Source organism: Mustela putorius, unplaced genomic scaffold (assembly GCF_011764305.1).
Source record: "Mustela putorius furo isolate JIRA1106 unplaced genomic scaffold, ASM1176430v1.1 tig00000997_pilon_pilon_pilon, whole genome shotgun sequence".
Lineage (NCBI taxonomy): Eukaryota > Metazoa > Chordata > Mammalia > Carnivora > Mustelidae > Mustela > Mustela putorius.
This window is the reverse complement of record NW_025421527.1, coordinates 2,710,812-2,771,759: the sequence shown is the minus strand read 5'-3', so window position 1 is coordinate 2,771,759 and position 60,948 is coordinate 2,710,812. Positions and strand designations below refer to the sequence as shown.

Sequence of the window (60,948 nt, the reverse complement as noted above, 5' to 3'; positions counted from 1 at the left end):
AACACACACAAAACAGACAATCATATCAAAAAATGGGCAGAAGATATGAACAGACACTTCTCCAATGAAGACCTACAAATGGCTAACAGACACATGAAAAAATGTTCATCATCACTAGCCATCAGGGAGATTCAAATTCAAACCACATTGAGATACTACCTTATACCAGTTAGAATGACCAAAATTAGCAAGACAGGAAACAACATGTGTTGGAGGGGATGTGGAGAAAGGGGAACCTACTTACACTGTTGGTGGGAATGCAAGCTGATACAGCCACTTTGGAAAACAGTGTGGAGATTCCTCAAGAAATTAAAAATAGAGCTTCCCTATGACCCTGCAATTGCACACCTGGGTATTTACCCCAAAGATATAGATGTAGTGAAAAGAAGGGCCATCTGTACTCCAATATTTATAGCAACAATGACCACGGTCGCCAAACTGTGGAAAGAACCAAGATGCCCTTCAACGGATGAATGGATAAGGAAGATGTGGTCCATATACACGATGGAGTATGATGCCTCCATCAGCAAGGATGAATACCCAACTTTTGTATCAACATGGACGGGACTGGAAGAGATTCTGCTGAGTGAAATAAGTCAAGCAGAGAGAGTCAGTTATCATATGGTTTCACTTATTTGTGGAGCATAACAAATAGCATGGAGGACAAGGGGAGATGGAGAGGAGAAGGGAGTTGGGGAAAATTGGAAGGGGAAATGAACCATGAGAGACTGAGGAATCTGAAAAACAACCTGAGGTTTTTGAAGGGGCAGGGAGGGGCGGTGGGAGGTTGGGGGAGCCAGGTGGTGGGTATTAAGGAGGGCATAGATTGCACGGAGCACTGGGTGTGGTGCAAAAACAATGAATTCTGTTATGCTGAAAAGAAATTTTTTTTTAAAAGTAAAAAAAAAAAAAAACCCATATTATTGTGTTTGAGTCTTAAAATAGCATCTCATTTTGTCTTCCACAAAAATAACGCTAACTGTCACTTTAATCAAATGCATATACTGAGTATCATCCCTTGGCGAATTTGACATTTCTGACCTCAAGAAGTTTTCTGTCTTTTGCTTTCCTGGCAGAAGGAGAGAACTATGCAGCTTTCACAAGAATACATGTGAACACCGCACTGGGTTCGTTGTCTACTGACTCAGTCTCTTGAGGTTTTTCTCTTTGCTTTCTACCCAGAGTCTCTTCAATACCCTACTTCCTTCTACTGAAGGACTCACACAAACTTTTTCATCCCCTGGTTCCCAATTTAGTGTCTCCTTCCCAGGAAATCCTCTTGTAGGTCCTGTCTTAGGCTAGGAGAAGTCTTCTTTGTGTTCACTGGCATTGGATCTTTTTTTCCCCTTTTCTACCACTTGTGACAACTGTAATTATCAGTTGTCATTTCACCGGCACTATAAGCTTCAAGAGTAGACGTGCCCTTTCTGTCTTTTAAGGTAGGTTTATCCAAGTGACTAACTCAGGACCTCCTCAGAGTGTGCTCTCAATAAATACAGTTGCCCAACAAAATAGCACCACGTACCAAACTAAGAATTTCACAGGGTCCAATGGAGCATAGACGAGAGTCATCTAATTGAGGCAAGAAGTAATATATAAGCTGAGATCAAAGATGTCCATCCACATACCCAGAGACATATACAAAAGTACAGGGGAAAAGCCAAGCGTCTAAGGGTCTAGGGAAATGTAAGCAGAAGGAAAACCATACACAAACACCTGGAAATGAAAAAGAGTAAGCTGCATTTTATACTTGCATGATTTTATTAGTTCTGATTATATTACCCTGAAACCTGGATTTGCCAGACTCTTGCTCTGTCCCATAAATGTGAAAGCTGGTCTAAAAGGTCATGGAAATACCAATGACCCCTCGTGTAGAAGAAGAGAATTATATTCCATACAAGAAAAAGGGGCAAGCTTACAGGGGCCAGAATGGCAAAACTGTATCAGCTACGATCTTTTATCTTTCCTTCTTTTTCTTTTTTTTAACTTTCTTTCGTTGCAATTAATACATAATTATCTTAGCAAAAAATGACAAAATCCAGACCACAAGTCACTGAAGCAAAATGTAACTTACCTGAAATCCCAACATCTGGGTAACCTCATGTGCGCCCTTTCCAATTCTCACGGCATAGGATACACATAACTTTTTATGAAAATGGCATCCTACATTAATCAATCATCTGTAGCCCATTTTATTTTTTAAGACCTTATGATCATCTTATGAGTGCACTGGAGAGGGAGCAAAAGATTTAAGGAGTAAAATGTAAAATGCATAGATGTCTTGAAGTGCATTTGGAACGATGGTAATCTCACGGAGTATGACTTTTCAAACCCTGTGTTACAGTTATGTCTGTCATGCACGAACTGACATTCTCCACTGTCCTATTCCCTCACCCCGAGGAGCTGTACAATTTCCTCCAGGCTGCATTCCACTGTTACTCCTGTTACTTTCATATAGAAATCAGTACTGCTGATTCACTTCCCTGGGAAAGTGTTTTCCTGGGTTCTGGTAGATGGGTCACATCAGTGAGCACTCAGACACAAGTAAGGTCCAATCACACAGGTGACTGCCCTTAGTGGTCTCCAGCTCCCACCACTCTTTTTTTTTTTTTTTCTTTTCCTGAAGATTCATTTATTAGAGAGAGAGAGAGAGAGAGAATGAGCAGGAGGGGCAGAGGGAGAGAGAGAGAATCTCAGTCAGACCCATGTTGAGCGCAGAGCCCGGCGCGGGACTCGATCTCAGGACCCTGAGATCCCAGCCTGAGCTGAAACCAAGAGTCGGATGCTGAACAGACCACACCCCCCGGGCACCCCAAGCTCACAGCACTCCCAAGTGTCTCTGGTCTGAGGAGGTGGCCCCCCGTCTCCGTGGACTTACTTCCCGTGCTTGCTGCTCACGATTCCTTCTCAAGATGAGGCGACTTTCTCTTCCTAAAGCATCCTGAAGCAGCCCACGTGAGCCGAGGCCACTGTGGAGAGAGGATGAGGAAGGCGAGCCGGTCTGCTCCCAGGCTGTCTGTTGGCACGCTGGCTCCTACAGCCGTGGCCTTGAGAAGTCCTGTTCACTCACGCTCAAGGCCACGGCTGTAAGAACAGCCCTGAGACGGAGGCACTCGGGGCCGCAGGGGGGGCTGCCGGCGCGTCTTTCTCAGGCCCTGCAACACGGCGCTCGTTGTTTGGAAATGGACACTGCGAGGTGGCCTCTCAGCCCCGTGCACACTCCTGACAAGGAAAAGCAGTTGCTGTTTGTGTCTTGCCGTGGTCTTCAGTCTCCAATTTCAAGGCTACGCAAGGTGGGCTTTGTTTTTCTTTTTCTTTCCTTTATTTAATTATTTATTTTACTGATTTTATTTTCCTTGGCCACTTAAGTGGTTAAAAGTCTATTTAAATGTATTATTCTTTTCTCTAGAGAGCCAACAAGATTTCCAAGATCAATATTATAAACTTCAGGGACAATTGTGAACGGGTTGTTCAAGTTAATACGGCAAGCCGTCCAATGCTTGCTCAGTTGTCTTCTCCAACACATGGAATTAGAAGTCTTGACTTGCCAGAGGGAGCTTTGGCTGGTAATTGAATATAAAAAACCAGGACTATCTCTGACACTCTCCCGATGATGGTGAAGTCTTCCCACTTGGCAGGGTATGGATTGGAGGCCTCTTAATACACATTCTCTCAAGATATCTCCCTGAAAGTTCTACAGAAAAAGATTCATTAGGCAACCCTGGCATTTAATCAGCGATGATTATCTATTTTTTGCCACAATGATCAATGACAAAAGAAGAACAGTCGATATTTGTGTCTGTGAGATACAATCTTCTCAAGCCCAACTGAATTGTATCAATAGTCAATTTATTTTCATTTAAATAATGCATTTCCAACCAAGTTTGGATTCTGGTTGTGACGTGCTGTCAGAATAAGAAATAGACTGGCTGCTATTGCCTGGGTTGGAAGTACATTCAACAGTTAAGCAAGTGATTAAACATTCAGGACTGTTGCCGCTGCTTAATTATAGTTGGAAGGAATATTTCAATTCATAAAACTATTTGCACGCTGCTGTCATCTCAGCTAACTCTTACATAATCAGCAGCTTCTTGACCCTGCCATGTTGGTCTCCTGGGATAGTCCCTCCACTTTACCTTTATTATTCTGTGTGCAGTCTCTCAGGAGATCCTTCATACAGAGCAATGCTCTAACTGCTGAGGATAGGTCCCCTAGGGTTCCTCTCTATCCTTACCGGAAGACCAGCCTGATGCACCCATCTCAGCAGGGTTGAAGTCTGCCATAAGGAACCGTGCAAACCCACAGAGGTCTGGGTCTCCCTGGCAGGTCTTCCTAGGTTTTTGCTAACTTACGGCTGCTTTGGTGGAATTATCCAGACGGCTTCCAAATTCAGGCTGCAACTTCTCCATCCCCCTCGTGCAGATCCATGCTGTAGGTTTTTTCTCCTTTAGATGACTTCACGTCATTTGCCAAATGCGGCTGGTCTCCGAGCCCCTCCCTTCCAGCCAGGGCCCCCTCCTCCCTGAAGACCACAGAGCAGGTCACAGCAACACCGCCTCCGGGTTCCTTCCGTTTATTTGACGTCTTGAGATTCTCCAGGGTGTCTCCCATGCCCTTCATAGAAAAAAAAAAGAAAGAAAAAAAAAACAAGGAAAAGCATTTTTAAGGACTTCAACCCTTTTAGAGGTTGGTGTTTTTTCAAATTCTGGAAGTCTCCATTATCATACTTACCGAAGCCGATTACACACTTTACACACTTGTTCTCTCTATAACTGAGAAAGGCAAGACTAAAACTGGAATCCATCCATCCGCTGAAGGCAAGGATCCCAGGCAGGGGTGGGGAGAAGCGCAGTGCCCGATTCATTTACAAATGCTCCAGGAAGGATGCCCGTGCTTGTGAGGATTCTGTCCCTTCATCAGGCTCCTGGTCTGTGTGTCCGCGGCATTGAAATCAAAGGACCTGCCTCCATCCAGGAGGTGCACTCACGTGCTGGTAACGACAGGCCTCTACCGCCCTCTCCCGCTGCCACCGGGGCTCGAGGCTCGAAGGAGAAAGAAAGGGGGAGAAGTGTCTGGGGGACTCAGGGCTCCCCTTTGAAACTGGAGCCCGGCTAAGGGTGTTGGCATCCGCTGATCCACGCTTAAGTCTGCCCACCGGGTAAGAAAAGTTCAGCGCTGCAACTCCTGGCAGCTACAGACATTTTTTTTTTTTTTTTTAACAATAACAACAATAACAAAAAAAATTAAGAAAAAAAAAAAAACTTGGCTGTAATTTTTCTTTGTGACTCAGATGTTTACAGGAAGAAAACTGTTCAGTTTCTCTGGCTGATGAAACCGAAAGTCATAGATGTTGATGGCAGGAGGAGTTTCGAATGATTTCATAGGGACACACTCCGGGCCTGAAGGACAGCAAAGCTGGACACAGCCGGCCCTCGTCCAGTGGCTCTCGCTGTTGCCTTTGCCTTGTCATCTTTCAAAACATTTCATTCTCCTCTGCCCTTCAGGCGACCCTAACATCCTGTAGGTCTGAGTGTGAGATCTTTACTGATTTCTCTCTTGCTGCTACAAGCGGTGATTCTTTATATTTCCTGGAGGCCTCAAGAGCTACATACCAGGGCAGTGGATTAGCCTTGGTTGTGCCCTGGGACATTCTCCAAATGGATGGAACCCAGTGCTTAGCTCGTCACCCTAAGTTCACAAGGGGCAGAATTCAGTCTGGTTCTTGGAGTCGGGGAGAGGGACCGACTGTGTTCAGGAAAGTGGAAACCGCAGTGGTTTCATCCTAATCCTTCATGTACCAGCAAATAGAAGAGTTACCCTGTACTGTACCACCACTGAGGCCTGAAGACAGCATTTGGCTGTTGAGGATTTTAGAATCCATCCTGGGGGCAGCGTGCTGATGTCGAGAAGCGGGCTTTGGCTCTCTTGCCTGGAGGAGGCTCTGGGAACTTGCCGGCTGGGGTGGGCGCTGGGGTAGGGCACAGCGGGGTGGGAAGAGAAAAGTATTAGGCAGTGATATGAAGAAAGAAAACATATCTGGACACAAACTATATTCTGTGGTATTATCCCAGTTTCACAAAACAAGAGAACACACGCGCACGCACACACAGCAGAATGCTTCGCAAGTTCACGGGCACGCTCACTCAAGCGCATAGCGCCGTAGTGTTGTCCTAAGTGCCACGGGGCCGGCTACCACGGGTGGCGGACAGCATTTCAGGTCATGGCAGACAGGCTCCCCGGGCTCCTCAGAGGCAGAGGCAAGTCTGCTGAAGGTTTGCAGGAAGGAAGTGGCGGGAGTTCATCTGTTATCTACGTTGTGAAACGCTTTAGTCTTTCTGCATAGCCTGGTACACAACGGCTCCAGGTGTGCTCGAGAGGAAGAGAACATTGAAATGTAGGTCTTAGAATTTCCCAAGTAGTACATGCAGTTTTTCATTTAACCTCTTTAAGTCTGGGGTCAGCTTAAAAAAATATTTTCTGAGATTTTTTTTCTTTATTTTGTCTGTTTAATAAGTGAAAAATGCTAAAATCTTGAAACGTAACAAGGACTTTGTCCAATTTTCCATTCAGTTTTCCCAATTTCTAATATAAATATTGCACGTATATATATGTGTGTATTTATATATGCATATAGAGAGAGAAAAATAAGCTATAGCTATTTTTAGTAATATGAAGGAATATAAAATGATAACAAATAATAGATTTTTATTACTATTAGGAAATACATAATTACAACTATTGTACATTTCAGGGTCTTCAAATTTTTAGGCTGAGGACCCCTGTAATCAAAAGACAGATTAACGGGAGCAGAACAACTTTAGGTGCAGAGTGTGAGGACCCCACCAAGAAACGAGCCACAGAGGCAGCCGGAGGCCGGTAGACCGTTCTGAGCCAAGCAGGGGGCAGAGGTCTGAGGTCCTGAAGGTAGGTGATTCACAGGCAGATGAGCAGAGATGTCTGGTACCCAAGCTTCGCCCTGTCAGGCAGAGGAGTGTCCTGGTTATCTCTGGTCATCTCTCCCCCCGGCGCAGGCCCGCTCTCTAAATTCTTTTAGGCAGGTCGAAGGGAGGAGAAGGACCTCTCCTGAGCAGCTCCAGCTCCACACACGGCCAAGTGGCCCCTGAGGGGTGGGCATCCCGCTGACCTTCAGCAATGAAATCCCACTTCTGCCGAGGCTCTCTGTCTTCCAGTCAATTTCTAATTAACGACTGAGATGAACTTGTCCGATTAGATCACAGTTCGTGTGACAAAACTCCCCCAACTCTTCTTCAACACTGAAAAGACCTTTTGTCAACAACATATAGGTAGATGAAGAGAAAGTACTTTGTGTCTTCTGGTTTTGCCCTTTATGTGTTTTATTTATTTGCTTATTTATTTTTTGAGAGAGAAAGGGAGAGAATGTGAGTGGGGTGAGAGGCAGAGGGAGAGAGAGAGAGAGAGAGAGAGAACCTCAAGCAGACTCCATGCCCAGTGCGGAGCCTGACGCAGGCTGGATTGCACGACCCTGCGATCATGACCTGAGCCCAAATCAAGTCAGACGGACGTTCAACCAACGGAGCCTCCCAGGTGCCCCCTATTAAGTTTTCATTTTGATTCTACTTAGTTAATGATGCAGTCTCTGTGGAAATCATTATTTCAATCTGTACCTTTATTCTATGCTTCCTACTTCCCTTTTTTGTCAACATTTTAACATGCGTTCCCCGAAGGGGATGATGTTCCCATCGTCCCCTCAGGACAGGTGACTTGGGGAGCTCGTGAGCGTCCTCTCCTCACTCCTCAGCCGCGGGTCATCTCCTCTCCATTTTGTTTCTCTTCAGTCCTGGTGTGGTTTGTTTGAGACAGTGACAGACCTAATTAAGATGGTTGTTCATTCTTACCTACCTTTTATCCCGAATCATTTCCTGGCGTTATTTATGTGTTTTCTTATTAAATGTGATTTCCAAAATAGTGTTTTGGTGGATGTCTCCCCCCCCCCAAAATCTCCTGGTTGTTAGCTGTGCTGGTTAATACCAGACAATCACTTTTTAGGTCCTCACATTAAAATAAAATTTTGGCTAGATATAAAACTCTAGTTTTTCAAAATTAGTTTTCCTTTGATGTAGGTTGGGGACACCTCCCTGAAGCCATTAGGGTTCCATAGGGTTTGGAATTCATATTTTGAGTAACTTAAGAAGGGGTATTTAATTCATACACTATACGTAGTATATGATGTAGATGGCTCAGCGGGGTCTAGGTTATGACCCCGAATGGAACGTACTGATACTTGTACAACAAAACATGTAAAGCCACTAAAGCAATCCCATTCCATAAATACTCGATCCTGCTCTTGGGAGCAAGGAGAAGTCCAGCAAGAGAATGATGGTGGCACACGGACACAGAGAACGGGCTCCGACATCCAGTTTATTGCCTTGGTAGGGTTGCCAGAGCAAAGAAACCCAGAGTCTAGTTCCGTGCCTGCCTCCTAGGGACTCTCAATAAGTATATTTACTCAATGAAGAAATAAATATTGAGTACTAACAGATGAGTCAGCACAGCTAATAAAGGACAAGTAAGTGTCATCTTGTATTGAAAACCATTAGTAGGGGAAAAATCTACTTCCTCCAAACAATAACAGACACTATCATAGAAACGTGACAGAACAACGGAGTCCGTCCCAGGAGCAGAGCCAGCCTCTGGGGATGGTGGCAATCCGTGCATTCCCAGCTAGGTCACCTTCCCCCATACTTTCAGATACTTACACAAACCCCACACATGACCTGCTTCAACAAAGCGCCCTCTCTCTGTCCCTGCTCCTTATACCTCCCTGAAATTAATTACAGGTGCGATCACATCCTGAAAGAGCTTCTCATCAGTCTTAAACTGAATATAATTCCTTTACCCCATCTCTTGTTCCTTTATCAAACATGCAGTTGGACACACCACCAGATCCTACAACTTTTGCTCTTTACAAGGTATATGTTTATTAAGTGACTCCTGATCTCAAGACGATTCTTGCCTTTGGTTGGTCCAAGTTCAGAGGGAAGCTGTGGGGAGATGGCCAGACACGCGACCCGTAGAGGTGGCCACAGATGACGGCTCATTCTTTGTGTTCCAGTGCGCATTCCCACCTCTCACTTCTGCCCACCCACACGCTTCCCACTTATGCTCCCACACCATGACTTTTGACGTGTGCTCCCTTACTACTTTTCTTTTGTTTGGAATCCCTTTCTCTTGTCTGCTCTTTGTCTCAGTCTTTTCCAATGCTGACCCAATCCATTTTGGGTTAAGTCCTTCCTGATGCCCCACCCAGAATAACTCAGAGCCTTTTTTTTTTTTTTAATTTACTTATTTATTTTAGAGAAAGGGTGTGTGCAAGCAGGGGGAGGGGCAGAGGGAGAGAAAATCCCCAAGCTGACTCCACTGCGTGTGAAGGCTGACTCAGGCGGAGATCATGACCTGAGTCCAAATCAAGAGTCAGACACGTAATCGACTGAGCCACCCCAAAGACCCAGCTCAGATCTTCTTACTGCCTCCTTTCTGGTAGGGGATTTGTCACAACTAAAATAAATCTACGGTTTTCTTCCCTATTAGAAATAAATTCAGATTATAGATACTTTGTTCAGAGGCAACAAAAGCCATGTGAAGAGTGAGTTCACTCCTGTGTGCATTAAATCCTGTCCCAGACCATGTTCCGCTGGGCGATGCTATCGACTCTGCAGTTACCTCCATGCAGGGCACAGAAGCCTGTGTCTGGAGGGAACGGGCAGGGGACTTGAGAGACAGGCATGAGGGGCGCTAAGTCACTGTCCTATAATCTAGTTTCCAACCCACACCCACGTTGCTCTCTGACTCAAGCTGCCAGCCTCCACCACCCCATACATCCCAGCTAAAGACAGACTGCTGGTATACTGGCTTTCTCAGTTTAAAAAATGTGTATTTTATTTTGTTGTTAGTTCCAAGAACCTGTATTCTTATTCTTCCTGGGTTCTGCCAAAGATTTTGTCTATGATGTAGGTTCTTGATGCTTTTGTATTCAGAACTGAAAGCAGACTACCTGTACCTTTTATTTGTTCTGCCATGTTTCCCTTCAAACCAGGAGCACAGAAGTGCACGAACAAACACGGAACAAGGGATGGTGGTCTACAAGGCATCACACTGGAGGGAAAAATAATCAGCTGCCCTTCTGAAATATTATGCAACCAAACTTTGTCTTTGAGATCTCTACATTCTATTGTTGTGGAAATATTTTACTTAACTGATTAAAATGTGGGAATATTTTACTTAACTGATTTTTAAAGGGTAATAATCAAGCCATTCCTGTTGATGGGATTGCATTACTACGGATGACTGATGTGAATACAGAGACTTTTCTTTATAAGGTGCTTCTGAGATTTTTGTCAATGGGGTCATCATAAACCATAAAACACTGTGCATCAGAGAAGACACACAAACTCCTATCTATCTGCCTTAAAATGACAATGACAATAATGTTATTTGCATTTATTGAGCACCTAAGGTGGGGAAGGGGAGAACTCCAGGACCAGTGTTCTTTCTTTACACACCTCGTTTTTCTCTTTGTTACATGTCCCCGTGAGCACGGTATTGTTGCTGCCGTTTCACACCAGTAGAAAATTTCCTGTTGTTTCTTAGGAGCTCAATGTGTATTTACTGAACGGATGCATGGATAGGTGGATGGGTGACGTGCTGGCTTCTCACCAAGGCCACCATCATGCAGTTGTAAAATCTGGCTTGGGTGCCCTAGGCTGATGGCCAAGTTCTACTTCATCATGAAACACCAAAGTCCCATCATGATTTTTAAAATGCCAAGATGGTCATGGTCAATTATTTGAGACACTCTCGCACAGAAGGGGTGAAAAGTTATTCAATGTTGTTGCTGATAGAAATGAGTAGTCCTGGGTGTCTGGGTGGCTCAGTTGGTTAAGCGACTGCCTTCAGCTCAGGTCATGATCTTGGAGTCCCAGAATCCTGCATCGGGCTCCCTGCTTAGTGGGGAGTCTGCTTGTCCCTCTGACCCTCTCCCCCCTCATGCTCTCTCTCAAGTAAATAAATAAAATATTCTTTAAAAATGAGTCGTTCTGGGCTAAAAATAACAGACAATGTTTGAATTTAAACTTTGAATTTTCTAGAAAGAGGAATGATTTAGTTATTAGAGCTGTTCAGAGTAGAATGAGCTGTCTCAGGGGACAGTGTGCTCTCTGACACTCCCTCTCAGAGCAGAAAGTGGTCGGCGGCCTGTCAGGAGAATACAGAGAGATCTCTGCCCTCCGAAGAAGAGAAACTCGGCCTCCCCAGGAAAGTTAGGTCCATGAAACAGGGTTCTCAGGAGGTATGCAGGTCAAGTCTCCCTTCCGTGTTGAGAGCATGGGAGAGACACAGACTCCAGAGAGAGGAGGGCATCACCACCACGTGACCCCCAGCACGGCAGCCACTGTAGCTCCCACTCAGCGGTACCCAGGGAGCATTCGTGTACCCAGGATCTCGCTCTCCCGGACAATCAGTCAGGGGCACATTTCCCTGTGTGATCTCCTTATCATTCCAGCCTCTGGCTTTCCTCTTACAGAGCTCTCTCAGCCCTGATCACACCTCCTCTGAGCTCCACGCCCTCCTGTTTTTCAGCTCCCTCCCCGTAGCAGTCTGTCCCCTCTGTTGACTATGGACTCCGACTCCACTCACGGTTCGCCCAGGTCTCCTCCACCTTCCACGAGTTGAGGTCGTGGGCAGAACAGAGCGCAGCACTCTGAGTGTGGACAGGCAGTGGCTAGGCAGGGAGAACATTCCACAAAGGAAAAGTGAAACCCACAGGAAACAGAACAAAACCTGGTTTCCTAGCGGAATAGTTCAGGGCAGCTTGGATAAACGTTCCCATCCAAAGCTGATGTAAGAATGACCAGGAGGAATGTTAGTGTCGTGTAGAAATGTAATTGACTTCCTATACATGGCGTTGGTAACTTCGTGCAGTTCTGCGTAATTACTGCCACCCTGAAACCATCTCTAAGAGCTACAGCTTCTAACTTCAGGTAGAAAATACAGTGCAAGACACAACTGGTTCCTTCTCGAAAGTGCCGTAGACACTGCCAGGCGTCTACAGGTGCACAGCACCGTGGGCTTATACCATCACTTACATGGTTTCATTTGGCCTTCATAGAAATCATCAGAGAGAAGCCACATTATTCAGGCCATACACAGGCACACAGTCACACACACTGATACACACAGACACACACACAGATACGCATGCTCCCACCCACCCACACACAGACACACAGACACAGTACTATATAAAAGTGTTCACGGTTTTTGCTGTAATTTAGAACTGAACTCAGAATCTTAAATTTGATACATTTGTCATTGCTGAGGCAGGAGAGAGACCATGCTAGGGAGTATTCCATCCACAAACTTTCTACCATCTTGCACGTCAATAATACCTTTTGTTTCTTTCCCTTCTGATGCTCATGAGGTGATATCGTAAAGACTTCAGGAACACAGAAACATTGACTCGGGTCCACAGAGCCTCTTCTCTTGGGCCAAAGAGTCTTAAGCCCTCGCCTGAAACTAAAAGGGAATCCAACTCTGAGGTCAAGCCCTGCCATCAGTTGTAAATTATTATGCTTTTTTCAAAATTCCAATTCATTTGTCCTTATTGTTAAGTAAATGTGCATAAATTGTGGTTTTAGTAATTTGTGGTAAGAATCTCGCAAAATTAGGTATTTATGGTGGGTTGGAAGCTCAATATTAGCAACAGTAAAGAATCTCATCTCCATTTTAGAATGGAATCGTATCGGGGAGATCTTGAGAGCAAAGTGAAGCCTTCAAATAAAGCAGAGTAAAGGAACTTTCGTTCCAGAAGGATCATCAGAGAAACCTTCCCAGAAGATGGTCTATCTGAGATGAAGTGATCAAATAAAGAATGGGAGTAGCAGAGATAAAGGCAGAGAGGTGGGAACATACACCTTGTCCCATTAAATTGAGGGTCAGAGGATAGGAGCTCAGGTGAGTCAGAAGCTGATACGTTCATGCACTTTCCCTGCGTCGCGCTCTAAAGATGAGATTAAAGGTGTCCGTTTCAGGCACGTAGGACAGATCACTCCTTTCTTCTGCTCCGCAGAGCCTCATTTTTATTCCAGTCAAAGTAGAGAAATCACCCACAGGCATACAGATGCCCTTTCTGCCACCAGAATTTGTTTGCGTGTTAGAGCATTGTTTGGGGGCAGAAGAAAGAACACAGAATGTTAAAACTGAGACACGGATTGCAAATGCCAGGGAAGAAGAGCTTAGTGGAAGAAGAATTCAAGTGGGAGAGGAAAGAATGTCACCTGATAATTCAAATGAATTCCTACTTGGTGCTTGTGCCCCAACGTCCCCTCTTCCGAATGTGTCCATAACATCTAATTTTCCTGTAGCCATATTAGATATCAAGATAGTCATATTTTGTAGAGGAATAAGAACACGATGAAACAGAGAATGATATAGAAAAGATATATGGAGTGAGGGAAAGAAAATGGTACAATCTCAAGTGTGATGTAGTAGACAAGCATCCCCTCTTTTGCTTTTAACTGAAAGCAACAAGCCAGAGGTCAAAGTTTATATATGGAATTTATAGTTCCATACAGGTGGGAGCCTTATAGACCAACCTTAGTTTTCCAAAGAGACAAAAAAAAAAAAAAAAAAAAAAAAAAAAGGTGTAGACTTTGGGAAAACTACATTCCTGTGGTTTTACACCACAGGAATTCAGCTGACACCAGAAGTATGAGAGTGTCAACAATGTGCTAATAAATTAGACGAAGAGTTTTATTAGGATATATTAAGTAAGGATATGTAAGCTTACCTTCATATGGACTTTATTTTTTTCCCCTCAAGATTTTATTTAAATTCTAGTTAGTTAACATCTAGTGTAGCTTTGGTTTCAGGGGTAGAATTTAGTGATTCATCACTTGCATACAACACACGGTTTCATCATGAGTGTCCTGCTTAACGCATCACTCATTTACTCCACCCCCAACCATCTCCCCTCCGGCAACCCTCAATTAAGATCCCCTGTAGTAAAGAATCTCTTAGAGTTTCCCTCCTCTTTGATTTCATCTTATTTCTTTTTCCTTCCCTTCCGTTATGTTCATCTATTCTGTTTCTTAAATTCTGTATATAAGTGAAATCATATGGTATTTGTCTTTCTCTGAGTGACTTACTTCACTTAGCATAATACACTCTAGTTTAATCCACATTGTTGCAAATGGCAAGATTTCATTCTTTTTGATGGCTGGGGGATATATATATATATATATAAAATCACATCTTCTTTATCCATTCATCTGCCAATGGACATCTGGACTCTCTATATTTTAGCGATTGTGGCCATTGCTGCCATAAGCTTCGGGGTGCAGGTGCCCCTTCGAACCACTATGTTTGTATCTTTAGATAAACACATAGTAGTGCTATTGCTGGGTCATAGGGTAGTTCTCTTTTTAACTTTTTGAGGAAGGTTTTGAGAAGTGGCTCACCAGTTTGCTTTCCCACCAACAGTGTACAAGGGTTCCCCTTTCTCTGCATATTTGCCAACATGCTCTTTTCAGAGTGGTTAATATTAGGTTTTAAAAGGATATGAAACTTGTGCTAAGTGATAGAAGATTTGTAGACATGAGCAGTGTCAGGAAGGACATGGCTGGGGGTTAAAAGCGAGGGCTCTGGAGTCAGATAGGCCTGGCTCAGCTCTAGCTCCATCATTCCCTGGTTGTGTTGTGTGGGGTAAAGAGCTTGGATGGACTTCTCTCACGTGGAGAAAGTCTCTCGCTCACAGGTCGATTGGAAAGGTCAGTAGGAGAATACATACACATCGCTTATCACAGTCCTTGTGGCTCATCAGGGCACAGTAGTATTGTTCTTGGCAGAGTGGAGGAATGGGAGCTGTCGGTGGGTAGAGGAAACATCACGAGCAGATGCTGGAAGCATGGGGCAGTGTGAATGGGTCCCTCCCGCGGAGGCTTGATGTACAGGAGAGGGGATGGGGAAATTTGGCTGCAGAGGGAAAAAACGTGTTTCACAGTAACCTACTTTACATCAGAAAGAAATTGGGTCTTCACTGTAAAAAGTGGGTAAATAACTGAGAGGTTTTCTGTAAAATAAATTATTTGGGGGCGCCTGTAGGGCACAGCTGGTTAAACGCCAGACTCTTGTTTTCTGCTCCGGGAGTGAGGTAGTGAGGCTTTCCCGCATATCCTTCCTCAAAGATGGTCTGTCTAGTGGGACTGCACATGGTGTCCAATACGGAGATGATGGAAATGACCACTTTCCAGGGACACTGCAGCTCCTACAGATACTTAAAATATAATAATAATAATAATAATACTTAAACAACTTGAGGACAGTAGGTTTGGTTACTAAGATCCAATGGCCAAAATTCCTATAAAACACAACTTACTGAAACTGCCTCATAAAGAAACGGAACATCGGAATGTCCCTATATCTACACAAGGAAATTCATTTGTAATAAAAATCTTTCCACAGTAAAAGCTCTGGGAATAAACAATTGATGATTCTATCAAGCGACTTAGGAGGACGTATTTATTACTGATCTTAGACACATGCATTTAGAAATGCCAATATCACCATCATACCCAAATCAGATAAAGATCAAGCAAAAAGAGACATAGAAGCCAATATCCCTCATGAAAGTAAATGTAAACATACTTTCTTAAATCCTTAAAAATTGAATCTAGCAATATGTAATAAGCGATAGGGAGCCCTGGGACCCTGTGCGTGAACTCAGGGATGCAGCACTGATGCCGCATGTAAACCTCTATCATGCTTTGCGTTTCCGTGGAAGGAGACACTGACTGCCCCAGGACAGCAAGCTATGTGGGTGACCAGTGGTCCTGTAAATTCATAAATCAAGCCGGCCAACGCTTCCACTCTGGCAGGCTTCCTTCCAGCTCTTGAAGATCAGGATACCGCCGCTCCTCCTGGGCTCCTTGGCTACAGCTGCCCTAACAAAATATACAGACTGAGGGTTGGGGGTGGGGGGCTGCTTACACAGCAGAAATCTATTTCCTCAGTGTTCTTGAGGCTGGAAATCCAATATCAAATTGTCAAAGGTTTGCTTCCTCCTGAGTTCCAGTTCACAGGCCATCACCTTCTCACTGTGTCCTCACACGGTGTTCCCTGCTCTCTGGGTAGGTTAAAACCTCCTCTTTTTAGAAAAGCACCAGTCCCATTGGATTAATGCCCCTCCCTTAGGACATCACCTTAACTTACCTGCCTCCTTAAAAGCCCGATCTCTGACCAAATACAGTCACAGGGCGGGGTGGGGGGGGGGAGACTTCAACACATGAATTTGGGGGAACACAGTTCAGCCTATACCCTCCCTTTCTGTTTTTTTCTCTGAGATGCAAACTTTGTCACTAAGCTTTCCTCCATGAGCCCAGTGTGGATTTGAGAAGGCCTAATTGTGGTTTTCTGATGTAATTGTTCTTTTGCTTACTTCTGCTTTTCTCCTTAGATTCGCTCTGCTGTCTCCTAGATTGATAGCTTAGGGTGCAGGTTGACTAACATTTTTGTTTTTCTATAAAGAGCCATCGAGTGAACCCTAGGTTCTGTGGCTGGTCTGCTCCACAGTGGCACCATGAAGACAGGCATAGAAAATGCATAAGTAAATGAGCATGTCCGTATTGCAATAAAGCTTTACTCACAAAAACAGAGAGTGTGTTAGCTTTGGCACACAGGACTCCAATCCAGTGGGGACCTCTCCTGAAGATTTGGACTATGTGAATTAATCCTTCAGGTAATGAAGAGTCATGTGAGTGTATCTGTTCTCTGTATCAAGAGTTCTTCTATGTATGTTCTACTAGGGAGCTTTCTGCATGACGCCACAAATCATCAATTGTTTGACTACTGCCTATTAGGAAAAATGCACATTTTAGCATTCCTTTGCTTCATCTATTAAAATTCCAATTGCACTGTATGAATTATGGGGCATTGCTCTGAACTGTCCTTATTGAAGACATGATCCGTGTTTGCACACCGGAGCCCAACCAAGGACATTATTCCACCTGATGACAAGAAAAAGAGCAGGAAAATAGCCTGATATGGTCATTCCCGTATGATCTCTGATCTCTGGGATGGGGACCTCTCTGACCTCCCTAATGTCCCTCTTCACGCATTACCTTAAGAGCAGCTCCACGGATCCATAAAAGCTTCCACCTGCAGCAAAGAAGGAGGGACACCACGTGTGTTTGTGGACATCTCGCCAGGTCCCCTTGCCTCCCCACGACTTACTCACACTTTGGTGGAGTTTTCCGACGCTCCCACCTCTAGACTTCAGCTATGCCCTCCACGACTGTCGATTGAATTAAAACAATCACTTTCTTCCCTTGAGATGACCTCGGATCACCCCCCAGAACCAGCAGTCCTTTGGGACCCTTTTCCAGCCATGGCTCCATCCTGCCTGCAGACCAGCCGGTGGGTTACAACCATCAGGTCAGCCAACTGGCACCAGTTATTCAACACGTGAGGGTTCACGGTGCTTGGGAGTCCATCCACTGTCCTTCACGGAAACAGCACTGCACAGCGAGAGGTTTACCAAGTCCCACAGTCCAGAGGTTCAGTGTTTTCCAGAAACTGCAAGGGCTTATGCTGTCGAGATAGGAGCTGACTACCCACCCGTGTCTTTTCCACGAAGAGTGCAGGAAGTGTGAGTGATCATTAATTTGACCAGTGAAGTGAAGTAGCCTAGTCTCAGCTGAGAGGGCCGCCTCTCTGACTAAGAACTCACACATCGGTAATGACCTTCTACTTCTGCCAAGCTCCGGGTATGTCAGTTACTAGCTGGGTGAATGCTTCAGGCACTAGTTAAACCGAGAGTGATTCCATAGCCGACCTACCCTCTTCCAGGAGGTACAGTCAAGGGTGAGCAGAGAGACATGCCTCTTCCAGCATCTCCTCCTGCCACTCTGAGAACAGGAAGAGAGGGATAAGCAGTCCGGTGACTCATCCTAACTTTTCTTACATTTGAGCATCATCCACGGGAATACAGGTCTCTGAGGACCCACCCACCAGTGTGCTGGAGTTGTAATGTTGGCACTCGGCCATCTACTGACATTTGTAACAAAACACTCAATTATACCTTTGCTATAATCTTTCATTTTGATTAGGCACATACAGGAAGGAAACTGTTGATCTTCTCTGACTAAGGAAATCGAAAGCTAAGAGCCTCGGAGGGAGGAGTCTCGACATTGTGTTGCAACTTCTCCATCCAGGGGGCTGTGCCCAGTGAGGAAACCCCCGCCCGCCGAGTTTTCTGGGACTCTACTAGAGCCATCTGCCCTTGCTAGCTTTCCAAATACTTCTTTTCCCTCCGCCCTCCAGGAGGTCATCACACCCTGCAGTTCATCCTCTGAAGGCTTTGTCGACTTATCTTCCTCCTCAAACAACATAAGCAGAGATTCCTGAATTTCTGAAGAAGACATCAGGATCCAGACTCCTGGAGATTTTCAGCAAGGTGAGGCTTGTGGCTTTCTGCAGACAGCTGTGGGCACCTGCTGGCTGAACCCAAGACAACCGGGGAGTAGGCAGGGGTTAGTGTATGAAGAATTGGGGTAGGGGGCTGGTATCAACTATAGTTGGGGACATGAAAACATGAGTAGCTTGATTCTAATCCTTTACTACCTAGACAAGGAGCAGGCATGTTTATCACCACAGCTGACACCTGAACGAAAGGAGGTGCATTTTGACTGTGGAAAACTTTAAAATCTATTCCGCAGGTGACTACTGGCACCAGTTACCTTAGAAAAAGGGTCTGGTTTTCTTCCCTCGGTGGTGTTCAGGAAACTCTTGGTAATCTTGTACAGTTCTGGTCAGAAGTCAAGTTAGGAGCACAAGGAAACTATCAGAACATAATAATAAGTAAAAAAATACATCTGGATTTAAGCTGCATTGTGGGGGCACGTGAGTGGCTCAGTGGGTTAAGCCTCTGCCTTCAGCTCGGGTCATGATCCTGGGGTCCTTGGATTGAGCCCCGCATCGGGCTCTCTGCTCGGCAGGGAGCCTGCTTCCTCCTCTCTCTCTGCCTGCCACTCTGCCTACTTGTGATCTCTGTTAAATAAATAAATAAATCTTAAAAAAAAAAAAAAAAGCTGCATTGTGGTCTTATCCTGATTTTAGAAGACACTCACACACCCATATACATGCACAGAGCAGAAAAAGTTTCACTTCCCCAGACACAGTTATGCAAAAACATGTTTACCTCTAGTAAGGCAGTTTAATCTTCATATTATACTCCAGATGATACCACCAGAGCTGGTTTTCCAGTTCCTTTTAGTATTACTGTCTGCCTTCCTGAAAATTACTGATTTTTTTCCTAGTGGAAAAGTATAGGAGAAAGAGGAGGAGATTTCGCCACAAACAGAGTTTCAGAACTGTTGAGCGACTTTCTGTGCGACCTGCATAACAATAGTTCCTATGTGCTTGATCAGAGTGTGAGATTTTTAATGCTGATTTTGGAATCTTATGTATGTTATGTAAACCTGTCAGTTATGCTTATTAATAATGTTAGTCCTAGTTCCTAAGCCTCTACTGAATTTTTTACCTTGTTTATTTAATAATTAAGAGATATGTTAAAATCTCCTACCATAGGGGCTCCTGGGTGGCTCCGTGGGTGAAAGCCTTTGCCTTCTGCTCAGGTCATGATCTCAGGGTCCTGGGATCGACCCCTGCATCAGGCTCTCTACTCCTTGGGGAGCCTGCTTCCTTCCCCCTCTCTCTGCCTGCCTCTCTGCCTACTTGTGATCTCTGTCAAATAGATAAATAAAGTCTTAAAAAAAGAAATCTCCTACCATAAAATTGTGAGGTTTTTGTCCTATAGTTCCCTCAAATTTATATATACAATAACATAATGTACATTACTTATGTAATTATGTATAGATGTACACATGTATATAAAAGTGTGTGTGGATGAGTGAGGAGAAACATGCTACCTAATACTACAAATGCAATTTCTATATTATAATATGTCAATCATGTTATAAGACATATTATGTAATATTTGTAGCATTAGAAAGGAATATAAAGTATCAATAACATATATTTACTATTAGCAGGTAAATGCATAATGACAACTGTTTTGTTTCCCTAGGAGGTCAGCCTTTATGGTTGTCTTGCACTCTGGGGATGCTTTTCATCTTCAGGTCTATTTCAAGCAACACTAGTATAGATAAACTGGGTTTTCTTTTAGTTACTCTTTGCATGATCAAGTATTTTTCTTTCATTTTCCCACATTTAAATGATCTTTTGTTAATACTCTATTGGCAGATTGCATAAATGCATTTTCCTCCACAAATGCAATTTGTCACTTCCCTGGGTGGGCCATTTATGGAGGTGTTGTCTCTCTTGTCTTGGGTCAGGGCTGTATTCGTGTGGAAGGCCTAGGTACACCAGATCAGGCTCGGTTCCAGCTCTTACTTACCTCTGGGCTTGTGGTATTTCTTGGCTCTTTGTGTTATTTTTGGTGTCAAATATTTCCTCCAATAGATGTCTCTGTATAGGACTTTATCTTCTAAACTACCAAGGCCTTGAATATCAGAGAATAGTTTCTGAGACCCTCACATTTAAATATGATTTGGGCTAGCTTAAAATTCACCTCTTAAAATTATTTTGCCCTCAAGATACATAGACAATACATCTTCTGATACCCCTGGGGCTACATATGTTTTGGAATTCAGAATAGGGGCATTTTAGAAAGGAAAGGCTATTTAACACACCTACTTTAAATACTGTAATACTAGACACAATAAATACATATGTATATGCATATGTATATGTATATGTATATGTATGTGTGTATATATATGTATATATATATATATATATATATATATTTTTTTTTTTTTTAAGAGAGCGATCACAAGCAGGCAGAGAGGCAGGTGGAGAGAGAGGAGGAAGCAGGCTCCCCGCTGAGTAGAGAGACTGATGTGGGGCTTGATCCCAGGACCCTGAGATCACGACCTGAGCCAAAGGCAGAATCTTTAACCCCCTGAGCCACCTAGGTGCCCCAAATACACTAATATTTTAACAGTAAAACTTAGGAATGTTCAGTTAGGTGGAATGAATGAAGAATAAACATTGTCTCCTGTCACCTCATATCTGGTTTTATTTTGCAAATAAATTATGTTGTCACACACACACACACACAGACACACACAAAACACAAAAATTTCATTTTAAAAATTGCTCGATTTTGAAATGGATAACGGAATTTGGATGAGAACTACATGTAAATTGACCTTATTTTCCTGTGGTGGGCAGCTTTGCTTTGAACATCAGTTTCAATCTCATCCTTGAGGCTTTACAGGTGACCCACTCTTTATCTCTGGAAGCTTTCAGAGTTTTTAACTTTGCTTTTAATAATCTTCAATTCCCCCATAATATATCTTGGGGTTTTATCCTTCACTCTATGGGCCTGATGAATCTGGAAATGCTCACATTCTCTCAAGGAGGAATAATTCTTAGCCCTGGGAATCTGAACATGCTAATTATACAAAAATCACCCAAACACGCTGTCCGTAAATGAAAAGAATTTATGACTTTGAAAAGAAAATTGGAATCCCTACCATGTACTGAGTCCCATGGGGGAAGTACACACGGTGATAAGGAGACCCAGAGGACGACACCCAGGCCCAAAAGGGGACTCTGGTGGGTTTCAGGAGACAAAGCCTCAGTGGAGCCTTGAAGGCTGTAAGAAGGTGGTGGGAGGAAGAAAAGTGAGGCTGGCTCTTTGGGAAGCAGGGAGGGAATTAGCAAAGTCATGAAACTTGGGAAGACAAGGTATATTGTGTATTTCTGCAACATATGACATGCAAAATACAAAAGTTACAGATGTAAAAATGATGCAGATTATTCAAGGCTTTCCAAGTTAGGCTAAAAAGCAAGAAATTTTTTTAAACCAAAATGGGGAACTATTGGAGGATGTTGACTGAGATCAAAACGGGGCTCTGTACGGGGGAGCCGGCTCTCCAAGAAGAACTAGTAAGAGGAATTCAGCCTAGAAAGGTAAAATCAAGCAACTGTAGAAATAACTTCAGCCAATAACTTCTGGGTGCCTGCTCTAGCAAGAAAGTAGAACTCCAGCAAAACAACTACCAAATAGTCCTGATCTATTAGGACTGTGACTCCGACCCCCGACAGCCCTCGCTCCACACAGGGCATCAACTGCCTCTTTCCAGACCTCCTGCCACCACACCCACCCCCAACCCCACTCAACTCAACTATCATTACTAAAAGGAAAGAATTTCTTAGAAGTCCCGAATGTAGCAGTTCTCAACCCAGTTCCCACAGTGACACACCTGGAAATTAAGTTCCTCTTTGTCACACACACTGAAGGACAACACCTTGGCAGGGGTGCCTCCCTCACACAGACACAACCGAACTTTTAAACCATCCGGATGAAGGTATAACACCGGACGGTATTTGTCTCTTTCAGGCTCAGCTGCACCCGGAGCGATGGGGAGTGACTACAAGAGGATTATTCTGCTGAAGGGACTGGAGGCCATCAACGAGTACCAGTTCAGCATCGTCAAGTCCCTGCTGGCCCGCGATCTGAGACTCACCAGAAAAATGCAAGAAGAGTATAACAAGGTCCAGATTGCTGACCTGATGGAAAGAAAGTTCCCAGGGCCTGCCTGTGTGGACAAGCTAGTAAAACTGTTCAAAGACATAGAAGAGCTTGGAGACGTTGTTAAAATTCTTAAAAATGAGAAGAAAAAAGGTAATGGGCAGGAGCCCTCACTGTCAGGGTCCGGGTCCCCCACATCGGAGGGAGCCCTGGAATTGGCATAGCTGAGTGATCCCTTTCCCAATTTCCAAGTGGGTAGCTGAGACGAGGTAGCCCTTCAGACACCAACAAGTAGACAGTTTAGACAATCCCTTTACTATAAAGAGGTCCACTATATTTTACAGGGTGTATTTTGGGGGTGTGGGTAAAGAAAAAAGCAGAAAGAGTTGATGAGGAAAGGCAGAGGCTTCTGCATATTACAAAACGTTGAAGAGGGACAAAGAAAAATTAGGAAAAATCGTAAGATTTAAAAATTCTTCGTTCAGTCCGTTTGGTGCTCTGTTACATTATTTATGCCATCATTACTATGTTCCTTAGCAAGAAACATGACTAAAAGTTACTAAAAGTTATGAAATATGACTAAAAGTTTCTTGCTAAAGAACATAACTTTTTTAAAAGAAAAAGCTAATTCTCAGAGATGTGAAGATTTTGCCTCCTCTAAAAATATTTTAAAACGTTAAGTCCAGTATCACCAACTCGTCATATCACCAATTAGATCAGATTTTCCTTCTCTGGTTTCTGTAATTCAAACAGACGTTCCATAGGAGTTAACCCACCACATGAATTATGAAAGCTGCAGATTCTTTTTTTTTTCCCCAAGATTTTATGTATTTATTTGACAATGGGAGAGGGAGCAAAGCAGGGGGAGGATCAGAGCGAGAAGCAGGCTTCCCTCTGAGCAGGGAGCCTGTTGAGGGGCTGGATCCCAGGACCCTAGGACCATGACCTGAGCCAAAGGCAGACGCTTAACGGACTGAGCCACCCAGGTGTCCTAAAACTACAGATTCTTAAAAAGAACGCATAGGATAAGGTGGGAAAAGGGTTTGACTGAGGTACCTGGGAGTGCAGGGGATTGGAGGGGTGTGCTCATGTACCTGGGGGAGAACGGGAACTAGCCTTGTGAGTCTGCGCCTGTGCTCTGGTCGGCGGGCTGATGCAGGAGGGGAGCACACCAGCATCCCAGACCCACAAACACAAGCTGAGAGGATGCAGGAATGGAAGTGCTACAGCTGCCCTCGGCCAGCTCCTGGGACTCATCATCTTGTTTTTTTAACTGCTTCAGTTATGAGGCAAAGCGGAGCAAGAGGGAAAGAACCCATGAAGAAAAGAAGGCAGGATTCCCCCAGAACTGATGAATCCACATCTACTGTGAACGAAGCTTCGGGATCAGTCCATGACACAGTCATGTCCAAGGTAGGATGGAGAAGGTCCCGTGGAAGGAGCTTCTTCTAGGTTCTATCACTTATTACCTTCTTACGTACACCAAGTGCTTTACTCATTCCTCAACCTGCAAATACAAGAATCGGGAAAAAGGGATTCCAGGAGCAGAGTGAAAACGAGGTTCAGAGGCAGCACACCCCTAGTTATGATCACCCATGATGTTTCGGAACTGTGTGCACATCACAAGTGCGGATAAGTCCCCATGAAGGAGATGTGAAGTCGTGACCCCTCCTTACATGTGCACAAAATTGGAAGTCACACTAGGAGAGTAGCTTGCCAAGCCTGCTCAAAGAGACAAAAATTCAAGCATAAATTTTATAAATTCCGGTACAGCATTCTTCCCAGGGATGAGGAGGGTTCCCAGGCTCTTGTGTGAATCAATTATATGTGTGGGCTGCTTGCTTTGCCATCATCTCTTAGCGGGATTGAATCCAAGTACCTCCTGGATTTCAGGAATACAGAAATTTTGACATAATTAGAAACTAGTAATAAAAACTTGATTTGCTCAGTAGTAATGATGTGTCTCATCTAATATTGGAAACCATTAACCAGGGGTGAAACTTACTTTCAGAAAAAGAAAATCAAAACAACACAACAAGATGAATCTATGAGGACCCAGCCAACCCAGGAACAGAGTCCGCTTCCAGGACCATCTGCAACCAGCACACAGTCCACTTGTAGCTACCCTCAGACTCCTCAGATGCCCCCACCGACCCCAGGCAGCAGTTCTGCAACGAAGGTACCATCCCCCTCTTCCCATGCTTATACACCTTCACAACATGCTACAAGACTCTCCATGACCTTGAGAGACCTTCTCAGTCATTCTCTACTATGTATAAATTCCCAAAATACCAAAAATCACCCCTTAGTTTACCAAGTGCAGCCACTGAGATTTTGTTGTATTGCACGTCCTTTGCTACTTGCAAGGTATGCATTTTGACATAATTCCGGACCTCAAGAGGTCTACTGGCTTGGTCCAGTAGTAGGAGTGGGAAGTGGACAGACAATTGGAGATGAACATGAGAGGATGCTTATCCCTTCTGTTCTTCATTCAACCATTTCTTCTTGACTTGCTGGCCATTCTTCTGGACTCGTGTCCTACATGCGGTGCTCCTTCCCATGTTAGCTATGCGAATGCGTGCTACTTCTGTGATTTGGAATTCATTGCTCCTATCTTTGCACTGGCCCAGGGACAGCTCCTTTCAGACACCAGCCTGCCTGCTTTCCTCTGGCAAGACTTCCCCAGTGCCCGAGGACGATACATCACATCTTCCTACTGCTCCCGTTCGTGGGTCCTTTTACCTTTCCCACCCAGCATTTGCAATCATTATATGAGTCTTACGCTCTCTTTTCTTCCTGGACAATAACCTCAGAAACGCAGGACAAGGGTAGGCAGGTGAGTGCTACAAACATGCATCCCCTCCTCCGCATCTGCCTCTGCGCCGCCATGACAGGGCCCCTGTGGTTGCCAGCACTCAGATGTACAATGTCCATTCTGTGACAAGTGCACACGCAACCTGAGGGATGGACAAAGTAGTATCGTAATCACTGTCCTCTCGAATAGTTTGTGACCTGCCCCCAAGCTGTCCCTGACCGAGCTGGTAGCCCGCTCCCATTACACACACATGTAGTTGAGGGCAGACTCCCTATGGACAAGATTTTTCAAATTCTGTCTTCTTATTCTTGCTGTTGTCAGCCCCTATGACTCCTACTCCCCCTACAGTCTCTCCACAACTTACGGGATGGAGCTAGACACTTGTGCCTGTGACCTTATCAAGTCATTGGAACCTCAGCTCCCCATTTTCTCTGCTATGACAATGGCATAGATGCCCATCTTAGGACAACTCCACTTTGGCCATACATATTGGCTTGGAAAGGACACTTTATATGTCCCCATCTGCCTATATAGGTGACAAGGTCATTTCTTCACACATAAGAATCCTCCTGCTGCCCTGAAACCGCCTTGGAGCACAGGGACCCCAGGGGCCTCTTCCACCCTCTCAGGCTCTTACACCTACACACCCTAGAGCTGCCATTCCTCCTCTGGGGTCCAGCCTCCTGCACGGGATGCCTGTAAAAAGGTATCTGACTCTTCACTCTATGCTTCACTAGATGAGCAGGAAAGTCTTGCTGTGGCTCATCACGGGGTCAAGGATTTTCTCTAAGGTGTGGGCTCTCTTTATTCTGTTGCCTCAAAACAAGACACAGACCAATATTGCCCTTGAGACCTGCTGCTCTGTCTCTCCTGAAGCAAACAGCTCAGACCATCCTCTCTGCTGAATGGGACAGGGAGATGAGGGAAGTAAGTTCTGGGAAAACGAACAGTTATGATTTTTAAACATTGTCCAATCAGAAAGTATAACTCAGCATCCAAATCTATTATTCAGATTTAGAAGCTTTCAGTATAAATAATTTTAGGAGACGCTTCCAAAAGTTCTTCTCCACGAATTTAAATTACTACATGTGACAGAAATAGAGAAGCTTCTTTTTTAATTTAAATTTGATTAGCCAACATTTGCTACCTCATTACTTTCATATATAGACTTCAACAACTCATCAGTTGTACCCACAAGTACAACTGTACCTACCAGTTGTACCTACAAGTACAACAACAAGTACTCATCACATCTTATGCCTTCCTTCAGGCCCATCACCCAGTGCTCCCCAGCCCCTCCCCCACCTCCTTTACAGCAACCCTCAGTTTCTTCCTTTCTTTTTTTAACAGCATCTCATGGTTTGATCCCCTCTATACTTTTTTTTTCCATTCCATTCCCCCCCCCGCCTTCCACTATGAGCATCTGTGCTGTTTCCTGTATCCCACATATGAATGAAACCATAAGATACTTGCCTTTTTCTGATTGACTTATTTTGTTCAGCATAATACCCACCCATTCCATCCATTTTGATGTAAATATTAAGAATTTATCTTTTGTGATGGCTGAATAATATTCCATTGTATATTTCTATGCCACATCTTCTTTATCCATTCATCTATTGATAAGTATCTTGGCTCTTTCTACAGGTTGGCTATTATGGATATTGTTTCTATAAACATTGGGGTGCACGTGCCCCTTCAGATCACTACATTTGTATCTTTGGGGTAAATACCTAGGAGTACAACTGCTGAGTCATGGAGTAGTTCTATTTTCAACTTCTGGAGAAACCTCCAGACTGTTTTCCAGAGTGGCTGCCTCGGCTTGCATTCCTCTCAATAGCACGCGAGGGCTTCCCTTTCTCTGCATCCTCACCAACATTTCTTGTTTCCTGACTTGTTAATTTTAGCCATTCTCACTGGTATGAGGTAATATCTCTTCGGGATTTTATTTGTATTAGGAAAGTATTTCTCATGCATAGAGAGGGTCACACACAAAGCATGAAAAATTTGCGGATCTCAATGGAAATACAAGCTCCCTGCATAGGCATGAAGTGCTAACAACAATCTTGACACACCTTTGTATAGAAAATTTAGTGACTGGATTCTAGAAATTGTGCTTCCTGTCTGTGAACTCATCTTTCCTTGATGGACCACTTATCATTTGTCACTCGGATGCTATTGCTAGTCCTGATTCACCAATGGGAAAAATGAGGATTGTAGAGGTTCACAGCTTTCTGGAAGGACCACCCAGGCAGTGAATGTCAGAACTCAACACTTGAACACTTAGTGGTCATGACTGAGCCCATGGTAGGTGGGTGGGTGTTACAATATTTTTGAAGTTATTTTTTAAAACTGATGAATAGACAGGGGCATGTCTGGACATTGTTTCTATAGCCCAGGCTCTGAAAGCCTTCTAATGAGGAAAGAGGTCTTGACAGCATGGGGGGAATGGCTGGTTGTGCATGGTGAATGGTCTGAGGTTTCTCTAATCAGGAAGCTGTACAGAAGAGGAAGCTATTTCCAGGAGCTCCCCCATGCACAGCTTCATCAACTGGTTACGCCTTGTGAATTAGACAAATGAATCCTAAAAGTGGCAGAGATGTGGCAAACTTCTATTGGACGTAGAATGGTACAAAAGGGCTTTCGTTAGTAAAAGTAATGGTAGTCAAGGGCAAAGATTTTACTGACACTTGTGCACTTACTAAACAATTATGAAATCCCAGGTACTGGGAACGGCCTGGGTGAATTCCTGCATGAGCCTGTGTGTTGTTGAGATCTCTGAGGGATTTGGTTGCTTGGTCAGGATCCTGCCTCTAGAATTATGAATCCAAGGGAATCTTTCTGGGATGATAAACAAAGCATCTAAATGGATGAAGTTGGGATGTTCTAGACCCAAAGAACAGGGGATGGAAACCAATATGCTGATCTGCAACAGGTACAAGGAAATAAAGACCTGGTTAATAGAACATCCTTCACCCCAGCCGATGTTCTTCTGAGACCTGCTTCCCTTAGAACCTGGGAGGACTTTCTCTCAGTCCATGAATCCAGTGTTCTCCTGAGGAAGAGCATAGATAGGCCAGTCGGCTGCAGAAGTAGAACAGAATTCCACTACAGAGCAAGGAAATTTGAATTATCTGACTTGTTTAAATTTGCAGAGTGACATGGGAAATCCTTGTTGGTTTCTGAGCTGGGCAGATGTTGGAGATATCTGCCTATGTGCTGTAATTCCAGAGTGAAGATACTGCTCTGTGTGAGGCAGAGAAGGGGAGAGACAGACAGACAGACAAGGAGGGAAAGTGAGGGAGGAGAGACAGGAACAGAGAGAGAGAGAGAGAGAGAGAGATGTGTTCTGGGTTATCTGATACTGAAAACCATTAACCGGGGGGAAAATCTACTTTCAGAAAAAGAAAATGGAAACTACACAAAATGATGGACCTATGAGGACCCCGCCAACCCAGGGACAGAGTCCGCTTCCAGGACCTTCTGCAACGAGCACACAGTCCACTTGTAGCTACTCTCAGACTCTGCAGATGCCTGCACCGACCCCAGGCAGCAGTTCCACAACCAAGGTACCACCACCTTCTTCCCACCACTTGTACCCCTCCACAACATGCTACCAAACTCACCATGACCTTGAGAGAGTTTCTCAGTACTTCTGTACTCTGTAAAAATTCCCTAAAAAACAACTCCCACTCATTAGTTTATCAAATGCAGACACTGAGGTTTTGTTGTATTACACATCCTTTGCTACTTGCAAAGTATGCATTTTGACATAATTCCTCATCTCAGGATGTCCAGGAGTAAGGGTGAGAAGTGGCAGACAATTGGAGATGAACATAAGAGAATAGTTTTTAAAGTTATTGTTACGTTGGTTAGCCAACATAGAGTACATGGTTAGTTTTTTATCTAGTGTTAAGTGACTCATTGTTGTGTAGAAAACCCAGTGCTCATCACAACAGGAGCTCCTTCATGATCCTACTTTGCCTTCCATTCCTCTCTTTCTTCTTGACTTACTGACCACTCTTCTGGGTTCATGTCCAGCCGTCAGTGCTCCCTGCCATGTTAGCTGTGTGCATATATGCTATTTCTGTGACTTGGAATTCATTGCTCCTATCTTTACACTGGCCAAGTGACACCCCCCTTCAGACACCAGCCTGACTGCTTTCCTCGGGCAAGTCCACTCCGACACCCCAACCACAATACATCACTTCTTCTCACTTCTCCCTTTCATGGGTCCCTTTATTTTTCCTGCCTCCACTTTCAGCCACTATAATGAGCCTATGTTCTCCTTTCTTCTGGGACAAAAACCCCAGGTTGGCTATATAAGAGATGATAGAGAAAGACAAGTGGAGATGTAAGTGAATCAACTCCTTCACAGTGCCTCTGTGGCACCATGACATGGACCGAGAGGCTGCCGGAGATCTGAGGTACAATGTCCATTCTGTGGTGAACACGCAGCCAACCCGAGGGATGGCAAAGCAGCATATTACTCACTGTCTGTCTTCTAGTAGAGTACGGTTCCCCACCCAGGTGCCCCCTGACCCAGACTATAATCAGCCCCCAACACACACACATAGCAGTTGAGGACAGACTCTCTAGGGACAAGGTTTCTCTCAGGTTCTGTCTTCTTATTCTTCCTGATGTCAGCACCCATAATTCATATTCCCTCCACAGTCTTCCCTCCACACTTGTGGGATGCAGCTAGCAACCAGCACCCATTGGCCTCCAGGCCAGGGGGCGATGCCCGAGACCTTATCTGGTCGTTGAAACTTCAGCCCCCATCTCTCTGCTATGACAACGGCATAGCTGCCCATTTCAGGAAAACTCTACTTTGGCCATGCATACTGGGTTAGAAGTGACACTTTCCATGTCCCCATCTGCCTGTACAGGTGACATGGTCATATCTTCTCATATAAGAATCCTTCTACTGCCCTGAAACATCCTTGGAGAACAAGGACCTCAGGGAGGTCCCTCCATCTCCTCAGCCTCTTACACCTACACACCCCTGAGCTGCCATTCCTCTTCTGGGATCCGGCCACCTGCAAGAGACAACTGTAAAAAGGATGTCTGACTGTTCACTCTATGCTTCATTAGGTGAGCAGGAAAGCCTTGCTCTAGCTCGTCATGGGGTCTCTCAAAGATTTTCTCTAAGGTGTGGGTTGTTTGTTCTGTTCTCTTAAAACAAGACACAAGCCAGTATCATCCTTGAGACCTGCTTCTCTGTCTCTCCTAACATGAACAACTCAGACCATCCTCTCTGCTGAATGGGGCAGGGAGATGAGGGAAGTAAGCTCTGAGAAAATAATTCATTTATGATTTTTAAACACTATCCAATCAGAAAGCATATTTCAGTATCCATATCTTGCCATTAAGATAGAAGCATTTGGTTTAACTGATTTGGGGAGAAGCTCACAATGTTCCGCACAAAGAATTTAAATGACTGCATGTGGCAGAAAGAAATGGAGCAGCTTCTTTAGTAAAGCAGTCCCCACGCCTTTGAGAGGGTCACATACACAGGCTGAAATATGTGGAAATACAAGCTCCCTGCCCAGACAGGAGATGCTAATAACAGTAATGACATTTCTGTGTATCAAACATTTAGGGACTGGATTCTAAAATCTGTGTGCTTCGTGCATGTGATTCCATTCTTCCTTATAAAAACCCTAGCTATTGCTAGTCCCACTTCACCAATGAGAAAAGTGAGGTTTGCAGAGGTTCACAGCTTTCTGCAAGGGTCACCCCGAGAGAGAAATTCAGAATTCTACACTTGAACACTTATCGGGAACTGAGTACATGGTAGGTGTGTGGATGTTATAATATTTTTTAACTTATGTTTTTTAAGTTGATGAATAGACGCTGTCATGGTTGGATGTTGTTTCCAGAACCCAGGCTCTGAATGCCATCTACTGAGGAATGAGGTTCAGGGAGGTGGGGCGGGGGGTCCGTGTTTGCTCTAATCCGGAAGCTTAATGGAAGAGGAAGCTATTTCCAAGAGCTCCCCCATCCACAGCTTCGTCAACAAGTGACACCTTATGAATTAGACCAATGAATCCCAGAAGTGGTAGAACTGTGGCAAACTTAGATTGGATGTAGAATGGTACACAGGGGCTTTCATTAGCAAAAGTAGCGGTAGTCAAGAGCAAAGATTTTACTGACACTTGTGCACTTGCTAAACAATTACAAAATCCCAGGTCCTAGGAATGGCCTGGGTGAATTCCTGCATCAGCCTTGTGTTGTTGAGATCTCTGAGGGATTTGGTTGCTTGGTCAGGATTCTGCCTCTAGAAATATGAATCCAAGGGAATCTTTTGGAATGATTAAAAAAAAAAAAAAGCATCAAATGGATGAACATGGGGTTTTCTAGACCCGAAGAACGGGGGATGGAAACCGATAGACTTATTTGCCACAGATGCAAGGAAATAAAGACCTGGCTAATAGAACATCCTTCACCCCAGCCGATGTTCTTCTGAGACCTGCTTCCCTTAGAACCTGGGAGGACTTTCTCTCAGTCCATGAATCCAGTGTTCTCCTGAGGAAGAGCATAGATAGGCCAGTCAGCTGCAGAAGTAGAACAGAATTCCACTACAGAGCAAGGAAATTTGAATTATCTGACTTGTTTAAATTTGCAGAGTGACATGGGAAATCCTTGTTGGTTTCTGAGCTGGGCAGATGTTGGAGATATCTGCCTATGTGCTGTAATTCCAGAGTGAAGATACTGCTCTGTGTGAGGCAGAGAAGGGGAGAGACAGACAGACAGACAAGGAGGGAAAGTGAGGGAGGAGAGACAGGAACAGAGAGAGAGAGAGAGAGATGTGTTCTGGGTTATCTGATACTGAAAACCATTAACCAGGGGGGGAAATCTACTTTCAGAAAAAGAAAATGGAAACTACACAAAATAATGAATCTATGAGGACCCCGCCAACCCAGGGACAGAGTCCACTTCCAGGACCTTCTGCAATGAGCACACAGTCCACTTGTAGCTACCCTCAGACTCTGCAGATGCCTGCACCGACCCCAGGCAGCAGTTCCACAACCAAGGTACCGCCACCCTCTTCCCACCACTTGTACCCCTCCACACATGCTACAAGACTCACCATGACCTTGAGAGAGCTTCTCAAACTTCCGTACTATGTATAAATTCTCCAAATACCAACAACAAATACCAACGGCTTGCCAAATGCCGACACTGGGATTTTGTTGTATTAGAAGTCCATTGTTACTTACAAAGTATGCATTTTGACATAATTCCTGATCTCAAGAGGTCTACCAGCTTGGTCCAGGAGTAGGGGTGGGAAGTGGGCAGGCAATTGGAGATGAGTATAAGAGGATGTTTATCCCCTAAGTTCTCCATTCAGCCATTTCCTCTGAGCCTCCTGAGCCCTCTTCTGGACTCATGTCCAGCCTTCAGTGCTCCCTCCCATGTCAGCTGTGTGACCACATGCTATTTCTGACATTTGGAATTCATTCTTCCTATCTTTTCCTGGCCCAGAGACACCCACTCTTTAGACACCAGCCTGACTGCTTTCCTCTGGCAAGCCTTCCCCGATGCCCTGACAACAATATGTCACATCTTCCCACGGCTCCTTTTCATGAATCCCTTTATTTTTCCCGCCCAGCTTTCAAGAATATTATAATGAGCCTGTCCTCTCCTTTCATCTTGGACAATAACTGAGGATGATAGGGAAAGGCAGGTGGAGATGTGTGAGCATCAATTCTTCCCTGGCCTGCCTGTGTGTTGCCCTGACATAGCCCCAGTGGCCGCCAGCACTCAGGGGTACAATGCCCATTCTGTGTCGAATACACAGGCAACCTAAAGGAATGGCACAGCAGCATATCAGTCACTGACCTCTAGTGTGGTTTATTACCTCTCCCAAGCTGTCCCCTGACCCAGGCTGTCCCCTGCCCCCAGTACACACATAACAGCTAAAGGCAGCTTCCTATGGACACATTTTCTCAACTTCTGTCTTTTTTCTTTTTTTTAAGATTTTATTTATTTTTTTGAGAAAGAGTGTGTAAGAAGTGGGAACAACAGGGGTAAAGGGAGACTCGGTCTCCCCACTGAACAGGGACCCTGTAGGGGCTCAATCCCAGGACCCTGGGATCTTGAACTAAGCCAAAGGTTGATCCTTAACTGCCTAAGACACCCAGTTGTCCCTCAAGTCTGTCTTCTTATTCCTGCTGTTGCCAGCACCCATAACTCAATTCCCTCCACAGCATCCTTATTCCACATGGGATATAATTGGTCATTTGTTTGATTTTATTTTTGTGTTTTCCTCAATACATAACAGAGACCACTTATTGTGGAAAAGAGTGTAGAAATACAGAGTCAGAGCACTATCACCCATTCTTCCTCTCCCGTTTTTATTACATAAATAATATTATCTTAGGAAATTTAGGAAACCAAGATGCACAGACAAAAATAAGTAAAATTTTATTATCTGATCTCTCTTACATCAAACGTCACATTTAAAAAATAGTCTTTCTGATTTTACCCTTTGTTATGTATGCACAAAGAATATCATTTTGTCACATGACATATATTTTTCTATAATCCAATTTGAGGAGTTTTTTTTGTCACTTAATATGCTTTAAAGTGCTATTTAACTCAACGAATGTAGATTTAAATTCTTATTTTAACGTATAAGAAAAATTACATGGTTATTCCATAAATTAGAAAAATAACTGTATTATCTGACTTTAGGTTATTTCCAGAATTCCTCAGACCTGCAATGAGCAAAAGAACACGTTTCCATTAGATATGCCTGCGCCAGGGTAGATCCATAATCGTTTTCCAGGTCAGAGCCCAAGAAGCATTGCTGGTCTGTGGTACAGCCAGCTCGCGGCTTTGTAGGCAATCCTGGCACTCCTACCTTGGTCCTTGCCTTCAAACTTCCGTTTACAGATCGATAATACCCTCTCATTCCAAGCGCTCTCCTGAAACTCTGACGTGATTCAGGCCACTCGGGAGACAGGATGTCAGAGAAATTCCCCTGACACTTGGCTTCTCCACTGACATGCACCTCAGGGTCCTGCCATGATTCCAACAGAACAGTGTGGTACGATCACCCTTCTGTGCGCTTGGCTGAGACCCCTTTAATAGGAGACAGATTAATAAGAGAAAAGCAAGCAGAAGTTTGTTATAATAAATATGCTTCATATATACCTGGGAGAAACCAGGGGAAAAGTAGTAACTCCCTGAGGTGGCCGAAACTACCCACTGAAATACCATCTTCATCTAAAGACAAGAGAAAGGAAGGTGTGGAGACCACATAGGGAGATTACCAGGATAGGGGATAAACGAGAGTGTTTGTTATGCAGATTTCGGTAGGTTGTTTTTCCTCATAAAATTTTCTTGTGGTTTAGAGGTGTCCTCTTCCTGGTGGAGAGAGAGAGAGACACTCTTATAAATGCATGTTCCTTACAGAAGGGCAATTTCTATTCTCTTTGGAGAGCTTTTTCTAAATCTGCTATTTTTCTAAATAATCAGTTCAATATAATTCTATGCCAAGGAAGCATATTTTCAGATGGCGAATTCTGCTACTCTTCAAGAGCCTGGAGCCAGGACATTTCCAAATTAGGAAAGTTCATGAGATTCTCCAGTACTTGTTTAACCTCTTCTTAGCCCAGCACTTCTTGGAAACGGATTAGTGGTTTCTGTCTTTTATTGCGACATCTACTGGAACTGATTCCAGATGAAATCAGTGGTTTCTGACTAGAGCCCTTCCCACTGCCAGTGCTGCTAAGATGATTTATTTTCTTCCCTATTTATAGCTGTGCTATAAATATATATACTGTGCTCACTAAACTGAGTTGATTAATAAATTAAGATGATATATTCATCGTCATCTCTACTGGGAACCCCTTCATGACAACATGGCTATTGCCTACTTCCTCTACACATGACAGAACTCTCCTAGGAGAAATACATTTCATCGTGGGTTAATCACTTTTAGAGAAAAATATTATTCCTCTCAAACTCATAAAAGGATGAAAAAAAAAAAAAAAACTATGTTTAACTCTTCTCCATGCCTTTCATGGGCTACATCATAGCAGATCGGCCATTTCTGCCTAGCTCATTTTTCTCCCAAACCCATCCAATCAGGTATTTCTGGAGTCTCAAAATTGAGCGTAGGTGGCTCTTGCTAGAAAGTGACTGTTTTCCCTTTCCTAACGGTGCCTTTTTTTGGTGTGTACTTCCAAGTAGAAACCAAGATTGAAGGTTGTACCCACAGAAGCTTCCATAGAAGAGGGTTTCCAGAAGGGCCCCAAGGAAGTGATGGTGTTGAAAGCAACAGAACCATTTTCATATGATCCCATGAAAGCAGAGAAAAAGATGTTCCATGCCACCGTGGCTACTGAGAGCCAATTCTTCCAAGTAAAGGTTTTTCATGTCAGCCTGAAGAATAAGTTCATCCCAAAGAATATCATCGCCATATCAGATTACCATGGTCGCAATGGGTTCCTGGAGCTGTATGATACCTCTCGTGTGTCTGATGTCAATTCTGACCAAAAGATGGAAATCTCAAGCAGACTAATCCAAAATGCAAAAGCAACTCCTAAAATTAATACTCTTTACTCACAAAAGCCAGGAACATTTGTGAGTGGGATATATCAGGTGCATAAGGTAAGCCCAACACCATTGATTTGTACTATATCTTCTGCAACCCCAGAGTTTGAAGATCTGGATTTGCCAAGTAGAGTCTGGTTAACTTCTGAAATACACGAACTCAAGAGGTCACTGACCAGTGTAGTTGGGTAGAAGCTTCCCGCTTCAGGATATGGGCTAGAAAAACTCCTCATGATCTGCTTCCCAAGGTAATGCCATGCAAACTCTACAGAAAGATATTTCCCAAAATCCTTGGCATTTATCAGATATAATGATCTGGTCACAAGTATCCTGGTCCAGTAGAGTGCAGACTTTCTATTAGTATACATATTCTTATGATTTTGTTTAAGTTCTGTTTCATCCCATTTCAGTAGCAGGTTAAGTTAACTGTGAATAGTTATCCTCTCAAACTTGGATGCTAGTTGTGACAACCAGAGTAAAAACTAAAGAGATGACTCTGCCCTAAAATGCAGCTGTTTCCAATAGTTAGCTCAGATTCTGATCATCTGAATCTTAAAGTGCTCTTCTCTTCACAATCGCTCATCAAAATTGTTGGGCAACTGATTCTGGCATTATCTAATAGGAATTATGGATATTGAAAACACTAGAGAAGTCATGTTGTTTAATACTCAATTTATGGGGTACCTGGGTAGTTAAGCATCTAACTTGATTTCAGCTCAGGTCATGATCTCAGGATTATGAGATTGGGCCCCACATTGGGCTCCATGCTGGGTGTGGAGTATGTTTAAGATTCTCTCTCCCTCTCTGATGGTCCCTCTCCCCCAAATTTTTTTAACTACTCAGTTTATTAATATGATCAATAAAATGCATAATTTGGGTTTATTCTTAGAACTAGTGAAGGTATTTCTGTCCCAACACATCATGGAAATACTAAGTGGAGCCAACCTTACTTTTTTTTTTTTTTTAAGATTTTATTTATTTATTTGACAGAAAGAGATCACAAGCAGGCAGAGAGGCAGGCAGAGAGAGGGGAGGAAGCAGGCTCCCCGCTGAGCAGAGAGCCCGATGCGGGCCTCGATCCCAGGACCCTGAGATCATGACCCGAACCGAAGGCAGCGGCTTAACCCACTGAGCCACCCAGGCGTCCCCAACCTTACTTTTCTATGGGAAGTTTTATTCCATATTCCATTAAAGGTGTCTTCTAGGGTGGCTCTTTCCTTCTACCCCTGTTCTTTCCTGTGCCTTCTGTGTAAGTGGCTGTGCACACAGGTGCATATGCAGAATTAGTGAGTAGTGAGTGAGAAGAAACCTAGAACAATGGGACTAGATGATCTAGATTCAAGATTCGGGCAGAATTGGAGGAGTGAATAAATAGAGAATGGAGAAGAATTACAGAAATGATATAATCTACTTAATGATGACTAGTGGAAATCCTCAGACTCATAAGGAGAATTCTCTGGACAAAATAATTTAAGCTATTTTTTACCCCTCCTTCTGGACCCCTGTCAGAGACAAAAGTGTACACCCACACCCTGAGTTTCTCATAGATGTGGAAATCTGATCCAGTTCTCAGGAGAAGGGCATTGCTTTTCTTTTGTAGAAAAACGTGTTGAGTGAGAACATCATTTTGTATGAAATACAAGATAATACAGGGAAGATAGAGGTCTTGGTGTATGGACGACTGACCAACGTCAACTGTGAGGAAGGCGATAAACTCAGACTCATCTGCTTTGAACTCAGCATGGATCCAAGACAGCTGAGATCTGTAATTCACAGTTTCATCAAGGTGGGAACTTCTGGAGAACATCATTTTTCCAATATAGAAGACTTTACGAAAACCAGATTGATGTCCTTTCCATCATTCTTTCTTTAAGAGAGAGAGAGAGAGAAAGAGAGAGAGAGAGATTTTTAATCACTTTGAAGAGAGAAGCCCCAGAGAGGCCTTCAAAGTATAGAAAATTAGCTAAGTATTATAGAGGTGGTTGAATGTATCAAAGCAGGGAGATTATTTAGTAAATTTGGGCTTCATTAAGGCAGATTTGTTTCAAATCCTGGCTCTGTGATTTCCTAACTGGCTAGTGAACTTAAATACCAGGAACCTTATGTTCATCATCTATAATATGGGGAGAATATCCTCTATCCCAGAGGATGTTAAACAGAGCTCATACCAGACCTAAATGATCAAGAGTGCCCTGAATATCTCAAAACACAAAGTGACCAGCCTTTAGTGAGATATACAGACCGGTGTACACAGACAGAGGGCATTGGTACTACAGGATTAAGTCCACGCTCTTCATCACACACATGCATGAGGGATTGTGGGAAGATCACCAAAGAATAATACTGGAATGAAACAGGTCAATACAAAAGTTGATGCCTCTAGACACACAGCAGGTCCACACTCTTAGGTCTCTCCAGTTCTGAGGCCCTCAAACCTCCAGCCTTTCCCTCATAGCCTCACTTTCCTCCTACTCATTTTCCCAGTGAGAACCTTCCCCTCAGCTCTTGGCCTTGAGTACACCTGCTCCCTCCTCTCTTCGGCCCCGCCCACATGCACTCATGCTGCGTGTGAGTGACTACCTCCTCATTTCATGGTCTCAACCAAGGTGGGTGGGGTGGCTCAAAGGACAGAATTCACTGAAGGAGAGAAGTGAGAGCAAGAGCCTTACAGGAAAAGGAGAGAAGGAATGTAGCCAGTGGCAGGGAGAAAGAGTCAGTGCAGGGAGAAAGATAGAATCAGTTGCATCTCAACTGTTTTATCACCATCTCTTTCCTCTTTAAGGTCATCAAGCCCAGGAAAAACAAGAAACAACCACTCGGTCCTGATTCACATACGGAAATCTCACTGTAATATCCTTCTAAAAACCTGGATGCCATTAACAATGATGCTATGGAGGTAAAATCTAAGTATAGAAAAAAAAATACATACATATATCTGAGAGAAGTTCAAGATATACCAGCATTAATTCTGGGGAATAGAGTGGTAATGGGTACTTTTTATTTTATTTTTTATACTTTTATACTTTCTGGTGTCTGTGACCATATTTTGCATGTATAATTTTTATAACTTGGAAAAAATAATAAACTTTTTTTATTGTAAAGGAATTCTATAACAGGAGTCTAACTCTTCGGTGTGTTGCTTCAAAGCAAATCATCTGTGGCTTGCAGATCAGGCTGAGCCCCCCAAATCCCAAGCAGTATTTGCATTTATACTCTGGGTGTGATCTTAACAAGTTGAGGCTGGGATCAAGAATAGGCATGTTGGACGGGCTGTGCCCTGCTCAGAGAAGGCCAGCTGAGAGCCCACATCAGCCCAGAAACCCTCTGTGCTTTGTTTGCCAAGAGCTGTGTCTTAGGGAAGGATTGCTTTAGCTCAGAACATATTTCCTGGTTCTCATGCTCCTCAAAGGTGGACTCCATCAGGAAGTTGCCGCAGGCAAAGATCTACATCAAGCAAGCACTGAAGAATCCTTAATTTACTATAGAGCCCAATGGCAGAACATAGGTATCCCCAAGCTGACATTTACAGTATATTTATTGATCCCATATTTACTACCTGATCTTTTGCAATTACCGTGTGTCAGTCTCCAGCCTTGCTGGAGATGGTTGATAGTTTTCTCCTCTTTACTCTCCTACTCTGAGAAAAGCAAGGAACAGAAGGTGAAATCACTTTCCTAATGATACTCAAATGGTCAATCCCAGTCCTCGGTTGAGAATCAGGCTGTGGTCCTGCTTTGGGGTGGGTGTGTGAGGGGGATGGAAGGTGGATGAGGAGGAAGCTGTGAAGGACAGAATGGGATGTCTCCCTCTGGGAAGGTCCAAGGCTGTTCATGTGCAACTAATCTAAGGAAAAGCAGCATTACAGATCTGCCTTCGTGGTTCAGGGCCAGGGTGCGTGGAAAAAGAATGAGTTGTTCTCACTTGTACTGCTTTCTTTCTGAGGTGTATCTTTTATTCCGGAGGCTTAGATGCCAAGAGTAAAATAGAGACTTATGTTTCTTCCTTGCCTGATACCATTCCAATAACATATATAAGTAATAATATGCATGAATATATTAATAATATATATTATTAGGATAGATCTATAATATATATTAAATATAGAATATACATAGTATTTAAGTACATATACATTCAAGGTAATTTTGGTCATTGTGGGAAACCGGACAGTGAGGGAACATACAAATACTGAGTCCAGTTTTTTCATCTGCAATGAAAAAAGGGAAGTTTAGAGAAATTGAGAAAAGTCGTCAAGATCATAACATCACTCAGCTAGTTAGGGAAGAGATTCCATGCTAAGAAGATGTCACTGACTGCTAAAACTTCCTCCAAATCAGATTTGATTTATGGACCCTCAGGATATACGTGGTGTCCCACAGAAATGATGTGTATTCTGAGCTATCTACTCATAGTCTTTATGTTCTTGCTCTTATTACTCGTATTCTTATTACTTTATACAAACTTTCTGTGATTGACTATTCTATGGTATGTAGACAATGGTGATTAAGAATGAGTTCTTCCAGGGACCTGCCCAGTCCATGACTTGACTTCCCTTACTGTAGTCTTGATTCCCTCAATGAGCTTGGTATTTCCAAGCATACTGTGTCTCCAAAGGAGGTCAACTTGAGGGACACAAAAGAATTTGGGTCTTTGATTTTGTATTGAAATAAATAGCTTCATCCTCTAACACCATAGACCTTGTCTCTTTTTGCACTTTGTACCTTTTGGAGTTTCTCCTCTACCCCAGCATGAAGTAGGTGAGAAGCTAGAACTTCCCCTAGATCTGAAGTGTGGGATCCAAGAGAAATTCACAATTCAGAGACACATCTCTCATCACAAACCCCTCATTGCTATAGTTGTGCCAAGTGGTCTTAAGTGGTCTTAAGGTATGCAAGAGGCAGAGAAATATCTCCAGGGATCTCAAAGTGTCGCCGTATGGCTCTGATTAGAAGATATACATCCAAACTGAATGCCTCATTTTTTTCATTTATAAAAACAGAGCTAATGATGGTGGAAATATAACAGTTATATCTGTGGTGGCCATTAAACAAGGCATCTATATAAAGCACTTAATAATTAACTAGCCTATAATACTTAGTAAAGAAAGATATTACACTGCTGTTTGTAACTTACATTTCTTATCTAATGGTATGTGTTATAAATTTTTATGTGTCAGAACATAGTCATAAATCTAATCATATTCAATAATAAATTTATCATGACTAATTTAATTCATTGTTTACTTCAATTATTTTGATTTTTTTTATTTAAAGCAATATTTATGTAATGCCATAAGTCAAGATTTTCTAGGTTAAATACCTATAAGTGGATCAAGGAATATGAATATATGTGTTAATAATATTGCCAAATTGATGTCCCAATTAAATACTTCTAAGAACACTATTCCTAGTAATTATATCATTATCACATTTATAAACTAAATATTATTAATCAAATGGATAAGAAACACTAATTGTTTTAAAATCCTTGATCCAGGGTAACCTAGCTACCTCAGTCATGTGACTTCTTGATCTTGGAGCTATGAGTTCAAACCCCACACTGGGCATAGAGATCATTTAAATAATAATAATGAAAGTCATAATAAAATCCTTGATCCAGTTTTTGTGAATCTTTTAAAAAATAGTTTTATCTGATTAATTACAGAAGCAATGGATGTTTATTCTACAGAGATCAAAAAGCACAATCAAGAGTATTAAAAACAGGGACACCTGCGTGGCTCAGTTGGTTAAGCAGCTGCCTTCAGTTCAGGTCATGATCCCAGGGTCCAGGGATCAAGTCCCGCATTAGGCTCCTTGCTCAGCAGGGAGCCTGCTTCTCTCTCTGCCTTTGACTGCCTCTCTGCCTACTTGTGTTCTCCCTCTCTCTCTCTCTGATAAATAAATTAATTAAATTTAATTAAATTTTAAAAAGAGTATTAAAAACAGCTACAATTTTTCTTCCTATATGGTATACATATTTTCCATTTTTTAAATTAAGGTTTAATACACATACAGTAGAATTCACTGTTATTACTGCAAAGTTCTTTGAGGCTTTTTTTTTTTTAAAGATTTATTTATAGAGTACGCATGAGCAGGGGAAGGGGTAAAGTGATGGGGGGAAGAGAAAGAATCTGAAGCAGACTCCATACTGACTGAGGAGCCTGACATGGGGTTCAGTCTCATGACCCTGAGATCATGACCTGAGCCCAAATCAAGAGTCAGATGTTTTAACCAACTGAGCCAGCAGACACCCAAAGTTCTTTGAGTTTTTACACATGCATGCCTCAGTCAAGATCTAGATCTAGATTTTGAACAGTTCTAGATCTTGAGCAAGATCTAGAACAGTTCCACTGTAGCCAAAATTTCCTTCATGCAGCCTTATTACTAACCCTTTCCCCATTCCAGGCTCCTGACAACCACTGATACAATTTCTGTTTTTTAAGTTAAATTTAAGTTTATTATTAAAGTCTTATCGATGTATGATGTTATATTAGTTTTAGGCGTACAATACACTGACTCAGCGATTCTGTCCATCATTCAGTACCCACCAGAAGTGCAGCCCGCCTCTGTCACCATTCGTGGTTACAATATCATCAACCATGTTCCCTATACTGCACTTTCCATCTCCATGACTTATTAATTCATAATTTTGCCTGTTCCAGAATTTCACAAAGTGGAACTAAAAATGTATACGTGGGGCACCTGTGTGGCTCAGTTGGCTAAGCGGCCTATGCTTAACTTTGGCTCAGGACATGATCTCATCATCATGAGCCCGAGTCCTGCGATGGGCTCCCCATGGGTCATGAAACCTGCTTGAGATTCCCTTTCTCTCTCTCTCTGCCCCACCCCTGGCTTGTGAGCTCTCTCTCTCTCTCTCTCTCTCAAAAATAAGATAAAATAAAAATATGTGTAGAATTCTAAGCCTGCTTCTTTCACTTAGTCGGATGCATTTAGGATTCATCTGCTGTTGTGGGTATCTGTAGTTTTTTCTTGTCCTGTTGTACGGAATTCGATTGTGGGGATCTGCCAAGCTTGTGTATCCATTCCCCAGGTAAGGAACACTGAGTTGTGTACATTTTGGCCTAATACACATCAAACATCTATAAATATTCACATTCAGATGCTTGTGTCGACACAGGTTAGCATGTCACATGGAAAAGCTTGGGTCAAGACGCAGCTTTATACAAGCATATGCTTAAATTTACACGAAATCTCCACACCGTTTTCTAAGGTGACTGTGACATGGTCCATTCCCAGCAGCTGTGTTTGACCATCTCGCTGGCCCTGCACCTTCCCCGGGCCCCGCCTTGCACACATGTTAACTTCTTAACAAGCCTGCAGAACGATTTGCTAAGTGTTTGTGGCATTGGACGCTCCCACAGTTCCAGTTCTTTCCTGACCCCGTCAGTCCTTGGTGTGGCCAATCTTTTTCAGTTTCAGCCCATTGAGTTGGTGCATACTGGCATCTCACCACACTTTAATGTGAATTTCCCTAAAGACGAATTATTTTGAGCAGTTTGTTAGATGCTCATTTTCCACCTGTGTACCTTTTTTTTTTTTTTCCTTTTTAAAAGTTCAGCTGTTTGTTCTTACTTACAGGGTTTTGAGAGTTCTTTATAAGTTCTGGGAACAGGGTCGTTAACAGCTGTGTGACTATTGAATACTAAGCCTCAAATTATGACATACTTTTCTATGCCTTAAAGGTATCTTTTCAAGACAATTTTTTTATGTTGATAAAGTTATCAACAAAGGTATCCTCTGTGCTTTTGGAGTTATATCTAAGAAATCTTTGCCTAAACTAACATTACTGATTTTCTCTTGTGTTTCATCTAGTTTTACAGTTTTAATTTCTGCATTTAAGTCTAGGATCCATTTGCATTAATTTTTATGCAGAGAGCAAGGTATGAATCAGGCTCATTTTTAAAAATATAAATATTTCATTCTGGTACTCTTTGTTCAAAAATGATCCTTTCTCCATTGAGTTGTGGTTGTACTTTTGTAGAAAATCAACAGATTGTGTATGTGTGGGTCTATTTCAGAACTGTCATTTCCATTGGGTCTGTGTGCCTATCCTTTCTCTGATATGACAAGCTGTCTTATTATTTATGTCTCTTAAAAATATTTCTTCATCCGGTGCCTTAGAGTTTACAAAACATGTCTTCAATCAGAATGTCTCTTCTAATATCATTTTGCTACTTGGCACGTTGTGTAAGGGTCTTCCAGTAGTATGCTCCTAATTCCTCCCTCTCCTATTTTGTGCTTTTAATGCCAAATACTTTACTTTTATTGATCCTATGAACATAATACTTTGCTAATATTTTTGCGTTAGACTAGGAATTGACAAAGGATGGCCCATAGGCTTCACCCCACCCATTGCCTGTTTTGTTGAGAATCCACCTGTTTTTGGTAGCCCTTAAGCAAAGGATGGTTTGTACATGTTTTTGGTGTTTGCGGGGAGATCAAAAGAAGATCGTATGACACATGAAGATTATTAAAAAATTCCAATTTCAGCATCCATAATACAGTTTTACTGGAACATAAGCTTGTTTGTTCATTAACAAATTGTCCAAGAATACTTTTGTGGCCAGTGCAGAGGTCAGCAGCTGTGACAGAGACTGTAGGGAATGTATAGTTTAAAATAAATGTTTGGCCCTTTACAGAAACATTTTGTGAACTCCGCATTTTGAATATCCATTATCTTTTAGAGTACTTAAAAATAAGAAGAGCAAATTTTATAATACCTTTAGGGTACTTTTCTTTGTATAGATTTAAATTCCCACAGAACTTCCACAAGTTCCTTTGCCTGGGACATCTGGGTGGCTCAGGTGGTTAGGGGTCTGCCTTCAGCTCAGATCCTGGGGTCTTGGGATTGGGTCCTGTGTTGGTCTCCCTGCTCAGTGGGCAGTCTGCTTCTCCCTCTGCCCCTCCCCCCGATTATGCTGTCTCTCATTCTCTCCCTTATGCTCGCTCTCTCTCTCATAAATCTTTTAAAAATAATAATAAGTAAATTCCTTTGCCTAACATTTCTTAAAGTTTCCTTTAATTCAGTCTCCCACTGCATAAATTACCTCAATGTCATGGGTCTGAAAATGTCTATTTCTCCTCCATGTTTGGATATTTTTGCTGGTTTAGAATTCTGATTTGAAAGCTGTCTTTATCTTTCAGAACCTTAAAGATGTCAGTACATGGGCTTCTGGCTTTGATAATTTCTGAAGAAAAATCTGCTGTCATTCTTCTGCCTGCGTCTATGTTTCTCTCCCTTGCCTGTGCTGCCTTGAGGATTTTTGCTTTGTCTTTTAACCGTTTGAATATAGTATACCTAAGTGTGCGTGGTTCGTTACTAGTATCTCACTATTATTGTTTATTCTGCCTGATGTTCTCTGAGATTCTTGGATCTCTGGTGATTTTTCTGTAATTAGTTTTAAAAAAATTCTTTGCCTTTATCTATTTTCATGTATTTCTTATGCCTCAATCTCTGTTCTCTTTATGGGATTCTAACTGTTGGTATTTTAAACGCTTGATATTGCCCCACATCTTTTAGATACTCTAATCTTTTCCTTTTTTTCTTCTTTTTTTCTTTTTGATGTTTCCATGTATTTTGTTAATCCATCTCTAAGATATTGATTCTTTCTTGTGCTGTGTCAAATTTACTGATAATTCTATTCTAGACTTTCATCACCTCTATAACTGTTTTTTTTTTTTCATTTCTAGTATTTCTAATTCATTCTTTTTCTTATTTTCCATTTTGTACTGAAATTGTCCATCTAATGATTCATGTTTTCCATCTATTTTAAATACCCGACCTGATTGTTTCAACATCTGAATCCTATCTGTCTTTGTTTGTTTTGGTTTATTTGTGTCTTTAAAAGAAAAAAAAAAGATATTATTTACTTATGTGGAAGGGGGAGAGAGAGAGAGAGAGAACAGGGGGAAGGGGAGAGGGAGAAGCAGACTCCCCACTGAGCATGGAGACTGACATGGGACCTAGTCCCAGGACCCTGAGAACATGACCTCAGCTAAAATCAGAGGCTTAACCAACTGAACCACCTAGGTGCCCCAAAACTGATTTGTCTCTTGACAGATCTTTTTTTCTTCTACTTCTTTATTTGTCTCACACATTTTATCAAAAGCTATCCATGATGGTAGAGACCAAGGTAGACAGTATTTCTACCTGGAAATGAGCACAGATTATCTTTTGCTATGACTTTTACCATAGTGGTTGAATTAATCTGGTCAGGAGTAGAGCTGGCTTTGAGATTTACTGGTGCTATTTGCTCTGAGGACACCACATGTTTAAATTTCCCCCAGTGCTACACCATTAGCTTTGGGTCTTCCCTCACACCTAAAACTAAGAAGATATACTTTTTACATGCTCTTGATCATCCCCTAACAATGGGCTTGTTATCTGGAGCTTATTTAGTCTTGGAGTCATTAGCAGGTTGTGGAGCAATGGGGGAGTTCCTCACTCAGCATTGGCCTTTGGCAGGTATTATATCCTTAGTCTTCTGGATGAGATTTTCACCCTGATCCTGTCCCTCCCTCAGATGTAAAAGAACCCACTATATTCTGTTCCCAGAACGAATTTCTACTCTTTCCACAGAAGTAGAACAACTTTTTCTTCCTTCTGTTTTAATAGGTTTTCATCTGTGTCCTAAAGATGGCAGACTTTTGCTTCAATTTTATTCATTCAATGGATATTTATTGAGCAACAATCTCCCTGAATGTCCATCTAGAGTTGAGTCCTACCCTTACCCCAAACTAAACCTGACACAGGGCTTCAGTGAATGGGAAATAAACTTTTATTGACAATATGTTGTGATTTTGTAGTTATTTATTCAGCAATGACCCCCTCCTGGCTAATCTGGAGATGTGGGGGAGTCTGTACACTTCTGTTCTCAGGCAGCTCAGTTTGGCTGAAGAGGGTAAATCAGAGATTCTTCAGTTAAATGCTGTTTAGACCAGTTGATCTGAATTGCTCCTTTCATTGCAGTTTTTGGGCTTAAAAACCTGCATTAAGAAAAAATACCTATATTCTAAGAAGAAGTTGATCCTTAAGCCCTCTGCTGCCTGTAGGACTCCATCCTGGTAAAGTGTGTCTTTCTTTTACTTCTTATAAAATTTTCTCCTTCCCTTCCTTCAAGTACGTTTTTTCACTCTTGAGTCTCTCTCCTTAAGGTATATCTGGACTGAGATGCACACTCTTGCTTAACAAGACCATGTCACTGTCTCCTGTCTGCACTCCCATTACAAAGACAGGAGCCAGTGGAAACACTGTTGGGGCATGGGGAAGAGCGCCAACTGGTGGCAGCAGCATGCACCAGTATGAAAAAGAGGCAAAGGACCGGAAGAGGGAAGGCCTTTATCCTGACTCAATTGCCCTAGAGTATGGTAAGTGCAGGGATGTCTGGCTTGACTCTGAAAAATGTCCTCAAGATGTCTTGGACTTTGCCTATTTTTATGTACATCACTCAGAATAATTTTTCCAAATTTGGGCAAGCTGTCTGCATTAGACTTCCAGTGTCATCAACAAACTTTGTGGGACTGTGTGGGCACCTTCATGTATGTCTCTGCCTTATGAAACCCATGTCCTCTTGACTGTGTGTGTAGGATGCGTGTTTCAGAAAAGGGAGTTTCCTAAGTTCTGTGAGATGCAGATGTACTAAATATCATGGAATTTCACAACATATCCTGTTCTAGAGCACCTGTCCCACTTTCTGAATATAAAGACAAAATATTATCTCCTCAGAGGAGAGACTTGTCTCCATGGAACACCCACCTCAATGAAACTGATCCCCAGATTTCAACTATAATTTTTCTCCAGTTTTTGACAGCCTGAAGAATGTAAGCCAAAGTATATCCCCTTCCTCACATTGACTTTGTTCTGTTTTCCAAACACCAATGCCTCCATGCTCCCTGTGTAGTCATTTAGGTCAAATAACATATGGTTTTTCTGTCTGCAGCAAAAATAAATCAACACCCAACCGCTGAGAGTCTAATTAAATTCATCAGTCAGATACCAAAAGTGCTAACAACAGTCTCCAGAAGGAAATCTAGATCTTCCTCTGCTTATCATGGGGGTTTACATCCTGATAAACCCAACATAAGTTGAAAACATCATAGGTTGAAAATGCATTTCATTTTCATGAATGCATCTCACTTACAGAATATCACAGCTTAGCCACACTTACCTTAATTGTGCTCAGAACGCTCAGAACCTACAGTTGGGTAAAATCATTAAACATAAAGCCTGCTTGATACTAAAGTGTTGCGTATCTCATGTAATTTATTGAATCCCATCCTGAAAGTGAAAAATGGGGTGGTTATATGGGCAGAAGTGTTATTTGTCAATCATTGACCCTGGTGATCACTGGGCTGCCCAAGGGGTCATGGCTGCTACCCAGCATCATGAGAGAGGACCATTCACACACCACTAGCCCAGGAAAAGATCCAAATTCAAAACTCAAAGTACAGTTTCTACTGAATGCATATGGTTTTTGCACCATCATAAAGTCTAAAAATGGTAAGTCAAACCATCATAGGTCTGTAGAAGGGAACAAATTCAGCTTTGAAAGAGTCAGGTACATACGTAACAGATGTCAGCAAATTCAGGTAGACAGAACTGTCTTACTTAGAAGACATTCCCTCCTGTGTCCATCTTTCCAGTCCAGAGATCCCTTCCTTTGGGAGGCCAAGATGGCCAGTGAGCCAGTAAAGAGCTATTACCCAAAACAGCTGTTTATATAAGACAGACTTGGTGGCATGGCAGGGGAAACATCTGTGTACCAAACATTGATCTTCTCATCTTCCTGTGAACCACCTTGCCCCTCTCCAGAGCCCTGGAGCCCTGTCCCTTTCTCCTTAGCTCCCGATACTAAATAAGCCTCAACTGCCTGACTATCTCTGTGTTTTTTAAGAGGCCCCAGTTCATACAAAATTAAGTTTTTCTCCTATTTATCTGTCTTATGTCAACTTAATTATTAGATCAGCCAAAGAACCTAGAAGGGAAGAAGGGGAAAGTCTGCCACTCCTACAGAATTGCCGACAAGAGATAATCACAGTCAAGCACAAGTCAAAGCGGAGCCGCGTGTTGATCACTGACGCAGAAGATCCTAATATGTCGGTTTAATTTAATGTGCTAAATGAGTATGTTTGAGAGTGACTGACCAGATTGAAGGCTCAAAACTGGGATGGAGAATATGGCCTTCTTATCCAAGGTCCTTTTTGGCTTGAATTTTCCAGTAGGACAGATTCACCCTATCAGTTCCTCTACCAATAACCCTAGACAGCAGGGCTCATCTAAGGCTCCTGGAGGCAGGGTGAGTGGGGTCCCTCCCTGCGGTCCTTCAGGTCTGACCCCAGACCGGGAAGCAGTCACAGCCAGTCCCTCTGAGGCTCCAAGGCCAATAGGTGATGAGTCCTCACATCCAGTGCTCTCCTCGCCCTCGCTCTTCTGCTCTTCCTCCTCTCCTCTTCTTCCCCCTCCTCCCCCTCCTCCTACTCTTCCCCCTCCTCCCCCTCCTCCTATTCTTCCCCCTCTCCCCCTCCCCCTACTCTTCCCCCTCCTCCCCCTCCCCCTACAGTTTCCCCTCGCCCCCTCCTCCTCCTGTTTCCCCTCCTCCCCCTCCTCCTCCTGTTTCCCCTCCTCCCCCTCCCCCTACTCTTCCCCGTCCTCCCCCTCCCCCTACAGTGTCCCCTCCTCCCCCCCCTCCTCCTCCTGTTTCCCCTCCTCCTCCCCCCTCCCCCTACTCTTCCCCGTCCTCCCCCTCCCCCTACAGTTTCCCCTCCTCCCCCCTCCTCCTACTCTTCCCCCTCCTCCCCCTCCCCCTACTGTTTCCCCCTCCTCCCCCTCTTCATTCTCCTTCCCTTCCCCTTCCCCTTCCCCTTCTCCCCCCCCCCCCCCCGCCCCCCACCTCTGTGGCCTGCTCTACTTGTTGGTCTTCCCAGTCAATTAATCTGGTTTATCACTCCACTACTGTGACTTTGTATTCACAAAAGTCACCTAAAATACAGATCGTATAGATAAGAGGCAGAAATCACCCAGAGGGCAAACACTGTTTGTGTAGGAAGTAATCCCTCTTTCAGAGGCTACAAGGATGAGAGGAAGTTGGAAGAGGACTGTGGCAGCCTCTTGAGAATAAAAACTCTTCTAATGTATTTTGGTTCTAGCGTATTCACGCTGCAGCTCTTGGTTCTGGAAGAGAGGTTATTACTTTTGGTTTTATTTTATATAAAGAGACTTGGAAATGAATGATTTCTAAATCCTCTGCAAGCTCCTAGTGGAGAATAAGCTAGTCTTAGTAAGCAGTATAAAATCATGCATAAAAACGTGCCTTCGGGACTGCAAACAGCCCCTTTACAGTTATTCCAAGGGGCTGGGTTGGAAGCTCATTGATCTTTGGGGCTTCACCAGCATCTCAGATAATGTGCTTTGGGACACAGATCTGCATCAGACACAAATGAGGCACCATTCTCTTCCAGGAAATGACAGCGTCAATAATATCTGGATATTATAATTATTTTGGGAGGGAATTTATTTTTAGCTCTTACGAAAACCGTCCACAAAAGAGATCTGACTGCCTTAGCCTCTTGCGGCACGTGTACATTTCACCCTGGGAAACGGAATTGTTTGCGTGAAAACCAAAGCAGCCTCTCTGAGAGTGCGGTCTGTTAGCCTCCCACTCCCAGTGTGTCAGGAACCCTAATCCTTCGTCCCAAATCTCCTTCAGTTCGGTGTGTTTTCCTCCGTTTCCATTTTATAACCTAATCAAAGCTACGACTTACTCTTCCTGACTTAACAATTACTCTTCCCACAGTCAAACTGGCCCATCACATTTTCCCCAACAGTCTCAGAAGCATGGCCTCAAAAAGCAAACCTGCTGTCATTCCCATGCCTAAATCCTTTTGATCAGGTCTGATTTCTCTTCAACCAAAGAGATTCTGATACGCTCCACCCAGCCAGCCCGCGGGTGTCTCTCAAAGGGCATCTCCATCATCCTCATGATACTCTGTGCTCCAGCCATGCTGGTTTTCTCTCAAGTCCTTAAGTAAGTCAATGATGTCTACCACAGGGCTTTGCCACGCCGCGTTCCCTCTGACTGAAGGCACTGTCCACTCCTATTCATTTCTCAGAGTTGAGCTCAAGTTTCACCTGTCCCAAGAAGCCTCATCTGACTCCACTTCTCAGTCCTGGATTTTTTTATGTTCCCTTGACACTTGCTCGCAAAGGACTATCTTCTTCATGCAAGTCTGTATCTCAGCATATTAATTCATTAATCTCCATCAATCAGAAAAATATCTACATCCTTCATTAGAGTATAAGCTCTCCAAAACTTGGATTTCTTTTTGATTCCCTGTTGAATCACCAGAAGAGAGTTCCTGTTGTCTCTTAGGAGCTCAATGCGTATTTACTGAAAGGACGCATGGAGAGGTGGATGGGTGACGTGCTGACTTCTCACCAAGGCCACGATCATGCAGTTGTAAAATCCAGCTTGGGTGCCCCAGGCCAATGGCCAAGTTCTACTTCATCATGAAACACCAAAGTTCAGTCATGATTTTTAAAATACCAAGGTGGTCATCGTCAATTATTTGAGGCACTCTCGCACAGAAGAAGGGGTGAAGAGTTATTCAGTGTTGTTTCTGTTAGAAATGCGTAGTCCTGGGCCCCTGGGTGACTCAGTTGGTTAAGCGACTGCCTTTGGCTCAGGTCATGACCCTGGAGTCCCAGGATCGAGTCCCACATCGGGCTTCCTGCTCGGCGGGGAGTCTGCTTGTCCCTCTGACCCTCTCCCCGTTCATGCTCTCTCTCGCTCTTTCTCTCTCAGTAAATAAATAAAATATTTTTTTTTAAATGAGTAGCTCTGAGCTAAAAATAACAATCTTTGAATTTAAACTTTGAATTTTCTAGAAAGAGGAATGATTTAGTTATTAGAGCTGTTCAGAGTAGAATGAGCTGTCTCAGGGGACAGTGTGCTCTCTGACACTCCCTCTCAGAGCAGAAAGTGGTCGGCGGCCTGTCAGGAGAATACAGAGAGATCTCTGCCCTCCGAAGAAGAGAAACTCGGCCTCCCCAGGAAAGTTAGGTCCATGAAACAGGGTTCTCAGGAGGTATACAGGTCAAGTCTCCCTTCCGTGTTGAGAGCATGGGAGAGACACAGACTCCAGAGAGAGGAGGGCATCACCACCACGTGACCCCCAGCACGGCAGCCACTGTAGCTCCCACTCAGCGGTACCCAGGGAGCATTCGTGTACCCAGGATCTCGCTCTCCCGGACAATCAGTCAGGGGCACATTTCCCTGTGTGATCTCCTTATCATTCCAGCCTCTGGCTTTCCTCTTACAGAGCTCTCTCAGCCCTGATCACACCTCCTCTGAGCTCCATGCCCTCCTGTTTTTCAGCTCCCTCCCCGTAGCAGTCTGTCCCCTCTGTTGACTATGGACTCAGACTCCACTCACGGTTTGCCCAGGTCTCCTCCACCTTCCACGAGTTGAGGTCGTGGGCAGAACAGAGCGCAGCACTCTGAGTGTGGACAGGCAGTGGCTAGGCAGGGAGAACATTCCACAAAGGAAAAGTGAAACCCACAGGAAACAGAACAAAACCTGGTTTCCTAGCGGAATAGTTCAGGGCAGCTTGGATAAACGTTCCCATCCAAAGTTGGCCTAAGAATGACCTAGGAAGGAATGTTAGAGTTACAAAACAGGAACCTAGCTGAGTTCTTCTAGGGGCTACAGAGTTACCAGTCACCCCTGTTTCCCACCGGGTCCCAAACTGGATCACTTTTACTTACTTGGGGTAATAAAATCCTAGGGTCCTTATCACCACAGCAAAATTGAGAAAGGCTGCAGGAGGGGAAATTGGGTGCTATCCCAGACAGAGAGAAGAAGGAATTCTTGATTTGAGAGAAAAGGTGAAAGACAGTTCTAAATGTTGTCAACCGATGACCGTCCAAACTTCTAGATTCCCAGCTCAGAATCAGAAAAACCTAGCACTCTCGCTTCTGGGAGCAATTACGTGTAGTTACTGCCCTCTTGGGGCCAACTGTAAGACCTACACCTTCTACCCTCAGGGCCAGGGAGAAGAACACGCAGGACACAGGGAGACTTCAGGTAAGTGTCCTGGTGTCGCAGCATTTACCTGGGTGGCCCGATGTGCTCACATCATCATCTGAATTCGCCGTGCACTGACTGGAGAATCCTGAACATGCACAAATATTATATAAAAGCTGTTGTGATTTTTGCTATGGACATTGTATGTAGAATCCTAGAATTGTTGCATTTGGAGACTCTCCTTGGGAGAGGTCTTTGTGTGAGATGCTCCTTTGCTGGCTCTCATCCTCATCCAGATATAAAGCCAGATGTATCCACTGTTCTTAGGGAACAAAATCAGGGATGTAAAGAACTGTAGGTACTTGAGATGGAGACGTTCGTGATTTTCTGAACGATATAAAAAGTGTTGGGCACCTGGGGGGCTCAGCCGGTGAAGCATCTGCCTTCGGCTCAGGAGAGAATCCCAGGGTCCCGAGATTGAGTCCCAACCCGGGCTGGGCTCCCTGCTCAGCGGAGAGCCTGCTTCTGTCTCCCTCTGCCCCTCCCCTCCTTGTGCTTTCACTGTCTCTTGTGCTATCTCAAATAAATAAATAATTTTTTTTTAAAAGGTAGTCTCTTGTGGGATATTGATATTGTCATCAGTGCCAAGAGATAGAAGAAGGAACCCCTGAGTCAGAAGGGAAAGGTCACACACAGGCTGGGGACCAGGAAGGGGGCAGGCAGGGCATGTGGAGGGGAAATGGGTTGACAACCCACACTGTGGTATTTGGGGCTATCGTCTCATCGTGCTATTATGTCAGGCCTGTTGTAAAGGTTCAGAACACTATATATTTGTGTAAATGGTGCTTTAAGAACTTGTGGTGAAGGACACCTGGGTGACTCAGTGGGTTAAGCCTCTGCCTTCAGCTCAGGTCATGATCCTGGGGTCCTGGGATCGAGCCCTGCATCGGTCTTTCTGCTTGGCAGGGAGCCTGCTTTCCCCTCTCTCTCTGCCAGGCTCTCTGCCTACTTGTGATCTCTCTCTGTCAAATTAAAAAAAAAAAAAAAAAAAGAACTTGTGGTGATGTACGGACTCCACATCCAAGAAAGGAAGTCTTCGGAGATCACCCAACACCTCTGTGATTCCCAGAGAACAGCACACCTTCTACAGGTATTTTAAAAACAGATTTCACTCACTCATCTTTGCCCCTTTGCTGAAAATCAGTTGTCCATATGTAAGTGGGTCCATTTCTGGATTCTTTATTTTGTGCCATGCATTTTTCTGTCGTGTTGCCAATACCCCTTTATCATAATTTTACTATGTGGGATACCCAAAATACAAAATATTAAAAATAACAACTCAGCAATGCTTCTAGATATTAAGATGAACATATGAAAATTGTATTATTTCAAGAAGACTCCATAAAAAATAAAAAAATTTGAATAAAAAAGTACAATTTCCAGTAACAAATAAATTACGACATACCTAAGAGCACCTCACAAAAGATCTGTAAGTTCTTTAAAGAGTAAATTTTAAAACTTTATTGAAAGATTTATAAGAAGATGTAAGCAAACAAGGATATCTATGATTTTTTAATCAATAAAGATTCAATGCAATGAAAATGGCCACTTGTCAAATTAACCTATAAACTCCACACAGAGCCTCAAGGGGCTTTCTGGAGTGCTCTTCAGGCTGAGCCTAAAACCTCCACAAGAAAATAAGGACAAAAGCACTCCAAGTTGAAGAGATGTGTTAGGAAGGACCATTCCTACTAGATATCAGCACTTTCGATGAATACATGACACTTAAAGTAATTTGATAGTGGCACAGAGAAAAATCAACCAATGAATAGAGAAGCTGAGTCTAGAATCACATGTTCAAGAATATGGTCTATAACGAGGTGGCGGTACCCATCACACGGAAAGAACAGGCAGGTTGGGACGAATGGCAATCCATACGGAGACAGATAATACCCCACATCATACAGAAATACATCTATCGACTACCTAAATAGGAAAGTGTGCTGCAGAGAAACTCACAGCGGAATCTCTCATTGGGGTGGGGAGGACTTCTCCAACAAGGTACAAGAGGACAGGCCAGAGAGAGATATTTGGTTACATGTGTGTGAATTCTGACGCTCTTTGTGGGAAGAACCGCACACACACGCTCAAAGTGAAAGTGCAAGGCTCAAGCGGAGAAAATGTGCGCAATGTGTAGAACGAGTAGAAGTTTCGAATTCAGAACACATGCTGAACCGCCTATTAATAAGGAAAAAGATAATCAGTCTGTCTGAAAAGTGCACAAAAGATTTGGATAAGCAATTTATTCACGTCTGATAAACATTAAAAAGAGGATGTCTGTCCTCACGAGGCGATAGTGACTTTCAGAGCAAGTCTGTGGGGTGGAAGACATAAGCCAAAGAACAAGAGAGAATAGTCATGAGCTGAGAATCACCGAGGGCATGTGTGGGAGCCCGAGTGCCCCCGTCAGTGGGGTCAGAGCCGATGGGCCCCAGAGACCACTATCACCGTAGCCTCGGGATGTTTTTCCTGCAGACTGGTAACGATGGGAAAAACTACCTCCACGCGTCACGTTCGTGAGTAAAAACTCCAGATATTATCAGAACTATTTTCCAATTAACAAATCCATCTGAAATTCTAGGAGTAACAAAGTCACCCAAGTGCCCCCTGTCCTGTCTAGGGAAGGAGGAAGGGGAGCTGACATTGGCTGAGTATCTACAACATGTAAGCCGTCCGGTCAGCATGCTTCCCACCACTTTGTAAGAATTTCTTCTTGGATAAGCCACTTACATAATGGCAATGGCGTTTTGATACATTTTACCTACCGTAAAAGAAAATAAAGGCTTGGCTGCTTCTCTGAAGATCTGCTTTTATCTTGTAAATGTAAAATTTGCATTTTACTGCAGAAGATTTGTTGACCTAAAAAATGTTTTAAAGTATTTGTCGCATGGTAACACTTATGCCCTAAGAAAACGCATTCGGATCTCTTCTCTCTTAGAGCCCCGGGACTGCAGGGGGCACATGCTGGCACCGCGCCCCGCATGTGGCTGATCACACTGGCTCCCTTCCGTCCCCAGAGCCTTCACACGGCTTCTGGCAGGTGAGCAGGAGGACAACCTGCTGCTTCCCTCTGAGATGGGGATGTTAACTCCTACCTTTCAGGGGTGCTTGGAAAACAGGGGCTATAGATACTCAGCGTGGTGTGCCTGGTACCCAGTTTCATTGATTACACCAGTTACTACAGATTAAATTCGGTGTCTGAAGTGGAATGACGGACCCAAGGCCACACAGACAGTAAAGGGAAGTACAAGTTCACAACATCCCAGGTTTCTGAATCCAGGCGCTCTGCGCTTTCTATCAGCAGCTGCTTTTTTATTGGGCAAAACGTGTCCAGCTGAGTAAGGGACGGGCAGGGCTAGGTCGGGAGAGATAGGAGGGAGCTATGGGATCAGGTTCAGGGAAATCCCAAAAAAGGCAGAGGAGTAAAGAAACCAGAGAAAAGGGAACAAACCAGACCACCCTGCCCCAGGTGTCAGAGGTGGGGTCTTGTTCTAAGAGTCACTTGTGACCAACAAAGCATTACCAGGCCCTAAAAAGGAAGCAACCCATTAAAGGTGTTATCACTGGTCTTGACCCAACAGATGCTACTTATCAGTAGAGATGTTCCCTGCTTGTCTTCAATAATAGACGAACCCTAAAAGCCCTCAGGGGCAACCCTGTCGGGACCCCCCTCACTCCGGATTTTTTTCTGTATCCTTGCTTAATAAAACTACCGCTTTACTCACTCTCCTTCGTCCACAAGATTCACAGATTTGTTCTTCAACTCCATGAGACAAGAACCTCCCTCTCCTACTTCAAAATGATTCCTTGTGTAAAATACATACATACATTAAAAAGCTGGTGCTACTGGCTGTGATTTGGAAGGAACCTGTCATCTCCCCCCGACACACATACGCAACATCTAGCCCTCTTGAAATTCTGGCGTTTTTAAAAAAATGTGTACAAAGGTGATTATTCTCATTCAGAGAAATACAAAGTAAGACATTAGTGAGTTCATGCCTTGTCATCCTTTCATTCGTCAAAACTGTATATGAAGGTTTTATGATACGGAGTTTAGGTTAGGAGATGACAAAATGGGACTCATAAACAGCATGTAAATTATGGTCGTATGTTGGAGAATGACTTGGTAAGACTGTCACAATATACGACACTATGTTGGGTCATAAATAGATGACCCAATAAAATAATTTCTGATTGCATACATGTATTTACATGAACATGAACCTGTATTTAAGGAGACTTATGTTTGCAAATATGCAGTGTGTCTCTAGAAAACACCCCTGTGACTCAAAAGTAAATATATGAACACTTTTTGACAGTTTTTGATCCTCATAAACACATAACAAATATAAAGAAGAGTCAAAATACTCAGATAGAAGGTTTGACTTGTGAAGTTACTTCTTTGAAAAGAACAGCTACTCTTTTCACCTCATACTTCATAAAAGACGTTTCCTTGAGATCTCGCCATTTCCTGGGGTCCGGGAATCTAGTGAGACTGGGCTGACTGACTGCTTTGGAGTGGTCTTGCCAACAGAACACGGCTGTGCCCTCAGGGGCCCGAGGGATAGGTCCTACACTCTCCGGGATCATTACTGGCCATTCTTTTCTTTGCCTGAACCATCTACCTCTCCTCACCTGGAACATCTTCCCAGGCTGCCAACTCAGTCCATTTAGTGTTCAGGGCCCTTGTCTCACACGAAGCTCAATCTCCCCTCAGTGAAAAGGAGTTTGGCTCAGGATATATCAGTAACTGAGACCTTCCCATGTGGCAGGAAGGCATGGTGATTTAAACCAAGAGTTTTACACAGGATGGAGAACTCAGGGTCAGGTGGAAATCGGGGCCAGGCTTCAAGCCATCTGACCTTTCATGGAATGACCTTACTTAGCAGCAGGTGTATGTGAATCCAGGCTGTAGGCGAGGGGCTTGGAGTGTCAAACTGGCCAAGCAAGTTAAGCGTCAGAGAATCTCACTCTCAGGAGGATGAATTGTCCATCGGGAAACAGAGGCAGCAGTCTGTGCTACAAACCCAAGCAATTTGGTGACAGGAGGTCAAGGGAGCGAACAGAAAATGTCCAGTTACATGCGTCTTACTGGCTCTGTGGCAGCAAGACAAATGTTAGACTCCTCTGCAAGCGTTGTTCTTCATGTCATAGGCCAGGACGGGCTTAGAGATTCAGTGGGTTTTAGCATCTGGAGCAAATGACAATAGCAAAGGCTAGAATTTGCAAGTGAATGTCAGGCTTCCCTCAGTGATGGAGCTGAAAAATATTCTCTCCAACCATGATGTCCGACTGTTATTACTCACACATCACTCAAGACATTCAATCACTGCCTGTTTCTGCAAGCTTCTAAGAGAGGCTCCTTTCTCCATATTTTCTTTTCTTTTTTTTTTTAATTCAACAAATATTTAACAAATACCATATCTATGATATCGTTTGGGGCACCGTGAATAAGTGAATAAGCAAAGGCAGAAAAGAGAATCTCTGCTTACAGTCTCTTTGCTGGAAGAGGAACTGAAAATAAACACATGTCCAAGGATATAAAAATACCTTGGATGGAAATGTGCAAGTTAAAACACTCCTCTTGGAGGAAGCAAAATGGAAGAGGAGTAGGACTCTGAAATAGCATCAGGTCCCAGGAGTTCAGCTGGTCATCAAACCATTCTGAACACCTACAGACTCAGCCAGAGATAGACAGGAAGAAGAGCAGCAATTCCAGGGACAGAAAATCAACCACTTTCTGGAAGGTAGGACATGAGAAGTGAATCTGAGTGACGGGAAGATAGACCATGGCGGGGGGAGGGGTGGCTCTTGGCAAGCGGTGGAGCAGGGAGCAGAAGATCAGAACTTTTAGAAGTCTGCTCCACTGAGGGAGCTCAGCAGGGTGTGGAGCCCTCATGGGGACGGTGTGGGCTCAGGACAGTGTGGGCTCAGGACCAGCGTGGTCACAGAAAGATCAGGGATGTCTGAGTGTGGCAGAAATGCCAGGTATCAGAGCAGGGAAGCCAGTGGCAGAGATGGAGCCAAGGAGGGGCTGTCAGCTCAAGGTTACCTTAAACCATGATCCAAGGCACAGCCAGGCCACTGGTCTTCAAGCAGGGATTCCATAAGTAGCAGTTGTGGGGAGACTCAACTTCCATGAGGATGAGCAGCACAGGAGTGCACTGCAGATATCTGCTGGGTTTGGAGACTCCAAATGGGGCTGTGCACTAGAGCTAGAACCACTAGCATCACACGCCGGGTGAGCTCAGAGTGCAGCCAGAGATCAGGGAGATAGGAGGGATTAACTGCTTTTCTCTGAGGGTGCACTGAGGAGTGCGGCCCTGAGTTCTCAGCTCTTATGGGCTGGAGACTGGGAGGCTGCCATCTTTATTTCTGTCCTCCAAACCTGTATGGAAAGTGTTCAGGGAACAAAAGATACTGAGACCAAAACTGTGCAGATTACTTAGCCTGGCGCCTGGCAAGGGGGGTGCAATTTCTCTTTAGGCAAAGACATTTGAGAATCAGGACAACAGGGCCTGCCTCCAGAAGATCAGCAAGAGCATCCAGCCAAGACCAAGTTCACTAATAGGTGGGAACTGTGGAACTCCAGAGCTAGGGGAAAGCAACACATAGAACTCATGGCTTTTTTCCCCATGATCCTATAGTCTTGCAAAGTTAATGGTGTTTTTTTTTTTAATTTTATTATTTTCTTATTCTATTTTTTAACTTTTCGTCTTTCCTCTTTTAATGTTATTTAACTATTTTATCTTATCAATACCATTTTTAAAAAAAAATCTTTTAAAATTTTCATTGTTATAGTCACATTTTATCCCTTCATTGTATTTAACCATATTTTTTGTATACATATAGGGTTTTTTTCCTTAAAATTTTGAGGTATAATATCTTCTAATAGATCAAAATACACCCTAAATCTAGCTCCAGCCTGATCACATTCTCTCCTCTTTTTTTTTCTTTTCCAACCAACTTATCATATCAATTCCTTTTTTAGAATTTTTAAAAATTTTCATCTTTACAGTCATATCATCCCTTTATCACTTTTACCTTTATTTTTGTGTATATATATAAGTTTTTCTTTCGTTATAATTTTTGTGAGGTAGTTCCTTCTAAGAGACCAGAATACACCCAAAATCAAGTGGGTGGCAATGTTCTATTCACCAGTCTAATATATGTGTGTGTGTATATACATATACATATATATATATAATTTTTTATTTTTTCCCCCTTTCTTTTCCCCCCAGTTTTGGTTCTCTTCTGATTTGGTTAGCATATAGTTTCTGGGGTCTTTTCCAGTATTTTACTCTCTCATTCATATATTCTTATCTGGATAAAATGACAAGGTGGGAAAACTCACAAAAAAAAAAAAAAAAAAAAGAACAAGAGGCAGTACTGACCGTTAGGACCTAATCAATACGGACATTGGTAACATGTCAGAACTAGAGTTCAGAATGATGGTTATCAAGGTGCTAGCTGGGCTTGAAAAAAGCATGGAAGATATTAGAGAATCCATCTCTGGAGAAATAAAATTCCTTTCTGGAGAAATAAAAGAACTAAAATCTAACCAAGTTGAAATTTTAAAAAGCTATTAATGAGGTACAATTAAAAATGGAGGCTCTTACTGCTGGGATAATGAGGCAGAAGAGAGCATTAGTGATATAGCAGACCAAATGATGGAGAGTGAAGAAGCTGAGCTAAGGGGAGACAAACCACCTCTGGACCACGAGGGGAGAATTCGAGAGATAAGTGACACCAGAAGACGAAACCATATTAGAATAATTGGGATCCCAGAAGAAGAAGAAAGAGAGAGGGGAGCAGAAGTTACATTGGAGCAAATTATAATAGAGAATTGTTGCCCTAATATGGCAAAGGGAA

At 43.4% G+C, this 60,948-nt stretch overlaps 1 protein-coding gene and 1 long non-coding RNA gene across 5 annotated transcripts; one reads left to right on the top strand and one right to left on the bottom strand.

The window, feature by feature from the left end:
• Nucleotides 1–1,009: 1,009 nt before the first annotated feature.
• LOC106004049 lies at nt 1,010–5,219 on the bottom strand. Its single transcript, XR_001176889.2, has 3 exons — nt 4,732–5,219; nt 4,353–4,614; nt 1,010–3,694 (listed from the first exon to the last, which is right to left on the bottom strand). It is a non-coding gene; the product is annotated as an uncharacterized LOC106004049 (long non-coding RNA).
• Nucleotides 5,220–18,231: 13,012 nt separating this feature from the next.
• On the top strand, nt 18,232–39,080 carry LOC101669908 (gamma-interferon-inducible protein 16). Of its 4 annotated transcripts, XM_004775809.3 has the most exons (9): nt 18,236–18,487; nt 22,463–22,747; nt 23,877–24,007; nt 24,606–24,773; nt 28,811–28,978; nt 32,279–32,446; nt 35,613–36,032; nt 37,576–37,761; nt 38,758–39,080. In XM_004775809.3, exons 2-9 carry the CDS (start codon nt 22,483–22,485, stop codon nt 38,824–38,826), a joined length of 1,575 nt encoding a protein of 524 aa, XP_004775866.1. In that variant the 5' UTR covers nt 18,236–18,487; nt 22,463–22,482; the 3' UTR covers nt 38,827–39,080. The 4 variants fall into 4 exon arrangements, with proteins under 4 accessions (XP_044942554.1, XP_012902927.1, XP_004775867.1 ...); XM_045086619.1 differs by lacking the exon at nt 37,576–37,761 and having other exon boundaries at nt 18,232–18,487; XM_013047473.2 differs by lacking the exon at nt 35,613–36,032 and having other exon boundaries at nt 18,233–18,487.
• Nucleotides 39,081–60,948: the final 21,868 nt, after the last annotated feature.

Bases quoted from the DNA above. Each gene is read 5' to 3' on its own strand.
- LOC101669908 (XM_004775809.3), top strand. From the start codon at position 22,483: ATGGGGAGTGACTACAAGAGGATTATTCTGCTGAAGGGACTGGAGGCC. The intron at 32,447-35,612 runs GTACCGCCACCC...ACTTCCAAGTAG, and splicing joins GCAGCAGTTCCACAACCAAG to AAACCAAGATTGAAGGTTGT. The intron at 37,762-38,757 runs GTGGGAACTTCT...TTCCTCTTTAAG, and splicing joins TAATTCACAGTTTCATCAAG to GTCATCAAGCCCAGGAAAAA.